This window comes from Cryptomeria japonica, chromosome 5, assembly GCF_030272615.1.
Source record: "Cryptomeria japonica chromosome 5, Sugi_1.0, whole genome shotgun sequence".
NCBI lineage: Eukaryota > Viridiplantae > Streptophyta > Pinopsida > Cupressales > Cupressaceae > Cryptomeria > Cryptomeria japonica.
In genome coordinates, this window is record NC_081409.1 from 77,756,363 (window position 1) to 77,828,451 (window position 72,089).

At 35.3% G+C, this 72,089-nt stretch overlaps 2 protein-coding genes and 1 pseudogene across 3 annotated transcripts; 2 read left to right on the plus strand and 1 right to left on the minus strand.

Annotated features, from left to right (window-relative positions):
* Positions 1–475: 475 nt before the first annotated feature.
* On the plus strand, positions 476–28,921 carry LOC131032688 (uncharacterized). Of its 2 annotated transcripts, none has more exons than XM_057963727.2 (9): positions 476–1,042; positions 4,604–4,644; positions 4,851–4,938; positions 5,187–6,185; positions 8,753–9,108; positions 13,435–13,646; positions 24,214–24,470; positions 24,582–24,760; positions 28,208–28,921. In XM_057963727.2, the coding sequence occupies exons 1-9, from the start codon at positions 757–759 to the stop codon at positions 28,289–28,291; spliced, it is 2,502 nt and encodes an 833-aa protein (XP_057819710.2). In that variant the 5' UTR covers positions 476–756; the 3' UTR covers positions 28,292–28,921. The 2 variants fall into 2 exon arrangements, with proteins under 2 accessions (XP_057819710.2, XP_057819711.2); XM_057963728.2 differs by having other exon boundaries at positions 4,854–4,938.
* A 5,577-nt stretch (positions 28,922–34,498) lies between these two features.
* LOC131032744 (protein SMALL AUXIN UP-REGULATED RNA 12-like) lies at positions 34,499–35,397 on the minus strand. The gene has a single exon (XM_057963790.1). The coding sequence runs from the start codon at positions 35,082–35,084 to the stop codon at positions 34,671–34,673; it is 414 nt and encodes a 137-aa protein (XP_057819773.1). The 5' UTR covers positions 35,085–35,397; the 3' UTR covers positions 34,499–34,670.
* A 5,515-nt stretch (positions 35,398–40,912) lies between these two features.
* On the plus strand, positions 40,913–41,359 carry LOC131032765 (protein SMALL AUXIN UP-REGULATED RNA 12-like; annotated as a pseudogene).
* Positions 41,360–72,089: the final 30,730 nt, after the last annotated feature.

The window sequence follows — 72,089 nt, forward strand, 5'->3', positions numbered from 1 at the left end:
TAATATATTCACAATTCATTGAAAAAGAGTAACTAATAATTTGCTCTATAAATTTAACATATCAATAAAAAAAAAACAATAAATAATCAGAAAAAATCCACCAAAAGCCGCTTATTGGTGGAAGAATTCAACGGTCTTTAAAAGATGAGACACAGAAGTTTTATCTCATTGGAAAAATTCCTTGGCGGAGGTTGAAGAAATGCATGCTGGCGGCCACCTCAAATTGGACTAATTTATTGACGGAACGCCGCCAAGCTGATAGGATAAATTAGCCGAGTTGCTGACGTGGAAAGTGAGCAGTTGCTTATGATAACGACTTCAGGCGTCTTTTTGCAATTGAAAAAGTAAAAATCTGGTGACGTGGATATGGTTGCATTTTGCTGACGTGTCGGCGTCTGACACTGACCACGTGCCAGGCACTGACAATTACGCCGACGCTGACGTGGGCAAATAAATAAACCCTCTCCCACACAATTCCTGTCTAGAAAGCCTCACATACCTGCAAGTTTTCATTCCCTTCGGGAGTCACGACGCTCGCTAAATCACAAATAAAGAAAACACGGCAATTTCTTTAAAAAAAAATTAATTGAACATAACGCCAGACGACAGACAGTTTAACAGAGCACGCCCGCGGGGAATCGATCCCTTGTCCGGTAAAATCCAGGGAGAACCAGAGGAAAAAGAAACCCTAGATCAAAGAAAGAAGTGCAAGGAAAAATGGCTGCTTGTTGCAGAGAATAAGTAAAATGAGTGTGTATGGCTCTGTACAGGCAAGGGAACGGGTCTGTGCAGGTGGATAAGGAGAGGTCTGCTTCTGCGTTTAGGGCCAACGCAAATGGAGGAAATTATACGAGCAATAATAATAGTAATGTTAACAATAATAACAATACGCTGAGGCATAAGCTAAATCATCGTGGCAGGAAGCTCAGCCGCTTTGGCCTGCCGCGGATTTCGCAGTGCTCCATTGGCGTTTTTCTGGTCATTTTTTGCACTCTTGTTTTCATCACTCTTCTCGGAGGCAATTATCCGTCTGGTGACCGAGGTTCGAATCCCTTTCACTCTACGGCTTTTTCTTTTTAAATTTTTGTTTGTTTATTTATAATTAATTGTTAAGCAATGTTAACCAAATGCTTCAAGGTTCCATGGTCCGTACGATTTTCTAAAATCAAGGTTGCAGCAGCCCAATTGAGTCATAAAGCGAAATGTTCAAAGTCTGTACGTTTTTGTTGAACCGAGGTTGTGGCTTATCATTGCATCATAAAGTGTGATTTAAAATGTTCAAGCTTCCACAGTCCATACATCTTTTCTTAAACCAAGGTCGCAGCCTATCATTAAGTCTCAATGTGTGATCCCAAATGTTCGAGTTTCCACAGTCCATAAGTGTTTTTTAAAACCAGGGCTGTGGCCCTTCATTGTGTCATAAATTTTGATCCCAAATATTTGGTTTTCTTAAATTTACATACAGAGATTTTATTTTCTTAAGCGTTTTAAGTGTCAAGTAAAGCTAATCAAGGACTTTAAGCTTCCACGGTTCATAAGTTCTCTTAAATCAAGGTAACTTCACATCATTGCCTCACAATTTGTGATCCAAAGTGGAGATGTTTTTAAATTTACTTATATCCAGTTCTTCTTTTAAAGAGTCTTTCACAAATTAAGTGTTAAGCAATGCTCATCAAACACTTAAAGCGTCGAAGTCCATGAAGCATTCTCAAGATCAAGGTTGTGTCCTATAATTGTACTTTTCTTGTTTTTTTTATAGTCAATTTTTTCTTTTTCTTTATTGGTGTCCACAAATTCTCAAGTTTTTAGGTTTTGCAGGGTGTTTTAAATTTTTGATTGCATTTCCACAGTCAATACTTTCTTAAATCAAAGCCGTTCAATGAATTACATCATTGTGTCGCAAAGTATGATCTGAAACCTTGATGTTTTTTTTTTATAGCAAGCATCTATGTTCTTTAGTGTTTTCTAAAAAATATTGTGTTTCAAGGTTTCACGGTGTTTTGAATTTTCGATTGCATTTCCACGGCCCAGCACATCATCGAATCACAAAATATTGATATCCTTAAACAGTTATAGCTGATTTTTATTTTGAAGTATTTTCTATGAATTCTTTAGTGTTTTGTTAAATGATAAGCAATGCTTTTCAAACTCTGTAAGCCTCTACAGTCCATAAGACTTTCATAGATCAAGGTTGCGGTCATATCATTGCATCACAAAGCATGATCCAAATTGTATCCAGCTTTTATTTTCTTAGCTCTTTTCCTTAAATTCTTTAAGTGGTATGAATTTTTTATAACGTTTGAACAGCCAATTGTATCACCGAGTTGTAAATGTTATTGATTAAATTGGATAATTACATAAGGAGACGATAGGCTCTTTAAATAGAGAATGCAAGACGATCTTTCCATAACAGAAACCATCGAGAATAGAAAACATTCTAAAAAGAAACAAAATGACTAAGGGTAAGATGACCATTATAGAAACATTACAATATTATTTTAATATGCTCCCTTAATCTGTAGGTTATTTGGCCATGAATGCATAGAAAGCTGACTCCTCTTCAGCACGCCCTGCAACATGAGCTTGCTGCTGAGACCCTCCCTGGTTCTGCAAAACTTTTGGATCCCAAACAATATTATTTTAATAACATAATCCTTTTGATTGCCATCCAACATGATGTTGGGTAATGAAGCTATCCCTCCCTTTGTCCAGAGACATGGAAATCAAGATCAGCTTCTTAAAAAACTTCAATTTTTGTTGACAAAATAAATGGCAAAAAATTGAAACCACCATTTTGTGGAAAAATCGGCAAACCTTCGATGCGATGCTAAAATCACACACCTTCATTTTTGTGGAAAAAATGGTAAAAACCCAAACAAAAACACCTTTCATGATTTTTTGTGAAAAAAGTTAGAAAACCCTTCGTTGGAGAAATAACTCACGATTTTTGTCTGAAAAAATTGCACAAAAAACGAAAAATCCAACATGATTTACAAAAATAAAATTAAAAAACTCTCCATGATCTGAAAAAGAGAGTTTCAAAAACAGCCACGATTTTTGAGGAGAAAATTGTGTAAAACCCACCATGATTTTATAAAAAAAGGCAGGTTTGAAACTCTAGGTCTGAGTAAACCACGATTTTTCATAAAAAATGGTGTAAAAAAACTTCTGGAAATAAATTCCAGATAATGAAACCTCAAATTTTATTTAAAAAAAATTTGCCAAAAAGTTATAACTGGCTCTGATACCATGTAAATATTATTGATTAAATTGATAATTACAAAAGAAGACGATAGGCTCCTTAAATAGAGAATACAATACAATCTTTTCATAATGGAAAGATCGAGAATAGAAACATGAATGAAAATTTTTAAAAAGAAACAAAACGACTAAAGTTAAGATGGCCATTATAAAAACATTACAATATTATTTTAGTGGGAGTCACCAAGTCTGATTTGAATTTTGTTTCCACAGTCCATAAGACTTAACTTTTAATCGAAGATGCATCTCATCATCACGTCACAAGTAGTAATCCAAATTGTTGATTTTCTTGATTTATTTCTAGCCTGTTTTTATTTCCTTCAAGAATTTATGAATTTCGTGTGTTTCTGCAGTCCATATGACTTCTTTGAATCAAGGTTAGATTTCATAATTATATCACAAAATTTGATCTGAAATAACCAGTTTATATTTTCAGAATAGTTTTCCTTAAATTCTTAAGTGTTTTAGCCTTTTAGGTTTTCAGGGTGTTTTAAAGTGGGCATCTGAGATCGCTATGTGAGTTTTTAACTCTAAGGCATTTTAAATTTTTTCAACTTACCATTCCGCCATGAGTTGTGGCTTGGAATGTTAATTTTATTATTTGTTACTATCCTCAAATTCATTAGTATTTTAGAGTATGGGAAAGTATGAATTTTTTGATTTTGTACTTCTGGGATCACTGTTTGGTTTTCAATTCCTTGAAATTCTTTTGACACATCATTATGTCACAAAGTGTGATCTGAAACATTGATTTTCTATTAATTTTTTATCATTCCTTCTCTTAACTTTCCTCTGAAGCAACTATTCTCCTCGTTGCAGAGGTTTGAATCCCTTTCACTCTATGCCTTATTTTAGTTTTTCACGTCTGAATAAATTTTAAGCCACATAATTGAAGAACTGAAGCGCATGCATCCTTAGTTGGAACACAAATATTTTGGATAAAAGTTGTAAAAGAAGAAAACGGACATTGACAAGTGAAAAGAAGAAAGATTTATCCTTTAATTTATTTGGTTTATACATTTATCCAACTCAAATGCTGCTCTTTTGATTCTGTGATCCAGCTGTGGATTCTAGTATGCTTCAACCTCTCATTCAGACATAAACTGAATTATTATTCCAGGGCTTCGATTATCAACTTTGTTTTCTTCAATTCTGAGTTTTCCTTTTTCTACCTGCCCCATGAAATACATTTTGCCATGCCAGTTCTGGGGTTTTCTCCTGGGTTAATGCTCCGAGTTTCAAAATTACATATCCCTTCTGCAAACACTTTTAATCTATTTATTTGGCATTCTAAGTATCAGTTTTATGCCTTTCTGATGAGCTGTGTTGGCACAATCTACAGGTGAAGAGCATGCTTCTGAAACCGGAGACCTTTATTATCAGGTATTTTGAAATTTTTTAAATTTGTCTAATTATCTCTTTTGAGGTTTCAGCTTTGTAGGCCTGTAGTTCTTGGGTGTACTCAGAGCCATAGAGAATATAATTTCAGTATAGTCAGAAGGGAAAGGTGTATCAAGTGTATAATTTTGTGATAGCTTTGAAAGGTGATTTTCAGAGTATGCAATTATGCATAATTTTCATTGTCTTAGCAGGCACATTCATCTCATTTTTCATTCTGGAATTCAAGAGGACAAGATCGTTCTTTGACATCTACAAATGAGTATAAATTGGGCTCAGGTTAGCTTCGTTTATCCTTTTCTGAGGGTGTTTTAAGATAGGGTATGACCTATAGCTGATTTATTTATCACCGTTGACATTGATTTCCTCTCTATCAACATCATTAGAATAATTAAAATTTGAATATTGTTTATAGTTCCAGTGGTTTTATTTGTGTCCCGAGCTATGGTTCATAACTTCAACTTAATTGATAGCACATGATTTGGTACAATGATTCCACTGAATAAATATATCTGGCTTTATGATAGGAGGTAATGAGATTCCTGAGCAGAAGGGGGTGACAAAACATAAGGAAGATACAGTTGACAGTGACAGCATTAAAAATCCCAAAATTCTTCACTTTGGTCAGGGCTCTGCTGGTTCAGGCCGGGACTCCAGATACTGGGATAGAGATGATAGGAGAAGGGATGAAAAGTACAATGAAGAAGATTCTGATTTCTCAAATGCGGATTCTAATACTAAACAAAATGAAATCAGTCAGGACAAAGAGAGGAATAACATAGGTTATGGGAGAAAAGATAAACAAGAAAATGAAAAGATAGAAGTAAAGCATTTAATGCATCAGGAGGAAAATGCCAAGTCTACTAGAATGCCAATTAATCAAGATTTCGGGGATGGAGGATTGTACAATGAAAAAGGGCGAGATGAACTCAAATTGTATGAAGAAAAATACGAGGCAGCACTGAAACACGAGCTTGATCTTGATAGAACAGAAAAAGAAAAAAATGCAGATGGCTTAAACAAGGAGCTTGGCAAAGCTGGAACTGCCAATGGAGGGAAAGACAGAAAGGACGTGTCAGCTGATAACAGGCATAGTTGGAGTAGAAATATGAACGGTGATTCAACCCAAGAACAGGTTGATTTAGATGATGAGTATGATGATGGATTTGATGATGATGATATGCATGCTGAAGAAACTGAGATTCTCAGCAATGAACAAGATATTCAAAAGATTGCAGACAAGCTGAGTGAGAAGGCAAGGCATTATGATCGGAAGGATTCAATTGAGAATGATAAGAACACAGATGGAAATAAGATGAGCTTAAAAGATCTTCAAGTTGGGAAAAATAGAGTTCTTGACAATCATTTTGAAAAGGAATCTACTCTATTGTTACGTGGTTTTCATCAAGACAAAGTGAAAGGAACCTTAATAATTAATCCTCAGTTGGAGGGTTCTTCTAGGAAAGCTCATAGCGATAAAAAGAAGTCAAGCTTAAAAAGACGAACTAAAAGTCATAAGCATTCAAGTAAGTTTTTTAAGTTAAAATGCTTTTCATGTTTTTGATGTTTGCAAATGATTATTATATTGGAATGTTTGTAACTTTGCAGTCTGAAAAATTTATATGTACTTTTGATTCTTCGGTTGCATTTGGTTAATGGTCTCCAGAAATTTCAATCATTGTTTCACAGCTAGATAATTTCTTAATTTTTTCAATATTTTGTGTAATGCTCTCTCTGCATTGATCAATGAAATAAGCAGGTGAATCTTGTTGGCCTTTTTCGTTTTCTTTTGCAAATGGAATTAACATGGGCGCCTTGTTGGCCTTGTTCTTTTTCATATTAGTAAATAAGGAAGATCTAGGTCATAACTACATATTTTACATAAATAGCCTTTGGTTTTCTTGTTCATTTAATTTAAAAAAGGATAGACCTCCTCTTGTATGCTATGTCTCTAATATTTAAGGATCCTTGAGATAGCGACAATGTTATCAAATTATCTGGTTCAAGCAGAATGTATTGCGTAATAAAATTGTTACCTAAGGCTCTTATGTTTTTATTTTGCATTTTGTTTTTTGGTAAAAAATAATTATTCAAAATTCAATAATGCTGCAACATTAACTTAATTGGTGATAATGGTAACAACCAGAGTCTGAAAAAGGCCTGAAATTCTCACACCTGAGATTAGTCCCCATTACCAGTATTTTTGTAGAAAATAACTGTATATACTGCTGAATGGTAGCAAATATTGAAATGTCATTCACGAGATGGACTGCCAATATTTAGAGGCATTATTATTGTTAAAAAGAAAGCAGTTCTCTGTGAATTTTTCTTCAGTGGATTTATTGGGTAATTTTTTTTTCACATGATGAGTTCAGTTTAAGTGAATAGAGTCTGCAATAAAGCAAACATATGCCGTGGAAGGCATTAACGTCATGCAATTTCTATATCACATCTGAGGAACACAACTATGTTCCTTATTTTTGCAGATTAGTTCCAATATTCCAAAGGCAACTTCCATTTGTATGCCATTTTATTTTTAAATCTGCCATCACTGCCGAAGCATTGAATTCATTCTCTCATGAGCACTCCGACCTATACTACTGGTACCACCACCTACAAATTACTTCTCATCCATGACCGTTTTCTCTATGAACATGGGCAAAAGTGGGTCTTTGCCACTTTATGTTGTCCGAGCCTGGCTTACAATATGTTTTCATCTGTAATTTTTACATATCTAAAGCCGTGGGACATAACATTTCCCCTGTGATTGAGCCTGAGCAAACCCATCAATAAAGAATGAATACTCAATACGAGGATTATATTTTCCATTGGATACTACTAAGTTTCTAATGGAATCATCTTTGGTGTACCTCCAAATTTGTTGGAACTTTAAATGGCATCCTTGAGGATATTTCTTGATATTTTGGAACAACATACACAATGGAAGGATTTCCAATGTATTATTGTTTAGATATATTTATTTTTGTAGAATTTTTCACTTTGGACGAGTTTTTAGTACTCAATTTTCATCGTTTCCATGACTGGCCATTTCTTTGTGACCTTTAACTCAGCTACATTGGGGAATGTTTATGACACAAGGGGACTCACAAAGTCTACAAACACCTCTAATCTAAGCAAACATTCTTGTTTTTTCACCCTTTATAAGGTCTATATTGATTGGCAAAGCTTTTACTGTGTATATGCTTTTTGAAATACACGCAAGCATAACCCCAACTGTCTTATGTTTATCATTCTCTCACAGGATATTACAACATGGTACTGATGCTTATAGTTATTTAAATCCAAAACAGTAAGTCTTTACTTGCTGCTGTCAAAACTTATGATTCCATTGCCATGCTGCAGAATGTGAACCAGAAATATTTTTCAAATTTGCAGATTGACTGAAAATGTACAGAATCTAAGCATAAATATTTCACTATAATCAGGTATTTTGATACCATATAGGAAAATCAGAGATGAATATGCATATACATGAATACAGGAAACTTCTTATATGTAGGTGTAATGAATAGACAGCTCATGGGTAGTTATTCATGTCTCTCCAAAGCTTCATCTCTTACTTCGTCCAATCCTTCCATGTGCTTTTTGTATGCCTGATCCATAAATTATTGGATAAACAATCATTTATAGTTGGTCTGCTAGTAGCATAAAATGTAGTTTGGTTGCAGGCTCAAAAAAAGTTAAGACAGCTATCTTACATATGATACCATATTTAGATTCCTCTAGAAAATTTATGCAATTTCATAAAAATGGCACCTTATTTGCGAAGTGTAGAGGTGTTATGTCTAAGTACTAAAAAGGTTGGTTTAAGGTACTTGTAATGTGATTTTTTAAGCTTTCCTTAAGGTTGGTTTTTTCATTTTTACATCTTCAATCGATTTGACCTATATATTGAGAAAAAAATGCTATAAGAAAATGTTATTTGACCTAGACTTTTAGAGGGTAGCATGGGAGTTTTCCTTGCGTACAAGTTACATCTTTTGTAGGCAGCACGTAGATGTCTAAATATGACCCTGTTTTTTTCTCATTTTTATCAATTTTGTCCCTTGCTAAAGCAATTTTGTTTCTTCAGGTGTCTCATGCGAGCTAAAATTCTTGAACTCTACATCTCAGCTTGTAGAACCAGAAGAGAACTCAAGATTTGCAATTTTTTCTCTACAGTATGTAGAAAATGAAGAGAAACCAGATGGAGTTGAAGTTTGGGAGCCAAGATTTGGTGGGCATCAAAGTCTTGCTGAGAGGGAAGCCTCGTTTAATGCTCGTGACCAGAAAATTCACTGTGGCTTTGTAAATGGGCCTAAAGGCTCCCCTAGTACTGGATTTGATTTGTCTGAAAAGGATGCACAGTTTTTGAATACTTGTCACATTGCTGTTTCGTCCTGCATCTTTGGAAACTCGGATAACTTAAGGACACCGCCTGGTAAAAAGGTTAGATTACCTTTTGTCATTTTGATACTAGAATGATTTTGTTTTCCTGTACAGTTTATTATTAGTATCTACCTTGACGTTTTTAAAGATTTGTGCCTTACTCTTAATGGTGGGATCTAAACAAATGCTTATAACTTGAAGAATACAATGTAACAAAATTTCTGGCTTACTACACTCATGATATTGGGTTTGGTTTTGGGTATGGGTTCGAAGTTTGTGTTTGCAATGTGCTGAATTTTCTTTTCCCAGGTTCAGTACAGCTGGGTATGGTGTATTTATCTGTAAATCTCTATTTCTGTCTATCTATATATCTGTCTGTCTATCTATATTTAGTGAATGCCAATAAAATATGGTTCTCTATAACATGGTTATGCTTAGTAGATTCTCAAAAGAGAGGTGGTTTTCTTCTGTGGGTGAAAGTATTTAAAAACAACATACTTTTACCAAGCAAGCATTTGTACTTTTCAATTGTGCCCAGTACTCTTTGTTGGGCAGCCATGTAATCTCTGTGTATTTAATTAAATAAGTCTTGATGTAATTTTGTATATTTAAATAACTGATAAGTCCTTTTGAGGCAAGCGAGCATACTAATGGGGCAGAACCCATATTACTTTATTCTGTTAAATATAATTCCTGCATTAATGCTCTTTCAATATCAGTGAAATTAACATTTTTTCCCCAACACCACCATTTGTCAGAAGAGTTTGCCAGAGGCTAGTTCAGCAGCATTCACCGATCAAGTTTTGGTCTGTAATATCATATACACAGCATATTTACATGACTCCCTTGGCAGAGGGTTTCTCTGCAATGAGATTGCCATATTAAAATATGTAGATGGCCATCATGAAATTGTGATTCCGTGACTTCCATGAAAATGAGTGTTTGTAGATTCTGATGGAGCTCAAATTGTGTGAAGGTCTGTTTGATAAGAATATTGAGAAGAAAGCAGTTAGGGAAAAAGAGACGGTTGTGGTGATGAAAAGGTTGATGGAGGATCAATTTTTAATGATGGTTCCCTGTGGGTCTGCCCACAATCTGATGTCCATGCTGGACACTGGGTGAACCTAGGGCTGTCCTGGACCTGTATTAGAACCAGAACTGTTTTTTTGTATTAGATGGATTAACTGTGGGTTCAAGGTGCCCAGGTCAGACCTTTGGTGAGTTTTGGACCTGTACCGAACCAAAACTACATTTCAGGATTGCACACGGCTAACTAGAAGAACCCAGAAACATAGATTTTGTGATAACAGTTTTTGGCATTAAGAAGTAAACCCTGCATTATTTGATTTTATGGTCTCTTTTAATGTTGAATTGTTTTTCTTCTGAGATGTTCAATTCTTTTGATTAGCCTTGAATGATCTGCTCCATGTATTTAGACATTAGTGTTTAATGAAAATTGTTGAACTGACTACATTAACTGACTACTCTGCTTGTCACATGTTTTTTAAACATTGTTGCACAATTTAATCACTTATCAATTTCTTGGGTTTGGTTGATTTGATGATTTCTGGTAGCTAAGTTACATGAAATGCCAATTTTTTTTTGGGGCCCTGTGTACAGTTTTTTGGGTGATTGTTTCAAAAAGAACAAATAGTATAAAGAAAATGAAAAATAATATAAATGCTGCACATAAGCAGCATTAAAGTAGAGAAGAATAAAAAAAGCTACTTGATTCAAAATATCATAGTTTTATAATTCATTTAGGTAATTTTTTTTTTCAGTCTTTTATCTGATCCTTGCTGTGGGTAATCCAAGAAATGGCATGGGTCTTCTAAGAAGCGTCTTGTAATTGCTGTCTTCATTCCCAGGAAATTTTTAGGACGGACATAATGAGTCTTGCCACCGCCACCCAAGCACCGCCGGAGATGGGGAGACATCTCCGCGTCTCCCAGAGATACATGGAGACGCCTCCACGTCTCCTTGGGAGACGTTTGGGCGTCTCCCCGTCCTTCAAGAGACGTGCAGACGTCTCTCAAGGGACGGGGAGACGCCCAAACGTCTCCTGTCGCCCCCACGTATATGCAATGTTTAAAATTAAAATTTAAAAAACAAGTGACTTTTTAAGTTTTTTGGGGGTTAAGGGGTAACTCTAATTGGACGTGGGCCAATAGAAAAATAACACCCCTTGACCATTGATCACAATACAACTACTTTCTAATTCCATTAGTCAGGCGATCTTACAGGTAACATCATACCAATCCAGTGATAATTCACAGTTGGACATAAGTCCCAATTATTGATAGCTAATAAGTAAAAAGTATAGCTAGATAGAGAAAGCTATTCAACTATACAAAACAATGGATTTACAAGAGAAAATCTCTATTGCATAAAATGAGTAAAGAAGAATCACATAAAATGCATTTACAGACACCACATGTTATATTGAAACAGTTTCAATTTTTTGAAGCTGCCCCCAAACCCCCGTTGAAAAATATAGGGGGAAACTGTGCCGATAGAAGTAGGGAAAATCTAACCTCTGAGTTTGATTAGGCTCCATATAACAACACAACTTAGAAATCTTGGTAATTGGTATTTAGATTTAGTATTTCAAATTTCCTATAGTCTCATTTGAAAATGTAATTCTTATACTGTAATACTGTCATACATCTTTTCAAAACTAGTTTTTCAAGTACTATATGTATATGTATAACTATATCAGCACCACCACCCCGCCACCCCCCCCGCCGTTCCCTCGCCGTCCCCAAACTTAGGCCCTTGGTCCCCTTTCCCGGAAACGCGTCCCTGCGTCCCCCCGTCCCCAACGCCTGGGAAAACTGGTTTTTAGATAATGACATTCCCATACTGTTTCTCATGTGCTGCCTCTAGGTGATAAATATTTAAAATTTAACTCTTTATGTCATGATGGTGACTATCAAACATCAATATAATTGATCTTTGTTTTCATTGACATTTATTTCAGTACTTAAAAATGTTAGTTTTTAATTTTAAGGATTTTATATTTTTTTGAGGTTTTATAGCCATTGTGTACTTTAAAGAAATAGTTTTTTTTTAGAACAATATTTGTCATCTCCAAGTGCCCATTTCCCTTTGTTTTGAATTCTGGGTATATTGGTACCCCTTCCCATCCTTTGTAGTTTGTACCATTACCAGTGTGTTTCTTGGTACTATGATCTATGCCAATTGTTGTGCCAAGTAACCAAACACTAGTACTATTGTTTTTCAAAATACATTGTGTATTCACATAGAATCTATTGCTTTAGATTAAATTAGAGGTGATTATGCTTCCGTTTTATTAATAATTTCCACTATTCCTCTTGCACCTTCAATACAAGGATTTACTGAATGACTATGGTGAACATGAGGCTGGGTGATGATGAGTAATATGTTTTCCTTACAGAACTTGACACAATAAAATTTCCACAGATAACTTTCATGCACTCAACTTTCAGACTTGGAGCAAAATCAACAACATTGAATCTTGTGGTCATAACTATCTTTTAGTTAGATTTCCTGATATATATATCAACCATTGGTACAAATTCGCAGCTATCACAATTAGTACACGTACACTTGTGGCCATGTTGAAGATCATAAGTCATTTATGCAAGAACAATTATGCCAAGAGGCATAACTACAGTGGCAGCAAGGGGTGAGATGTAATGGTGTGAGCATGTTAACAAAAACTATTAAAGAAGTGACATACAAAAATAAAAAATGAAAACTAAAATCATAAAATAGCTATTAAGTAAATAAAGTTAAATAAAACAACTTTAAAGTAAATAAAATAACTCTTCTTTTAACATAAACATCTCATAAAAGTAAAAGTAAAATATAAATATCATTTCAATGCTTATAATTTGTTATGTAAATTTGTTAGATAAATATTAAAAATGATATTTTTCATATGAAAAAATAAAACAACTTTACTTTTTATGCAGTATTTTTTTATTTATTTAGAAATTAGTACTTATTAATTTATATTTTTATTTACTTAAGTATATAACTATTTACTATTTTATTGTCTATTTACATAATAAGTATTTTTTATTATAATAATAAAAATAATCCTTGCAATAAAAAATAAAATAAATAAAGAAAGAACAACGTAAATAAATAAAAATACAAGAAAAATAGCAGTCTCTTATGATATTTCTCGGCGTGTTTTACATAGATTTTTCTAAAGATAGATATGCTTGTTGGTATTTTCTCTGAAAAAGTAGTAACATGTAGGCTAAATGTGTAGGTTCCAACATCCTACTATGAAAAAGACACAAATTTGAGATATTTCCGTAGTACCACTTTTGCCAAATGATTGGCTTTCCATCTTGTACTCACATTTAATTGTTAATGTTTGCATTGATACAGGTTACACAGTCATCCAAGAAGAATGTGTGTTTTGTAATGTTTATTGATGAGAGAACATTGAATACAATGTCTGCAGAGGGGCGACATCCTGATGACAAAGGGTATATAGGCTTATGGAAGATTGTTGTTGTTAGAAATTTACCATTTACAGATATGCGTCGGAGTGGGAAGGTGCCAAAGTTCTTGACTCATCGTCTTTTTCCATCTGCCAGGTAACATGAAAAGAAGACATATTTCTATGCAAGACAATACTGACAACTAGCTTGCAGTGTTTGTGTACTTTCTCTTGGTGAACTAAAGGCTTTTCCACAGCAAAAAATGATTGTTCTCTATTTTCAGTATCTTGTTTTTACTTTCATGAGCTAGCTAGCTAGCAAGCAAACTATCATACTTAAAAAGGATATTATAAGCAAACATGTCAATTAATTTTTTTTTTTGTGTATTTATATGGAATTTAACAACTTGGAAAGAGTGCGTCTTTTTACTTTCATGAGCTAGCTAGCTAGCAAGCAAACTATCATACTTGAAAAGGACATTATAACCATAACGTGTCAATTAATTTGTTTTGAGTGTTTTTATATGGAATTTGACTCCTTGGAAAGAGTGCATCTTTTTTAAGAGATCCAAATTATTCCAAACTTCTGAAGTAATTTGCAAATAAATATCCACTACAAATGTGCCCTTTTTGAGATTGAAGTATGCATTTTTTTAGAATATGATAAGGCAGCTGCTGAAGACAATGTGGAAATGATTCTTTTTGTTGTATTATCTATTTTTTAAGGTGAGCCTAATAGGAAACATGTCGTCCTTTCCCCAATTGGAAATTTTCTTATTATTTGATACCCCTATGATTACATCATACTGCATACAGGAAAAGTAATGCATTCAGGATGAGAGATCAGTAAGCACTTTCTCACACCATAATGGAGTTTTCTCATATGCATGTTTCTTTTGACAAATTTTTTTTTATAGAATAATATATGCTTTGTTTATGTTATGTACTTATCCTACTTGGAAGTTGTTATGTTCGATATATTGAAAAAGGAAATAATCAAATAAATAATTGCAAAACATATGTTTTCTGACTGTTTTTGTGTGACCAGTACCGATGGTAGGTTGGTTGGTCAGGATTAATGGTTGTGCCCAATTTGAATAATTTTTTGCTGTTTTCTAACCAACATATCTTCTTGGCATATACCTACTTGAGTTCAGGCACATACTTAGGGAGCTTTCTTCCATGTATTCTCCCTAAAAGTATTGTTTCTCTAAGTGGATTCTGTTGTGAGGTATTTACACATCGCCCCATTGCAAATGGGGACCCCCACTTTTTTTCTGCTTAGTTGGTAATGTCGAGTCTCTTGCTATTAGCCTTTGCATTGGAGAGGTATAGGCACTTAAAATGGCCAGGAGTCAAGTGAATAGCCCTATGTGAAGTATGAAATGAGTGAGTTTAAGGATGAAATGAGTGAGTTTAAGGTTTGCATTCCATGTTAGATGATTAAGGGTCTAGTTAAGAAGCTCATTGAAATTGCCCGCTTCATGTTGAATGATTGATGAGCGAATTTTCGCTGAGTCTTTTGCTTGAGAATTGGTGAAAGAATGAGCTTGAGCATTTGAATGTGTAATGAAATGATCATTTGTAATCCTCCCATCCCTGAGTCTATCTTAGGTTTCAACTTCATGACTTCACATGTTGGAGCGAACTTCAGCTTTAAGGAGATTGGAGTGAACTTCAGGGGTGAGGAGATTCAAAGCAAACTTTATGATGGAGAGATCCAGAGCGAACTTCATCCTTGAGGGATTTGGAGTGAACTTTTTCATGGTGAAAATGTAAGAATGGGGAAGGATATGAACACTCACTTCATGTTTAGGAAATCAAGAATCAACTTCATGAGTCTATAACTTGAAGCAGACTTCATATTTGGGCAATTTGAAGCAAATCACTTGACAACTTAACGACTTTGTATGTTGGAGCGAACCTCCTACTTCATGAGTTAGGGATTTGAAGCGAATTCCATGATTATGCAAGGAGATCAAAATGAATTTCAAGCTTGAAGCCCATAAGAGGAACAACTTCATGTTTGAGCAAATTGGAGCGAAATCCTCTACTTCATGAATTGCTAAGGTGGAGCAAAATACAAACTTCATGACTTGCCCAAGAGGAGCGAAGTTGCTACTTCATGAATTGATGTTTTGGAGTGAAGTTTGCTACTTCATGAGTTTAGGTTTTGGAGCGGACTTCCAACTTCACGAGTTGAGGTTTTGGAGCGAAGTTGGCTACTTCATGAGTTTAAGATTTGGAGTGAAGTTTGCTACTTCATGAGTTTGGGTTAAGGAGCGAAGTTCATGATCTTGCAAAGTGGAGCGATTTTAAGAGTGAAGTTGGGTATAAATAGGTGAAATGAATTAGAAGTTGACAACTTCATGAATCATTATTTTGGAGCGAAGTTGATAACTTTGGGAGTTGCAAGAGAGGAGTGAAGTTGATAGCTTCATGAGTTTGAGCTTATGAGCGAAGTTCCTTACTTCATGAACTGCTGTTTTGGAGCAAATTTGAACTTCATGTTGGAGCCCTTTGGGGCGAACTTCATGTTGAAGCCCTTTGGAGTGAACTTCATGTTGGAGGCTTTTGGAGCGAAGTTCCTAACTTCATGACTTTGCATAGTGGAGCGGAGTGCCTACTTCATGAGTTGGGATGTTAGAGCGAACTTCATGATTTACTGTTTTGGAGTGGATTTCAGGTTTGAGATAACTTCATGAGTTACCACTTGGGAGCGAAGTTCATGTTTGGAAAGATAAGCAAACCTAGCAAGTAAGGCGATTGAAAGAAAATCTCAAATGCACACCATTTTGAATGAATTTCTAAACTTCATGAGTTGCTGCTTTAGAGTGAACTTCATGAGTTCACCCTTAGGAGTGAAATTCCCTACTTCAGCAGTTGCAAGCTTCAAGTGAACTTCATCACTTCATCTATTGGAGCGAAGTTGAATTGCAGGTTTGAAGCTTTTGGAGTGAACTTCAAGTTCAAGGTGTTTGGAGCGAAATTCACATATAAAACAACTTCACGACTTTGCTTTTAGAGCGAACTTCATGATTCCACCTTTTGAAGTGAATTCCACCAATACATGAGCAAAGTTGAGAAGGATGATCGCCTTGAGTAGACACAATGCCAAATGAACTTCAGGAGCTGCTGGTTTGAAGAGATTTTACTACTTCATGAGTTGTAGGATGGGAGCGAACTTCATAAGTTCAAGGTTTGGAGCAAATTTTCTACAAGGGTAAACTTCATGACTTAGAAGATTGGAGCGGATTTCATGAATAAGCAAGGTGATTGAAACAAGTTACAAGTGCACGCCATCTAGAGCAATCTTCATCTTCAAGCCTACACAAGCAAATCTCAACTTCATGAACTTCACAAGCTCAACATAACTTCACAATTTGAAGGGTATGAGCGAAGTTCAAGAAAATGAAGAAGATTAAGGTGAGGGAAACTTAATGAACATCAAGGATGGAATACACTTCAAGAGCTCCTCTTCATGATCAAAAAGCAACTTCAAGCGTCCCTTCATGAGGGCGAATTCTCTTTATATGCTCTTATTAAGTTTGTATATCAAGAGTATATGATACTTGCTTGTTTGTTTTGCAGGAAATGAAGAAGGAAATAAGGGGATCAAACAAAAAGCATTCACTTGCGCGAAGACATGATCTACAACATCAACGACATGAAGGGAGTCACAAGAGAAGGAATTCCGAAGGAGAGATACAAAGATGACATCTAAGGCATTCCAGAAGGTAGTTTCAGAAGAGTTAATCAAAGTTAGAATCAAACCTACAAAGTGTGAAGTGACATCCTAATCATCATCCCAATCACCACTCACCAATCAGGAAGGTCTACCTTTACATGTCTTGATTCAACGTACTTGATTCATTAGTGATGGCATGAACTCCGAGGCACCTACCCATAATATCTATTGGTCCACACTCATGGAATGTAATTTTCTCATTGGCTAAGGAGAGTTTGTTGTAACAAACCCTAATTAGGGTTTCCATTGTAAAATCTTGGCCATTGATGGAGAATGAATCCTGCCCATTCATTGTAAATGAGCTCTCTATAAAAGCTCAAACTCGTCATTTGTAAAGGTAAATAATAGAGAATAGTTAGCTAATAGTGATTAGAATAGAATAATAGAAGAATAGCAATTAGAATAGAAATTAGATTAGGAGAAGGCAAAGATTGTTGCCAAACCTTGTTGTAGAGAACAATTGATTTCATTGAAGTTATGGTGAATTTGATTTGTTACTTCAACAACTCGCTTGGTCTTTACTTCTCGATTTACTTTCATGTAATTAGATTGAGTGGAGGAATTTGTTGAATGTATTCATGTGGAATCTACCTAATCCATACCACTAGCCTCTTGCTGCCCTTAAGCGCGCCTTGTGTGGTCAACTGGAATGATATGAGCTTAACTTTGAATCGTTCTACACTCATTGCCTATGCATTAACTTGAATGGTGATCAATGTTTGATGGTATTGATTCGAACATCCTTGAAATGTCCTTAGAAGATTGCACTGAGCTTGTGTCAAATTTTTCAAGTTGATGGTGAGATCTTTCTCGGGAGGATTCCATATAGTCATTCATCCATGTTCTTACATTCTAGGCCTTAGAATAGATTCTCTCAACCCTTTCCTTTTGCCATTTTTTTTCAAAATCGAGCTAGTTTAGGATCAAAAGCATCACCATATTGTAATATCAGATGATCTAGTTCCAGCAAATCAAACATTCAGGCATTCTAATGTAAGTCCCCTTGTGATTCCAGCATAATCACATCCAACCAATGAGCTTATCCACACATAGTGACCCTACATTCATGAACCTTGGAATCTTCTCGAATGATCCTTAAGCTAATCTTCAGCATTTGAGAGATTTTATTCAAGAGAGGATAAGATACTTATGGTATTTTATTCTGTGTTCGCATGTGCCTAAAAAACACATCAACATGTTCTCTTGGACTTTTAATGTATATTTCCTATTAACAGTGAGTACAATGCATAATGTACTTCGGAAACCAAATTTATATAAAATCAACAGAGAAGGACAACGGATTTAAATTTGTCATTCATTTAAAATATTTTAATATAGAAATTCTGAAATTATATTATGGAGACAGGGTGGATCCTGTCAGAGCTTCTTATATCCATACTTTTACATCTACACAAGTCGCTTTTTTCCTTGTCCTATAAGATTTTAAAACCATCCTAATAATGAACAAAAGTACACTCTTTTTTTTTTGATAGGTAATGGGCCGAAGCCGATACGGTGTACATACTCTACCCCCTTTGTGGGATTTGAACTTGTGACCTCTATTTCAAGAGCACAAGTTCTCCACCACTAGGCCAACTCAAGTTGTACATAAACAAAAGTACACTCTTAAAAAGGAGTTCAATCACTCTTTTAGTTTGTCTTCTTAGACGCTTTTTTTTATGTAGGTCACTGACCCTAAACTTTCTGAAGGTGATGAATGATATAATGGGGAATGTTTCAGAGTATCTTATATCCTTTCCCTTTTTCCTTCAAGCAGTGGTGTTCTCATGTACATTGTCTGTCTTATCATCTTGTCTATGGTTCGCATCATAGTTTAAAAACTCAAACTTGACAAAAACTTAGCAGACCCAAAATTTTCAAAAACTTATGACGTGAGCAGATTTTCTGAACCTGAAAAAACAAATAAAATTGTAAATTATTCTTCAAAACATGTATATTACTGAATTTAAAGAACATATTAATGATATCCTTCATATATTGATCAAAATTAAATTTCAACGCACATTGTAGATCTAAAAATTGAATTCAATACATATCAACTTCAAGTTTGAATATGTATAAAAATTACGAAGTGTATGATTTCAATATTCATGATCTACAAATTTTTCTTATGACTAAAGTTCCTAAATGACTGTGCGTGTCCTTGATTTGGATGGCGGTGCTGTAGCTTCCTGTTAAGAAACAATATCATCCTCAGTAGGATTCTTAGGCATATGTTCATGATGTGAATGTGAAGAAGCTCTAACTGACACCTTGCCTTCTGCTTCCTTATTTTCTGCTACATCCATTGCCATTTCATTACCTCCTCCAAATCAATTTACCAACAACACTAAACATGCGATCCACATCCTCAACAATCCATTTTGAATTTGGATTTATACCATCAAGGTCAGGTGCCGTGTGTTTTCTACCGCTCTACCTTCTTGCACACAAACAAAATTATTTGAGCATTTTTGAGTCAATTTCTTGTGCTTCTTTCTGTAAATGGCCTCAAAAACACTTAAATTGTGCTCACGCTCAATTTATTCCACCACAAATCTGCGACAACACCACTTATAATTTTGTAAAAGACTTGGTAAACGAAATTAAAATTAAACTTTAAACTTAATTCTTACTAATATATTTTATTTATTTATCTAATTGTAGAGTTTTTCCCTTGCAAATGCATAGAGATAAAGAAATAACCCTACCTTCTTGCCCTTATATGTCTGCAACTCATCATGGGTGATGTCTCTAAAGTTTTCATTGGGAACTACCCTCACCATACATGTGTTGAGGTCATCCACAACCTCAGCTGCTCTAAATGAATTAGACAAGAAAAACTCGGGTTCAAGTGGTAGGTAGCAACATGGATGTTTTGGTGGAGTTGTCAATTCCACCTTTGAACAATGGCTAACTCTCATTATGCAGTCACTACTTCAAGAAACACATTAAATTTGCCCATAATTTTCAGAGATAACTTTCATTATTTTATTTTTTATTTTTTTGCTATGTTACCCCGAGTTTTTGGGACCGGGACGGCAGGGGACGGGGGTATGCGTTTCTGGGATGGTAATTTTTTTTGCCAATTTTGGGGATGGCAGAGGGGACGGCTATATAAAAATAGTAGAAATTAAAATATATAGGTAAATTTAAAATTTTCATATGGAAACATGGATAAAGCATGCACATATACATTATAGAACCTTAATATATAAGAACTAGTAGAGTTCTTATGCCAAATTTGTGTTAAATTGAGAGTTAAAGTCAAATTGCTTATAGAATTAATTGTCAAAATTAATTGTCAATATGCAGAATTTAAGGGGACGTCCCCTAGGAGTCCCCTGTCACCGGGACGCCTGAAAAAAATACCGGGGACGCGTCCCCAGGTAACATAGTGTTTTTGAGATGAATATGATCAACAATATGCATATTTATGCTTCAATACTTTATAAATGTCACCAAAACCCTAGCCACCCTTGCCAAAACCCTCATAAAACCAACGCTAGGTCTCAGAATACTGTCCCACTTTTCCTTGCTGATGTTAGCTTCAATGATGCTCAAGAATATGCATGAATTTTGTTGTAGGTTGTTCAAATCTGATTCTGATAACTCTGAATCACACCTCCAAAAATGGCCTCCAAACCTGATGAGAATATGGAAATGATGTGTTAGGGCATCATAGACCAAAGTGCTTCCACTGAAACACACCCTTCTGACTAATCAGCTCCAAGAGAACCCTAAAATGTAATATAATGACTCCCAAAACAATGATTTAATCTCAGCCATAGATCCATTGCAAATGCAATCAAATGATCCAAATAAAACCCTAAAAAATAAGCCAATAGGCTTCTTAATTTCCAACGCCCCCTTGACCTTTTTGGCACATGTTTATTAAACATCACTTAAAGTACGTATCTCTTAAGTCATTAAACTTAAAAAGGGTGAAATATTGTCTCTAGGCTGTCACTTAAGTTGCATAAAAAGACATGCTCACAACTAAAATCATTTAAACTCAAAAGGGGGAAATATTATGTCTCTAGGCTGAGAAACTGTAATGTCCCTAATCTGGATATTTGAATTTTCTGATTTTTGGAACTAAAAGAAAATGGAATTCGGCAATCTGAAAATGAAATAAGTGGCTTGAAAAATAATTTCAATCCTTATGTCCTAAGATTTAACGCAAATTGAGAGTGTAACTGAATGATATATTGCTTGATGACATCATGCCAGCACATGAAAGTACTAACATAGAAACCCTAGATCATATATTTTGATTGCTTTCAACAGCTGAAACAATTACGATGCTGATATGCCAAACGAGAAAGCTATTTTCAGAATTTCAAATTGACAAAATGTCCACTAACAAGATGATACACAGCAGATCTGAACAATGTGATGATTGTATGATTGGAAATTGTTCAAGTGCTGATGGTATGACTCCCTGGTCTGCTGGTACAGCTGCTGTATGGCTTGCCAAATGCTGAATCAGATCTGTATAGCCACAGTTAGAGTATGAAATTGTATATCAGTGACTGGAACTTGACATAACCAGAAACATTAATTCTTGGTGTGACGTTTTGCAAGGTGGCACATCACACTGCAGTCAATGGCAACGAGTTATGATTCTGTATGGACCTCCTAACTTCATCCAAAATCAGTACGATAAACAAAAACCTCAAGGTGATAGCCTTCCCAAATTCTGCAGTAAATGATGGGCAAACAGCAACTGAAGTCTGAAAATGGCAGTAGATGATAAAAGCAGCAAAACAATGCCAATAAAATCTGCACATACTCCTTCTATGGCTGGCACAGCAATAAATGATGGGTGGATCAACAACATAGGGTCTGAAATCAGCAATGTGTGGTAGCATCAATTTCCTCCCTGATATGGTGCTCAAAATTTATCACAAAATGATGGCGAACAACCACCACCCTGAAAATTAGCAAATAAACCATCCAAAATAGTGAATACCAAATTTGCTTGCAAATCCAATTGCCCAAATGTAAAACTTGAAGATAACTTGCCAAAATTAGCTTCAATACAACTCCTTTGTGAAGATGCCCTAGGTGGAGATGAGGGTTTTTGTCCTCAAATGTGGAAAATGAAAATCCAATAGGGCTTTTGTCCTCCAAGATCTCCAAACAGCTAAGGTTTTGCATCCTCACATGCAAAGATTGAACACGAGGTTGAATTTTGGAAAGTGAAAATGTCAAATGAAGTCAAGATGCCAAGATGAATCCAAGGACCACATTTTAAACCTCTCCAAAACAGGCCCACTAAATTTTTTCACCAAAGTATTTAAAAATACTATTTATAATTAAGGGTTTAAAAACACTTTTTTAATTAATTATAGTAATATTACTAATAAGTTGGTCCTTAAATATAAAATTACTGGACCCAACTTAAAATAATATTAGTTACTATTTCCTTTTAGCCTATGGGAAATGGGGATAGGCTAGAGAGATCTTCTCCATGGTACAGAAATGAAAAAGCTCGAATCGGTACTACTTAGATTTTGAAATAACTGTATTCACGGCTCAATGCAAGATGAAAAGTCCCCTAAATCTCCTTCTGACTCTATAAAACTCATGAGAATTGTTAATGCCTTTGTTGTCTTTTTCTTTGTTTTTCCTTTAATCATAACATGAAAGTAGACTATTAACCTCAAGCCAAATGTCCTTAGAGGTTGCATTACATATCACAACATTTTTGGCTATTGATTTGTGCACGGTGATATTTGAGGTTATTTATGCCTCCTCTCAAATGCCTTTCAGAATAGTTGCATGCTACTATTTCTGGCTTTCTACCTATTGTACCATGTTTCCAAGTAAGGTCCATAGGCTTGCTGTCACATCTCTTCTTTGTGGATGCCATTTTGTTTTTGGAAAAATGAAATGAAACTCTAGCAAAACAAAAACAAATGTAGAAGTTTGAACAAAACCCCGATGTTACTGTTTCTTGCCCTACCATACCTATAATTGGGTCTGGTTTGTAAACATTTAGATTCTTGGTTGATCTGATTAGGGATTCAACTAGGAGGTGTTTTTTGGCCAATGGGTTTGTTCTGGAGGAACTTGGGTGAACCTAGACTGAAATTAACAGAAACCCATGCATTTTTGATGAATTTTTTAATTTTTACAACCTATTTTTAAAATTTTTCCCTACAATGAACCCTAGTGATTGTAATTTTTTTTTCTGTTTATTAGCTTTCTCCACTTCATTTTGTTCTGCCTTGCAAAATTTGCCACCCATGAGAAGAACAATTCAAAAAATGACTAATTTGATTGTTTTTTTATGGGTGGAATGTTTTTTTTTTAAATACTGGCTGAGGTTTTCTTGTGGACTAGTGAGTTATTGGTGAGTTTTCAGCACTTGTTTGGCAAGTATTTGCAAGGCTTGTCCTGCTTACACGTACTTGCCTGAGTTTTTGGACTGTGGTTTGCATTAAAATAACATTGTTGCTAGCTTTAGAATGTGTGGAGTATAGTTTACATATACAATTGTCAAAAATGAAGTGTTCTTGAACAAAAAACCACGACAGTATTAAAGTTAGCAATTGCCCTAATTTGATCATGTTCTGCAAACTTTTGGGTTTTTACTTTTTTCTAGTCCATGTTGTGCAGCCTAACATAGGATTATCTTTCTGAAAGGAAATATGTTTATAAAGGTAATTGATGTATTGACTATTGTTGTATATCTTGATCAAATTTTGAGCAGTGTTTCTCAGTTATGTGTGGATTGAAAGAAGTTATGCATGACAGAGCTGAACAAGGATTTGCATAATGTCATAATGTATTAGAATATTAATTTCGAAAAAGATAAATGAGGGAATTTTTAATGCATTTGACCCCTTAAAATGTATCGCTTTTAGATAGCATAAATTATAGTTTGTAGTCATGATAATTGGGATATCGAAGAGATTATAGTATTATACATAACACTTCCGTATATTTGGTGCATTTTACCTTTTAGGTACTCCATATGGCTTGACAGTAAGTTGCGACTCCAAAGTGATCCACTCCAAATATTGGAATACTTTCTGTGGCGTCGAGGATTTGAATATGCTATTTCAAATCACTATGATCGTCACTGTGTGTGGGAGGAGGTGATCCAAAACAAGAAGCTGAATAAGTTTAATCACACTATCATTGATGACCAGTTTGCATTTTACCAAGCTGATGGTCTTACAAGATTTAATGCCACAGATCCGAACAAGCTCCTTCCAAGTCGTATGTATTTTGTTTTCAATCATCCAAAAATGTTGCGAGTAGTTGCAATTTGATATTTTATCAATTTAAGGCCTTAGCTGAGTTGGTTTATGATATTTTTGATTCTTTCAGATGTACCTGAGGGATCATTTATTGTGCGAGCTCACACTCCAATGTCAAATCTCTTTTCATGCCTTTGGTTTAATGAAGTTGATCGTTTCACTCCACGTGACCAGCTTAGCTTTGCTTACACTTATTTAAAGCTTTGGAGGATGAACCCAGACAAGCGTTTTCGCTTAAATATGTTCAAGGTAATTGAATCCTAAGTTTGCCATGATTCTATTTTATCATCTGCTTTACAACGTTCCCTGGTCTAACCTTTGAGTAAAAAGATTTCATTAAAGGATAAGTGAAAGATATTATCTCTTGAACTGTTTTGAGTGAAAATGTTGAAAAGTAGCTATGTTGAAATTTATAACAGTGAAAATATTTGAAATCAAAAACAATTTTTCTGCACATTAAGGCAGTTATTTTCTCTTCTGAAGTAGTGAATGGATAACTAAATTGTGTTTCCCTGAATGAGTTGTTTCTAGTATTTGATTTCTAAGTCTTAAAGATTGAATCATGGATTTGAGAGTTCTATATCTATGTTCCAGGATCAATACATAAGTGAGATTTGCCTAGTTGTTCAGTGCTTCGTAAATATGATTTGTCGTGTTCTATTTTAAGGCACATCATTTGCCTATTTTGCATGCTTCTGAATTGCTACATTTGCCACTGCACTTTCTTCCTTCCAAATCTCTTGGAACCGGAGACAAGCTCATGAAATGAATCTTTGTGAGACATGGACTAGCTCTGATACCATGTGAGATTTTGCCAAGATCAAGAGGCAATGGAAAACACAAATAAGACAGACAAAAAGTATGATAGGAATAAACTGTATTCAATCAAGATGAAAATATTGATCAACTGGATCATCAATCGATGTTTCATACAATGAATATGAGCCTGCTTATATAGGCAAGGCTATATGGATATGTGAGCACACAAACATGACATGTGGCTCAATAAGAAACAAGGGTAGGTAGGAAATAGGTGTGGGTAGGTAGGAGAAACAATATAATATTCCACATGAGGTGGATCACCCACCGAAGGTGGAATTATCACTCCACAATAAGTGGATATGATAAAGTAGTAACAAGATCAACACCATAAAAGGTGGAAATTCTCCTACACACACTATCCCAATGTGGCACAAACACCCAAGTGTCTCATACCCAAACTACTATGAAATGCATTTCCTAAGTAAACTTAAGTAAGGTGTAATAATATCCAAGATGAATAATTATTTACACCAACATCCCCCCTTAAGTGCAACTTAGGGGAATGCACTTAAGTCTACAATGCAACTAAGCAATGCAAGATGGGTCCCGGCTACGAGGCCATGTTAGGTACCCATGTACAAATGCAAATGCAATCTCCCATAAACGGGGAAAGAGAGAAAAACCCAATGGGAAAAAACCCTCCCCCAAAAGAGAGATGAAGAAAGCACACAATGCTCTCAATGATGAATGAGAAGAACAAACTATGTCCCCCCCATAAGAGAGAAGAAGAGACCATGAAGCCCCTCCTCAATGTTGAATCTCCTACAAAGATGGTCCAATGATGATGACCAAAATAACTCCCCATAAGGAAGAAAGAGAGCCAATGTTGCACCAGTAATGTCAAAGTGTGACAAAACTAGGTACCAAGTCGATGACGATGAATCACTCGCTGCAACAAAAAGAAGATCAGGCATGGAGACAACTTGCTGTGAGCATCATCTGGATACTCAGAAATAGCAGAAATACCGGTGCAATCCAAGTCTCTAATGAAAACTGACTCAGGTGTGAACTCCACAACTCTCTTAGTTGCGCCATGTGTGATTTGATAGATAGAAAGGATATTGTTTGTCAAGTGGGGTACACACAACACATTATTGAAGGAGTTATCCCCAATGTCAATAGATCCTTTCCCAATCACATCCATGTATGTATGTTTGCCCATCAATATCTACGACATGGTGCAAGGCTCAAATGTAGAGAACATAGATTGCGAAGATGCCATATGATGAGAAGCCCCTGAATCTGGAAGCCATCTCTCCGAATCATGACTGGTAGTAGCACAAAGAGCTTTTCCTTTCCTTGTTCTAAAAGAGTGAGTCTTCCCACTTGTATAAGCCATGAATGCTTGCCCTTTTCCTTTATCTATCCCAAAACAAAAAAAATTGCTCGAAAAAACGAGTCCGGATGAGTGAGATATCGCTATTTGAAAAATGCTTGCAAAATTATAATTTCTGGAAAATTTCTGCCGCAGCGTCAAACTTCAAATGCTTCTAGATTTGGCCTTTGAAGTCCAATTTGGATGAAACAAAAGGCAAAACTAACTTTCTTGGACCTCCTCAATCCAATGAGAACCTCAGATTTGACCCATCAAGCTTCAATAAAAACCTGCAATAGAAAGATCCAAAATGCAAATCCCAAATAACATCAAATTTCTCTCAATTAGCAAACCAATGACACTCTAATGGCTCTAATACCATGTGAGACATGGACCAGCTCTGATACCATGTGAGATTTTGCCAAGATCAAGAAGCAATGGAAAACACAAATAAGAGAGACAAAAAATATGATAGGAATAAACTGTATTCTATCAAGATGAAAATATTGATCAACTGGATCATCAATCAATGTTTCATACAATGAATATGAGCCTGCTTATATAGGCAAGGCTATATGGATATGTGAGCACACAAACATGACATGTGGCTCAATAAGAAACAAGGATAGGCAGGAAATAGGTGTGGGTAGGTAGGAGAAACAATATAATATTCCACATGAGGTGGATCACCCACCGAAGGTGGAATTATCACTCCACAATAAGTGGATATGATAAAGTAGTAACAAGATCAACACCATAAAAGGTGGAAATTCTCCTACACACACTATCCCAATGTGGCACAAACACCCAAGTGTCTCATACCCAAACTACTATGAAATGCATTTCCTAAGTAAACTTAAGTAAGGTGTAATAATATCCAAGATGAATAATTATTTACACCAACAATCTTGAATTGCCATGTGTGCATTGTTGTGTAGAAAACGCTGCATCTCTAGTCCAAAATAATATTCAGAGTCCAAGAGGACTAACACCTTTCGTAAATTCAAAATTTACTTCCCCCTTGTATGATTCAGGTTCAAGAAGAGTTCCCAAATGGCTGTGGTCCAATGATATTTTGAAGATTAGTAGATTTATTAGTAGAGTTCGTGTGTGGTGGCCTTCTCGTATGCCTTTTCAATCACACAGAAAATGAAATTTGGATAAGGTTTCCAGTTCCGTCTCATGTTAAGCTGAAATAGTTACCATTGAACTGTTTCATGAAGAGCACGTTTTAAGACATTAGCGTGTCTTAACTTCTCAATTGTTAAGCAATAGTATGAGATTTGTACAAACCCAAAAGATAACAAGTACACAAATTTTGCTTGCTTCTGTCACATTTTTGTTTGCTAAAAGATTTGTCATTCATATTTGTCTCTATAAACCTGATTTCAGTTTATGTTTCATATTTGTGTGTAAAACAAATTCATATAAAAAAATACTTGCCTCTGGTTTGCTTTCGCGCTGCCAAATATGTTACAAATTATGCCCTTATTGAACAAGTTGATTGTCAAACGGGTTTGCTTACATTTTAAGTATACGTTCGTATATTTTGGTTGCAGGATTGTGAGCGTAGAGGGATGGCAAAATTATTTCATCACAGGACGGATGATAGACCTTCAACTGAAAAAAGCACTTCTTTGTAATCAAAAGGAGGACGTGACTCACAATTTTGCTTCTGTACATTTAGAAGTCCCATGTTTGGTGCTATGTTGAGCAAAAGTTCACTGGGCATTTTTTTCACAAGATGTATTTTGGCTGTATGAAAGAAATCAAACAATGTTATTTTTTATTTTGTTTATTTTCAATTCTACGTTTTATCCTTCCAATAATTATTGGGGTGATTTAATGTGGCTCTGTTGTGCGATTGTATTGGTTATTTTCTTTGGTACTAGTAATTTGAAATCAGCAGCCAACTTCGGACGACAAATTGATCTCGCATACTCAGTTGTTGGTGCAGAGCTACTTGACAAGCAACAGTACAGGTTTTCATTATTCTGTTTCTTTGTTTAAAGAAAACGAATTTCTGGAATAAAATGCAGAGGAATATGGTACAACATTCAGTTGGTTGAAGCAAAATGCAGATAACAAAGAATTCCGGGATTCCTGCTCCATTTTGATGTCTTTTATCAGCGTAGTTGCGAGTTATAACATTTTCCAGAAGTGTCCTATCGCCTGTATAAATGCCATTTATTTTCTGTGATTATAATTGTGAAGACTACAAAATAAATTTCTTATAATACAATTACATCTAGAACAACGTTGCAGGAAAGAAAGATTCATGGTTTTCCATCTGTTTGTGATAATTGCTTTTACACGGTGATTCCACTGCTTCACCACGTCTTCTGCTGGTCATGATTAATACATGTCTGTGTCTGGAGCATTTACAAATTCCCGAGAATCCTTTCCTCCTGGGTTCAGCATGCTGAAACTAGAAGTATGCTTAGTTGCTAATAATAGAGCATGGCATACAATCTTCGCCATACATTTGAATAGCCGAGGATTAAATTGTCGTGCCCATTGTTCCATGTCTAGCCGGCATCATGAGCAAGTTATGGCTTCTCTCGTGTGGCATACATTTAGTTTGTTATTTATTTCACTATAAATATTTAACACCCAGGTTACCTATAATTTTCTTTTCCTAATGTTTTTATATTTAAAGCAGCAAAACAAGGGTGCTGATTTGGAATACAACAGCTCACAGGGCGTAAAGTCAACCAGAAATCAGTAGCAGCACATTAACAGCTTGCAAACTACGAAAACCAAAACTAGCCGTAACAACGCTATCACAACAAACTAACATCCTCAAAGACGAAAAGAAAAGCCTGACAAGCCAACAACCCAAACCCAGATCAAGGAGAGGGAGAGGCACCCAAGCCCCTTGACACACAGGAGTTTGGGGAAAGGGGGAGACTTCCTCTTTCGCCTGCGACAAACCACAGTCTAGACGATAAAGAGAGATCATTTGGGAGGGACCCTGCAGGGTTACAATTAGTAGCACTAAAGAGAGATCATTTGGGAGGAACCCTGCAGGGTTACAATTAGCAGCACTAGCAGCATGTTGCTGTAGAATAGCAGCAGGGTGTTCCAAAATAGCAGCATTTTGATGCAGAGGAACTTCGTCAGGAGTAGAATCAGCAGGAATAGGTTGTGGAACAGGAGCAGGAGCACCAACATTAATGTTATATGCAAAAACCTCCATTAATAAAAATTAGAAGGATTTAATTTGACACACTTAAATATATGAAAAATAATTTTTAAATTATTAATTTAATATAATATAATTTTTATTATAAGATTAGTACATTAATATTTTTAATAAAAAATATTTTAACATTGTTTTAAACATATAATAAAATAAAATAATAGTATTATATATATAAAACATTTTTACATTATTTTAAATATAAATATAATAAACTAGCAGTATAATTATAGATTAGAAATAATTTTAATGTTAGTGTAAATTAAAATAGTTCATATTCACAGTGGAAGATAACCTTTCCTTGAAAGGTTGCTCTAGGTTAACTAAATAGAAGCAAAATTTTTGGATATGATTAACTAGAATGATTATAATTGTTTTTGATAATAAAAGTAGCAAAATAAGGGTGCTGGCCCTATACAGAGACATGTCAAAAAGGCTATAAACAATTGGTCAAGAACAAACCTTAGACAACAAAGGGCAAAAACATACCACTTACAACACATTAACAGAACAACTAGCAGCCCACATCAAAGGTGGGTAGAAAAATCAACCATAACTTGGGGAAGAGTTTGCGGAGAAGGGGAAGAACAATATTTCCTTCATCGATGAACAACAGTCCAAACAATGCTATCATTTGGAAAAACATCAATAGGGGGGATCAAGAGGGGGAACCCCACAATGAGATTGGCAGCACCAAGAGCATGCAACTGACTAGACAACAAAACCTCCATCGAAGGCTGGAATAGAACAAGAGCAACAGACAAAGAGGATTCCACGGGTCTAGAGGGGGCCACACTAGTAGCAAGAGGTGGAGGATACATAGGGCTTGAGGAGGCCACACCAGTAGTAGGATGCAAACCATTGTCCTGGGAGGAATCATCAACAACATGTGGAGTCATCAGAGGAATACTCAAAAGCTAAGACAGTCAGGTGATCATCATTAGCAGCCTTCCACCAAGTGGCAATGCCTTTATGCCTCGAGAGAGTACAATATGAGGCCAAGCGACTGGTAGAGAAGCAACAACGACATCGAAAGGGGATGCCCTCATAATCTAGCGACTAAGTTCATGGCCTATCCCCAACCATAAGAGTCACATCCCTAGGAAGAGGCATGGAGATGTCAATATTGATCATAATGCGTGCAAAAGTAGAAAGACCCATTAAGAAAGTGGTATTGTCTACCTTCAGGCTACAGTTGATAAAGTTGCCAATGGCTTCAAAACAAGAATCTTCCCAAAAATGAAGGGGAAGATTAGGATGAAGGGGAAGATTGGGAAGACAAACCCATACTGGACGCACACTGAGTGCTTTAGTAATAGGGTTAAATGAGACTACCCCAAGCCCACAACTTGCTCAAAACCAAATCACAATCAACAACATAAACAAAAGAAGCAATAAAAAACCTTAGCACAAGGGAAAAGCTCAATGTTACCCAAAACTAAGGGCTTCCAAGAATCCATCAACCATCGATGAAGATTCGAGAGAGAAGGCCAAAAACCAATGAATCTACACACCAACTTGCAGCGTTGGTAGAAGCCCACATTTTCCACCACATCTTGGCTGCATACCACAATAGGGCAGGTCTTGGCACAAGCAAGAGGACAAGATTTCGCCTTGGGAGGAAGGGCAACAATAGATCTAGCAACATGAGCAAAGCTTCATCCACAAACAACAAAAAAAAGGCTTTGAAGAAGGGAACCCAACACCCACAACAATAGAGATAGCAAGGGCAGGGGGAACATTATCATACACCAAATTTGCAAGAGTCCCAAGCACCACATTAGCAAACCTAGAGATGGTTGTAGTAGGAGGCATGGGAGGCACATCCATAGTTGGAGCATACCCAAAACCCCCACGAGTAGCAGAGGTAAACCACAAAAAATTGAGGACCCCACAACAACACATCCAGGGGCATGCACGAGAGACACAACCATATGTTTCAAAATACATCTTGTTGGAGGAGCAAGAGACATCTTAGGTCCAAGATAGAACGAATAATTGTTATTTGGGAAAGTGATGGATAATAATAGTTAGTTTTTATATTGATGTGAATGGATATGTTTTATAATTATTATTTGGGAAAGTGATGGATAGTAATAGTTAGTTTTAATATTGATGTGAATAGATAAGTTTTATGTGGTGATGGAGTTAGCTATATTTTGGTGTGAAAAAACAAGGAAAAATGGGTGTGCTTCCTGTTTGGAATTTTGTGTTAAATTATTGTTGTTTTCAATTTGAATTTTTAATTTTGGGTTATTTCTATGGGCACACACTTGCTTTGTGTTACCTAGATCTAATCTTGTTGGTTGTGCTTTTTGATTCACTTGATCCTTTGTGTGTCACAGTGTCAAAGACTAGTGATGTTTATGATTACTTGAGGAAAATCATTAGATTGTAAAGGTTGTGTTCTTCAAGGTCAAACCTCTTGATAGGGTTGGCTTTCTAGTCAAAGAAGTGATCGACAAGGAACAAACTAGCTTGCATAAGCCCTAAAATGCTTATATAGTTTTTGATTTGTATTAATGCCTCAATTTAAGTGTTCTAAAATGCAAAAGATAATTAATAATGGTTGTGGATAATAAATGAACACTTTTGAAAAGTACATAGCAATAGTCACATGAAATGTGTGTCAAGTTGGCTTAAGGTGGGAACTATATAGACTAGAGTCAACCATCATTCAAATTTGTGAAAATTGGGTATTAGAGTGCATGATTGATCCAACATCCATGAGATTGAATTGAGAAAATATAGTAGTAAGATTTGTGTAGGGAACAAAAGTCTACATATGGAGGATGCTATAAATATAAGATGTATGCGAATGTGTAGGAATTGATAAGGTGTGATTGGATGTGAGAATGAAAATGAGGATGGGTAAAGGATCAAGAATGACACCAAATTTGCATAAGATTGTGGTCAGTGCATCCATGAGATTGACTCGAGAAAATAGAGCAGTAAGATTTGTGTAGGGAAGATAAGTCTACATATGGAGGATGAAATATATGCAAGATGTATGAAAATGTGTTGGAATCACTAAGGTGTGGTTGGATGTGAGAATGTAAATGGGGATGGGTAAAGGGTCAAGAATTAGCCCAATTTTGCACAAGTGTGTGTGTGTGTGTGTATACGTACATATGTATATGTGTGTGTGTATACACATGTATATATACGTACACATATACATATACATATACATATGTAATACATGCATACACACATACATATATGTGTGTATGTGTGTACATATACATATACATATACATATAGATAGACACACACATACATATGGACATCATGCATGGTATGTATGCATGCATGATGTCCAAATAATCACATGTGTTTTCAATACACAATAAAGAAAGGAATCCATGGGTAGATGCTAAAGAAACTCCATCTCTAAAAAGAAAGAAGAGGGAAGAAGCCTCAAAAAGTGCATCTATGAAAACTAATCATGTGGCTCCAAGTATGTCTCAACAAAATCACGTGTCACCCCAATCAAGAATAAGACAACATAAGTATGTGGAAATTCAAGAGAAATATCCAAAGAAAATGAAGATGTGATAATAGTAGATGGGCAATTGTCGTCAAAGAGGAGAGAAATCCCCTCAAACATGTCCTCCATGTCTACATGAGTGCCAAAACAAATTTGATATTCTTGTCATGTAGCCATCTGACAAAGCCAAATTTGGAAAAAAAAAACGTATCCTATTCAATTAAAGTAATAGAAACTATGTCAACATTGAACTTTGGAGAAGTACGAGATGATAGAACCTCATCAAAAGACTTAAGAACAACGAGGTTCACATAACCAATATGGTCCTCCAAAGTACTATCCACATTAGATCTAGAAGTATACACCTTAGAACATTTTCCATCAGATGTCTGCTATGAAAATCATGAATCAACAGTGAATCTAGAGTGAACTCAATGGACTCACTAGTCTATGCTGTCCAATATACTTAAAGAAGATTATGGAAAATAAAAAGTGTGACCCAACATCTATATCAACATTCCACTCAGCATAAACATCAACATAGCTACTATTAGCCATCAAGATGTTAGCTACCCATGAGGGTCCAATTGACATAAATATAAATCCTCACTAAATTCTCGATTATGTAGTTTGACAAAAAAAATAAATTAAAAAAAATAGGAAATTTGGTTCTATTCACCTTACATATCCTGAAGTCTAATATGAATTAAATAATTACTTGTGCTGCTGATTTTGGGGCAATAACATTAGCCTTTGTTTGATTTCACATCACTTTTATAGTTACGGATTAAAAGTTGATCCCCTACTTTTCCTCCTGAACACGGTATAATGTTTTTCTTGTTTTCATGGTGTGATTCCATTCAGCTGAACTTTTTTTAAAATTATAATTGTTAATTTCAATTATTAGTAGAAACTTTTAGATTCAAATACTGTTAGAAACTTTCAATAGTTAAATTTAACTTTCTCTGATTGTATATTTTAGATTTTACATTGAACTAAGTTAACGATCTTTTTTACATCATTTATCATATAAGATCACCGAATGTAATTTGAAATCAAAATATACAAATTTTTAACAAAATTCCATTAAAAACTCATGTACATTAATGCTTTTCAATTTTAGAAATGAAAGTAAAAACATCAATTCCTTGATCCAGAATGTCTCAAAGGTGTCTCAGCAAGATGGCATTAGACATTGTTGGATCACAAAGAAACAATAGATCTGTCACTAGGAAACACAAAACGGTTAATGTACACCAAAGAACCATTTCATTAAATAAGGTCTAAAGTTCCAAGAACAAAACAGTTTTGTCAGAACTACGTTGCGTTATCAAAGAATCTCACTATCTTGTTTTGTGGCATTGAGATCCTCCCCTTCCAAGACAGAAGTTATGTACTCAAAGGCAATATCCTCACAGGGAAGTGTGAGACCCATCTGGTGATCAAATCCATACTCTTCCTCAGCTTTCTTCAGCAATGTCTGGAACAGAGGATGGCTTAAGTAAGCTGTGGGGACTACAAATCTGCTCCTTTCATTCCCAACATATACTACAAAATGGCCTTGTGGAACATCCCTGGGAAGATCACCAACTCCATTCCCATCACAGTCATATGAGAAACAAGCATAACCCCTCCTTGTTGTGGGACAAATGACATACCATAGAATTCTGCTGACATTGACAAGCCCCTGAAGTTTTGTTCCTAACTTCTTCAAGGGCACAATTTGTGTTATCTTGTTTCCCATGCCTCTACCTATTCAAATGAACTCTGCATAAGGTCTCAGCTAGTTTTTAAGACAACAGCCAGATAACAAATCAATGTTCTCTTCCAGGACAGTGAAACTGTGGATTCAGGAGATCATTTGGGCTTGATATAAATCCCAACATAGATCAAAAGTCATAGAAAGAAAATCAACAAGGGACAGAGCTGGGTATTATTTATTCTTTGTGTGTGGTTATCAGGGGACTAAAGAAAATGATATCTGTTACAGATTATCTCAGGTGGGCTACATCATAAATAAAACCAAAGTCTGTTGGCCAGCTTCCCAGGGAAGAAACTGTACCAATCAATTAAATATAGATAGGATCACAGGCCATTCATGATCTCTAAGGGACAGATACACATTTCAACCTGCATTCTTGTCTTTTAATCTACCCTTTTTAAAAAGATGTGTAGACTTTAGGTTCCATTATAATGTTTTCCTAAGAGTTGAACAAGTTACGAGAGTTATATTTAATAATAATTCTTCTTGTCATTGGAAACATAAACTTGAATCCCTTCAAATTGTATAACGCTTAAGCTGGGCTGACATCTGTACCCTTTCTTTTGAAAAGATAAACCATCTCGATAAATTGTAGGTATTAAAGTTATTGTCATATATTCAAGTAATTCTTTTGTAAGTTCAAATTTTATAGGGGTAAGATATGTAGTCTCTTTTGTAATGTAGTTAGGTGTCTCTTTTAAAGAATATGGGATAGTCATATATTACTATAAATCATTTGTAGATGCATATATAGACTGTCTGATATTGTAGACTATAAAAATAATCTTTCTTTCTATTATTTTACACTTTTTTGCAACTGTAGTCAGTTGCAAAGAAATTAAGTCAATTAAATTCACAAGAACAATACTTTTGATTAATAAATTGTCAACTTATTATTTATATAAATTTTGTATCACACATTGAAAAAAATAGATAAATATGAAATATATAAAATATATAAGAATCATAAAACAGCAGATGGGGAGGAGGAGGGTACCTCATAGGTATATCAAAGGAGTCCAGAATATCCACAAAAGGAGCAAGGACAACAATTTTATTATCAGATAGATATATATTATGTGCACTAGTTTTATTATAAAGTCTTAATTTATATTTGAAAAGGTTTGGTCTATTACATTAACTAGCCAAATAGATTGTTGATACACACATACATTTCAGTGGTTCAAAGTTTATAATAATCTTTGTGGTATTTAATTAAAATTAATATCATTATTTAAAGATATAAATAGATAGTCAATAGGACATGCACATTTCACTGGTTCAACGCACACATTGATGGATGGTTGATAAATATGTATATAAATAGTTTTGTTAGTCAAACATTATATATTTATGTCTTTTTGTTAAAATCATTTTGTGGAGTATTCGGTGGATAAGAATACTTATGGAGGTATCTATTGACCCTCCAATTACATCATTATAAATATGCTATTAATTTATTTAATATTTGAATGTAATTAATTTAAAATTTTAACAAATATATTTAAATAAATATTTTTTTAACATAATTCACTAAAATAAATAACTATTTGAAAAATATAAAAAATAATTATAACATATCTTAATCTCTCAAAAATTATTTTGTTAATTTTTTATTAATCAATATATTTTAATGACAATACTAGAATTATTTTAAGAATGCAATACTATGTTTCACTACTATTATACCTTACTTCATAATTCCCCATTAAAATTACAGATTATTTTAGTTTCAAATTAAGTTATTTTGTTCTAAACTAATTTATGTAAGCTGAAAATAAACTAAAAAATAGTTTTATTAATATCATATTAGAAAGTAATGAACTTGAATTTTTTTTTTTAGCAAATAATCTTTTATATTAAAAAATATAATTTACAAATACTTCTCGATGTAGAATGGTTGGTTGAACCATTTGAAGACACAAACAACAACTGACTTAAAAAAAAAAACTGCTAAACTATCTTTAAATTAACATATATCTAACACTAACCTTACAATTGACTAAAAATGATTGTAAATGAATAAAATCCCAAAATATTTTTGAAGATTTTTTTATACATATCACAATCACTACAATTTTAAACCTCTAACCTTTGAAACAATGCATATAAAATTTTCAGTTTAGCAATCACGGAATCCATTTCCATCACATATTAAACTCCAATAAACCAGTTAAAAGTAGATTATTCTTTTCTTAACCCAATAAAAAAATTCCAACAAAGCAACAACATTATGACACAAAAGACGTTCATCTGTAAATTTTCTGGAAAACTATAGCAGTAACAATTTATTTTGGCTACCAATTGCTAAGAAAAGAGTGAAGGAAAAAAATGATATTATGCATTTGTAGAGGAAAATGATGGTCGTTTGCTGAATCCTTTTCGACTTTATTACCCATCACATCCTTTCGACACAAGAAAAAACAAATAGCTCATCAATCTATACAAGCAAGGCAATGCCATTGGTTTCAGGGATCAATTAAAGGTTGTGATATATTAGTTTAATTTAAAGTTTTAGTTTCTAACATCTCAATGTAGTGTATAGAAATAAAAGAAAAATAAAACTTTATGATTGAACAATGTAACGAGTTATGATATAATTTTTGTTATATAGATAAAATAAGTTCAAGTGAAGGAGTCTTATTTTTTTTACAATAGATAATCAGATAGTAGAGCAATTGCAGTCAAATTGTTCCTAAACAACATCTGCCCAACAAAATGTCAATTAATTGACATTTTATTAGTAGTATATACACCCAAAATGTGTATATTAAAAACATAACCATATTTTGGAAGACCCCACTTCCTTCTATCAAGTCTAGTACACTCTATCATCCAAATCCTTAGATTGGAGAGGGAGGCAAGGAGGATCCTCTTTTGTTTCCTTGACCTACACCAACACACGCAGAGAAAGAGAGAATCTAATTGAAGATGATGTAGATTAAAATAAAACCAAAGGGAAGCAAGGAATACAAGAACCACTAATCCACTTCTTGAAAGTAACATGCTCAAAAGAAGCAACAACTAGAACATGGTTAGAAATAGGTGTTCCATTAGGAACTAAAGGAGGTGAAGAAGAATCACCAACTATCGACATAACCACGCCTTGAGTAGGAACACTAAGATATGGGAAAGCCTAAGGAGAACCACAATCATTATAATTAGGAAAATCAACAATGGTCAAATGTTTGGGATGAGCATTCTACCACCATGTAGCTGAACTAGCAAACCTATGATGAGGGTGTAAGCACTTAGAAGCAAGGTGGCTAGTAGAAAAGCATCTTCTATAATGGGAGAGAATACCTTCAAAATCAATTCAAATGATTCTAAGGCTTTTTGATCATGATAAGGATGATTTAAGACCCAAGGAGCACCTTGGAAATATCAGTTTGACCAAGATATAGACAAAGGTGGTATGTCAAAAATTTGAAGAAGAAATATCAATACTAAGAAAATAGCCAATCATTTTGCATATATCTTCAAGGTAGGGGATGCCCAAAATATGGAGAAAGGGATTAAGTATTCTAATTGAGATAGACACAATATAAAGGGATTGTTAGGATACTTCTTACAACAACACATAACAACTTTAATTTTACAACAAATAATTCTTAAATAAACAATTGACCTCCTAGCAAATCCTTGAAGCTCCAATACACTCCTTGAGTGAGAATTCCCTCAAGTACCAAAGGGTTTTCATTCCACAATTCTAGCTACCAATGGGCTTTCATCAATTGATTAATTTCTACTATGGGTTTGCCTCCACAAAATAATTCACAAACATTAAGTTTTTAGAAGTAAAAATAACATAAGGATGGATTATTTCAAAATGAAAAGATTTCTTAGTTTTATAAGCTACATATTAAAATGACAAGACTAATATGTTTAAACCCAAATTCGAACTAAGACCCTGATTTGAATTCTACACTTTAGATCATAGGTGAACCTTAGTGGGTCTTTTGCATGTTATATTGTGGATCAACCTTACAAGCCTTATAGACTTTCCCATCAAAGGTTTGGAGTTCCTCCTTCCAACTTGACACAAATCTAACATTGATCCTTGATGGCTCCTTAGCATGCATAAATGACATTTAAAATAATAAATAACATAATATAAATTTACCTCTAATTACATTGAAAATTTAAATTATGTAGTTTTTCACTGACAATGTCAACTTTTTCACATAAGAATTATTTAATGCAATCCTAAATTCACTTTAACTCTATTGGACTAGTTAACATCCATTTTAGTGAGTTATGTTGAGGAATGCACACTTTAACTATAAGTCCTATCCACTCATCAATATTATACAGTTTCATTTAAGGATGTGCCTTACCTTTGTAGGTTGCTAATTATTCAAGAAAACATGTAAATAATTAATTTCAAATCCTAGGAGATTCTATTGAAGGGATTAATCCTTGCAATGTAGTATCTAGGTGGTTACTAAGGCATAGTATATACAAAATAATAATAAAATCATTTGAATCCATTTATGGGAACATTCTTTGGACCCCCTTTTGTGTGAAACCAAGAAAAATAGGCTCAAAGATTTTAGAAAATGAGCAGATTTGAAAGAGTATGACTAAATTAAACAAGGTGTACATATTAATTAGCAACCACCATATCACCTTGGCATTGTTTAGTCTTTTTTTTTTGTGAAGTAAATCCTCAAACTATTTCAGATCTAAATTATTTTTTAATGCAATGACAACTTATAATCATGATATAATATTTTTCTAAGTAGCATAAACTTAAGATAATGTAGGGGAAGAGGTTGGACATTTGATCATTTTGTGTTTTAGTCAGAAGTGAGATAAATCACGTCTATCAAATCCCTAGTTCTTACTGTCATCAAATATGGATTTCTTAACTACTGCAACCTTAGAGATATTTATGAGTGTATTGATAACATACTTTGGAAAATGAAGATCAATATTCACATGAGAGAGACTTCACCCTAGAATTCTAGCATTTGTACGTTCAACCCATTATTGAGTGGAGGTAAGAGAAGTTGAGCACTTGTTTACACATTGATACATTGTAGTGGATCCAAAATGGTATATGAAAAAGTCAAGTAGATTTGCCCCGTTATTAATGCATTCAATAAATAATACATTCCAAAAGAAAATTGAAAAGTTATAATGTGGTGGATCAAATTTAGTAAACACAATGATTCTAAGAGTCTTTCATAGATAAGTAGTGCTACTATAGAATTGGTAAGGCTAGATAGTTGGTGTTGATTATATGAGCCTCTAGGATTGTGGTATATACTTGACATTCAATTCAACTCCACTTATATGTCTGTAGTTCCTTTGCTACTTGAAGAATTGATCAACATATGGCTTCATCCACTGTGTTAAGAGAAACAAACTTAGAAATAAAAAATATACCATCGTACACATTACTCAAAATACCTTTACAATATTTTTAAATATTTCTTCCGATATAAATCATCCTTCATACTTAGCCATGAACATAACAAAATATAATTTGCTTTATACAGTTTTTCTCATGGGAAATGATAAAATGTTGCTGTTATCTATCCAATAGCCCAGACAGATACCCTGTCTTACATGTCATTTTTTTGGAGCTGCTTAGCAAGAAACAGTGCTTTTCTCTGTCCTTCGTTGCTATCCTTTCTATGATCCAAAATTTTCATGTCAGGATAACCTTTAAAAATAACCAGGGGCTGTATTGAATTCACAGTCCACAGTTTTGGAGAAAATTGTTTTGATACTGAACTTTCTACAGAAAAAGTCAGCTGAGATTCACAAAGGTACTCATTTCAATGGGTAGAGAGATGAGAAACATGATAGCCCAAGTTGGGCTCATAAAAAAAATTGTGACTAAGTTGCAGAGGCTTGTCAATGCCACCAAGGGAGTTGTTTATGCTCTATCTCCCAGAAAAAGAAGGGTTTATACTTATTTCACATATGACTGTGAAGAAAAAGTTGGTGTTCTTCCAAGGGATGTCCCCAAAGGCCACTTTGCAGTATATGTTGGGAGTAGAAGGAGGAGGTTTGTAGTCCCCACATCCTATTTGAACCATCCTTTGTTCTAGACATTGCTTGAGAAAGCTGAGGAAGAGTATGGATTTGATCACCATATGGGGCTTACTATTCCCTGTGAGGAGATTACCTTTGAGTATATAACTGCTCTTCTGGAAAGAAAAGATACACCACTGGACTGTTGGGGGACAAACAAGATAATGGGCTTCTTCCATAATACAAACCCATGCATGGCAACTGCTTTCTGATTATTAGATCTTCTCTATTCTTAAGACAAGAATGATCAGAAAATTTGTTAACATATTAAGACTGTCTTCATTAAGAGATTGATAATTAGCTGGGTCATTATTCAAGGATTATTGCTTGCAATGTTGAGAACTATGTAATATAATAACTAATGGATTCAGTCTAGTCCTGACAAGAGATCAGCAATTGATCCCCAACAACAATTAAAAAGTTAAAAACACTTCCTAGAAATGGATGTGGTGAATTTTGTCCCCTGATTAAGTCCCTTATTGTATTGAAATTTGATTTTTTGGGTACGGCAATGTAGTAAACTCTGTGATAGCTTTAGAGTTTTCATGTTGTTGGTTGTATATGACAACAGATTATGTCAAATTTTTAGCCCGTTGTATTTGCAGTCGTTTGTATCTCATATTCCTGATCAGTCAAAACATTGTTTTATTATTTCTTATTTGGCTATACTATACTGCATTCTAAATTTCTAACAGACTAGAGTATTTCTGCAGAAATTTTCTTGATCCTGTGAGTTTTCTAATATTGAGCAAAACTATCAGAGAATGGATCCTGAAACCTCCTTTTTCTTGAATAAGTGCCACATGAATCCTCAAACCTAGAATTGATAGCAATCTTGAAAACATGGCCACAAAGAAAACACTTTGTCAGTCCACTAACTTCAACTCACGTAAGTTGCACCTCATAATCTAAGAATTACCTTAAGAATCATTTGGTATAACTTTTTTTCTAAACTTAATTTAGAAGTGATATGTTCAGCCCAAAAAGTTACTTCAACTAAAGGTCCTCATTAACAATTGGGTGATATAATTAGCAGGTTTTCAAAAAACAGATGGTCAAATTATTTAGTCTTTAGTAAGTAGGAAATGGCTATCTAGTCTCTAGAATGTATTAATGTATAAATTATGGTGTATATGAGTAATTTATGCATATTTATGAATTGATGCATTTTAGAAGTTGGATAGCCATTTCCCACTATCATTATTGATTGAATCAATTATTGAAAAATCAATTAAAATTAAATTTTATATGAATTATGGAAGTGCATAGAAGGTAAGCTAGTTCAAGATAGTTTGAACACAAATAACAAAATGAGAAAACTAATTAGATTGAGTACAATATTATATTAACAATATAATTTTTCAAAAAAGCGAAAACAAAAATTACAAAATTAAGAATTGAACCAATTTTCAAAGTGACAAAAAGTAGAGTAGGGAAGACTAGGTAGTGGAAAAAGGGGAATATAGAATGCGATATGGAAAGATGAAAGGGATGAAAAAAGGAGCGAAGGATTGAATAACAATTGAAAAATAGAATCTAAAAAGATAATAACAAAATATGGACATACTATGACTACAAGGAGAAATCAAATTGGAAGATTGAGAGCAAAGGGTAATAATATGATTACAAAGGAAACAACAAAAGATAGTTTTGGTAGATAAATCATATTCAAAATTTGAGAACGTAACAATGGAGATGAATATCAAATAGGTCCAAGTGTTCCAAGATTTTTTTAGAAGTAAACGCTAATTTGGTGGGAAAAATATTTGTCATTGAAGCCCTATTGCCTTGATATAGAAATAGACGAGTTGATCTTGGAAACAACACCATTCATCTCAAAGAGTGTTATTATTTGCCAAAGTGGTAAGGTATTGACCCTCCATAGATAGAATTTGAGTGTGCACTGTGGATCTAGACTAATCAAGGAAAACAATTTGAAATTTAGGTTACGATCTAAAATAATATGATTAAATGCTAGAAGAAGAAGAAAAAAACATTGATAGTGGAGGGATGATGGACAAAGTTGGTATGCACCTAAAATATATTAGAAACCTAATTTTGATCCCCAAAACCATATAATTTCTAGAATTTTAATGTGGATTTTCTATACAATCCACCCTCAACATACAATGATCAAAAAATGCTTGCCAATGTTTAAAATTTAATGAGCCCACCTTCATCAAGCTTGATGAGAAAGTATTGGAAGGGGAGGTGAGTATTTATGTGAGGCTATTTATTTAAACAAACCTTGAAAGCAATTTTATAAACAATAGAAATGAAATATATTTCAAGTTCATGTAAATAAAAATATAGAAATAGAATAACTACCAATGGTATGTAAAAAATACAATAAATAATGCAATTTGAACGATGAATGCATAATTATTAGATTGAAAAAAATATAGATGAGGTATATTTTATACCTCAAGAGGAATATTGTAAAAGGGATCTTTTTAGTTTCAATTGGTTGTATTATACTTAATTGCTTTTGGTAAGTAGTCCTGTGCAGGTTGAATTGTAAATGAGAAGATTCGATATACTAGCATTATTATATGAGTGTTTATGCATGCTCAAGTGTATGTACACGATTTTCATGAAGACAAAACAAAGTTGTTAAACCTTTTTAAAACTAGAAGGATATAGTGGTATGAGGAGGATATCTCTCACTCTTTTAGGTTTTTCTCCAAGGTTGGGTTTATTTAAGTTAAAGGCTCTACATACTCCATTTTTGTTCTTTTTCTTGCTCTCTATTTTGTTGATAAATATTCCCTATTTATTTTTTCACTTATCAACATCAAATTAGTCACATAGAGACTATTTTATGCTGTATAATTTATAAATCAATTATAACAATATTAGACTAGTTAAGTTTTTTATTAGTGAGTTATGTTCTCTAATTATAAATTATATCCACTCATCAATATTATATAGTTTCATCTAATAATGAACCTTACCTCCTTAAGAAATTGGCTACTTAAAATAAGAAAAGGATATTGAGTATTAATTTTGAATCCTATGATATTCTATTGAAGAGATTTATCCTTGCTATGTATAGGTGGTTACTAAGGTATTGTATATGTACAAAATAACAAGACCCATTTCTAGGTCCATCTACTAGATCGATTTCCATGTTTCTATCAAGAACAATGGACTCAAATATTTTTAAAAATAAATTGGTTGAGAATAATATGACTAATAAACAATTTGACATGTTCATTTGCAACCACCACATCACCTTTTCATTTTTCTAATATTTTTTATGAATTAATTCATCAAACTAGTTCAATTTGATTTACTTCTTACTTCACTCTATTGCATAGGATGTGTTGATCCCCAATCGGGTCCGAAGACCTGAAGTGGGAGAGTCGATAAGTTCCATATAGAGGCGAAATCGATTGCATCCTATGGAATAACCTCCATAATTTTAGAAGCCAACTCTTCATTGCCTTTTGAGAAAAGGGAAATTGAAAGAAAATATTCTAAACTTAATCCTTTTGGGAAATGGAATGGGAACTCTGAAAAGCAGGGAAATTATCAGAAAATTTATGTCTATCAAGTCAAGGAGCACAATGTATTACCATCCCTTGAGGATGAGAATAATAAGGCTTCAAAGTAACTCTAACATAATACACGTCATTCTAGCCAAACCAAAAAAGAGTATTTGTAGAGGCGGGGCTCAAATAGACAATCTTGCAATTCATATCTTCATGATAGGGTTCCTACCTAGTTTTGTAAGATAGTATAGTCCAAGATTCATCTTACAGTTACATAAATGAAAGAGTAATGCATAACATGATTCACAATCTCATAAGATGGATCTAAAAATACACAATGTAGAATTTTGTGAGTCAAACTTAGCACAAAACACTATTAAGAGTATCAAGAAAGGCAACATTGCACAGTTTTGTTAATCAGAATAACATTAAGACTCAACAGCTTATTCAAGGAGCTTACAAAACCAAATTGGATCACCCTGTGTAATTTATCATTGTTAGAAGACTTTTCAGAGAACTCTGATCACTTATATAGAGGTCTAAAATTAATACATTGAATTTTTTTTGGACTTAGATAAGAGGTTTGATTGGGTCCTATATATTTCCCCTAGAACTTAAGAAAACATCTCCCTCAATCAACCTTAACTTTTGGTTTTATAGCATTTTGAGTGAAGGGGATATGATTCTCATCCCACCGCTATTTAGAAAGATCTAATTCAGATGACAACACTTGTCTAGTTGTGTGTATGAAAGCTTGTGAGTTTACCGATCTTATCAAAATTGATGACATGTTGGATGCGTGGATGATGTCGTGTTTTCTACATCAGATTGTGGCTTTCTTGAATTTTGCATAGTCTCCCTCCTCCGATCTAGAGGCATTCTTTTGTCGGGAAGGAGCCCGACTCTCGTTATACGTGGTGCATCATCAGAGAGTCGGGAACCCCTTTCCATCCTATGATCTTATGTCTTCGCCATGTTGACAATTGGTAGGCCATCAAGGAAAAACCCAAAAGTGAGGTTTCTCTAACAAAAATGCATTGGAAGGTGTCCCGTGGGGCTTGTCATGTTAAGAAAATAAGGTCGGAAGACTACTCACTATAAAAAGATTTATAGGATGAAAGGGGTACTTAAAACCATGATAAGAGTATTGTAATAGGTGAGAGAAATCTAATATAGAGTAGGGGAAGAGGTTGGAGGCTAAAATCCATTCTAAGTTTTAGTCAAATTTGGGATACATCATGTCTATTGTATATCTAGTTCTTATTGTCATCAATTATAGAGTTTTTAATTGCCCCAACTTTGAATAGATTTATAAGTGGATTGATAATATGTTTGGGCAAATGAAGATCTAGATTCACATGGGAGAGATGCTACTCTAGAGTTCTACCATTTGCATGTTCGGCCCATTATTTTGTATATAGGAGAAGATGAGCACTCATTTACACGTTGATACATTATTATATAATGAAATCTAAAATGGTAAATAAAAGGCCAAGTAGATTGACCCCATTGTTAATGATGAGATAAAGAGGAGATTTACAAATGATTTCAAGAAAATTTACAATCCAAAAGGAATTCGAAAACATTAGAATCTGGTGGATCAAATTTACTAAACTTGGCGGTTCTAAGAGTTTGTCCTAGATAAACATTTTTATTGTTAAATGTATGAAGCTAGATCATTGGTGGTGATTATGTGAGCCTCTAGGATTGTGGCATACACTTGGCATTCAACTCCTATTGTAAGTTTCTAGTTTCTTTGCTACTTACGAGAATTAATCAACATATGGCTTCGTCCACTATGTTAAGAGAAACAAACTCACCTTTAAGAATAGAAAAGCATATTGTTATGCACATTGCATTGCATCTCATCGATCACAAGATATTTTAATCAGAGGAATCCATGCAAAGCACTTAGATGTAAAATCTTGAAAGTTAACACAAAGTAATGAAGAGAAGTGTGTACAACCAATTGAAATCCCATTACAAAAATTATTAAATCAAACAATTTAAATTAACTTTTACTCAAAATACCTTTATAACATTTTTAAAATATTTTTCTCAATGCATAATTATTAGTCTACCAAATAAACTACAAAATAAAATTATTGTTATATATTTACATTATTTTTAATTATCTTCAATTTAGTATTAAAAACAAAGTATATAATTAAAGGGATTCCAAAAGGATTTTCCCTATCTTCCAAAATATAGGAAAACTCCAGTGTCTTCCTTGTAAGTTGCATGTTTCTTTGATACCATTTTGGTTAATGACAGCTAAACCCTTATCCAAATTAAAGCAGTAAGACTAAAGGGTCAATAATTCTCTAGGATGGAATATTTATCACTGTCCCTTAGCCACAAATGGGCCATAACTATAGCTAAATTTAACTGCTTCATAAAAAGCTGCTGTTATCCATTCAATCAATAGCCCTGACAGATATCCTATCGTAAATGCCATTTCATGTTTTGGAGCTGCTTGATAAGCATAAGAATCAAAGAACAATACCTTCCTCTATCCTTTACTGCTCTCCTTTCTGTGACACTTTGTCAGCTGGATAATTGGGTGCTGCACTGAATCCACAATCCACAGTTTTGGAGAAGATTGTTTTGATACTGAACTCTCTACCTGTAGAAAAAAGTCAGTTGAGATCCACAAAGGGACTCATTTCAATGGTTAGAGAGATGAGAAACACGATATCCCAAGTTGTGCTCATCAAAAAATTTGTGACTAAGTTGAAGAGCCTTGCCAATGCCACCAAGGAAGTTGGTTATTCTCTTTCTCCCAGAACAAGAATGGGTTATACTTACTTCACATATGATTGAAGAAAAAGTTGGTGTTCATCCAAGGGATATCCCCAAAGGCCACTTTGCAGTATATGTTGGGAGTCAAAGAAGCAGGTTTGTAGTTCCCACATATTATTTGAGCCATCCTTTGTTCCAGACATTGCTGGAGAAAGCTGAGTAAGAGTATGGATTTGTGCTAGGGTTTCAAGCAAATCCGAAGCAAATATGAACTAACAATTATATGTAGATTTAAATACAAAAGATAAAAAAATAAAACAAGACACAGATAACACAAAGATTTAACGTGGTTCACCCGTAATGGGTTACGTCCACCATACATAGCCGTCCAATCTTTCTTATTATCCAGCCAAAAACAATACATCAACCTTACAATGCCTTAAGCAACCCAATCGCTTATAACATGCATTTTTAGGGCAACAAACAAAGTTGGCCTTTTTAGGGTTTTATTACAATATCGATTTTCATCAACAAAAAAAAGGCAAAATTTTTTTTCTTGAGGGCTGTCGCCCCTGAACCCACACAGCGGGCTTCGCCCGCTTTCTCGGGGCCCGACATGGCTCGGCCCCAAACCCCGATGAGAATACGTGCTAAGTGTACAGTACTTTGCTGATCAGTCGCCACATATCAACAATCTCCCACTTGGAGACTGATACTAGATGACACCACTGTACTTGCAACATCTGCTGGTATAAATTCCACAATTATCAATCAAGAAGACCAACAGAAACTGATGAAGAAATCAGCTTCTCCCGTGGAACTGCCTTCGTGAACATATCGGCAGGATTATCGCTTGTGTGAATCTTCTCAAGCCGTAACTGACCCTCCTTCAAAATAATCTAGATGAAGTGGTACCTAAGCTGAATGTGCTTTGTCCTTGAACGAAAAGCAAAGTTCTTTGCAAGATGAATGGCACTCTGGCTATCGGTATACAATGCCTGATCCTCCTGTGTTTGACCCAATTCCTCTAGAAAATATTGTAACCAAATCATCTCCTTGCTGGCTTCTATAGCAGCAACATACTCAGCTTCAGTGGTTGAAAGTGCAACAACCTTTTGCAGCCTAGAAATCCAACTGACTGTAGTTCCCCCTATAGTAAAAACATACCTTGTAGTACTCCTTTGTGAATCAATATCGCTTGATAGATCAGAGTCAACAAATCCACTCAGAGCAGCATTAGATCCTTTGAAACATAATGCCTTCGTAGTAGCTCCTTTCAGATACCGAAGAATCCATTTCACAACATTCCAATGTTCCATACCTGGATTACTCATAAATCTGCTCACAACTCCCACTTCATGTGCAATATCTGGCCTTGTGCAAACCATTGCATACATTAGACTGCCAACAGTTGATGAATATAGGATGTTAGACATTTTATTTACCTCTTCCTGTGCCTTTGGGCACATCTCCTTAGTCAATTTGAAATGACTAGCCAAAGGTGTACTAACTGCTTTTGCATCCTGTATGTTAAATCTTTTCAACACCTTCTTTATATACTCCCTTTGGGACAAATTCAACGTTCTGTTTTTCTTGTCCCGTGTAATCCTCATATTGAAAATTTGCTTCGCTGCACCCAAATCCTTCATAGCAAATGACCTGGCTAATTTATGTTTAAGATCACTTATGTGTTGCACATTAGACCCAGTAACAAGCATGTCATCAACATAAAGCAACAAGATAATATAATTGCCATTATCCAATCTCTTAAAATATACACAATGATCAAAATGACATCTATGATAACCGTGTTCAGCCATGAAACTATCAAATTTTAAATACCATTGTCGGGGTGCTTGCTTTAGGCCATACAAACTTTTCTTCAACCTGCACACCAAGTTCTCCTCACCTTTGACCTCATATCCCTGTGGTTGCAACATGTAAATTTCCTCCTCCAAATCTCCATGGAGAAAAACTGTTTTGACATCTAATTGTTCAAGATGTAAATCATCTGCAGCCACAAGACTAAGTACAGTTCTAATTGAAGTCATTTTTACATCTGGAGAAAATATTTCATCATAATCTATACCCTTTTTCTGTGCAAAACCTTTTACCACAAGTCTGGCCTTATATCTTTTTTGACCTCCTTCCTCCTCCTTTAGCCGATAAACCCATTTGTTAGGCAAGGCTCTTTTTTTTGCAGGTAAAGGGACTAAGTCCCGAGTCTTATATTTCATCAAGGAGTCCATCTCCTCTTTCATGCCTAGCTCCCACTGTTGTTTGTCATCCACTTGCATTGCTTCTTCATATTCTTCTGGTTCACCAGAATCAGTTAATAATATAGAATACAAAGAAGGATAAAATATTTCAGGGGGTCTACTTGACCTCGTAGAACCTCTAACACTTGCAGGAGTTTGTGGGACAATCTGTTGTTGCTGAGCATCAAGTACCTGTGGCATTTCATTTTCAGGAATCTCATCCAACACCACATATTCTTGTTTGTCCTGTTCATGCTTCTTTTCCTGCATCTGTTTTTTATACATAACCTTCTCATTGAATATAACATCTCTACTTCTAATTATTTTCTTATTTTCAAAATCCCATAACCGATAGCCATATTCATCTATCCCATATCCAATGAAGGTACATTTTTGAGATTTAGCATCAAGCTTGGTTCTGTTTTCCTTATCAACATGGACAAAAGTTTCACAACCAAAAGTTTTCAGAAAAGAATAATTTACCTTTTTACCAGTCCATGCCTCCTCTGGAATACCACCATCTAAAGGGGTTGAAGGTCCTCTATTGATCAAATAGACAACACTATGTACAACATCTGCCCAAAAATGTAAGGGCAATCCAGCATGCAATCTTATGCTCTTCGAGCGTTCCATGATAGTCCTATTCATTATCTCTGACACACCATTTTCCTGTGGAGTTCCTGGAACTGTCTTCTGCTTTCAAATCCCATTTAAGGAGCAGTAATATTCAAATGCCTTGCTACAATACTCACCTCCATTATCCGATCTGAGACACTTCAACTTTTTTCCTGTCTCATTCTCAACCAAAGCTTTCCGTTTCTTAAAAGTTTCAAAAACATCTGATTTTTGTTTTAGGAAATATACCCATATTTTTCTAGTTGAGTCATTAATAAAAATAACATAATAACAAGAGCCACCAAGAGATGATACCTGAGCCGGTCCCCATACATCTGAATGTACAAGCTCTAACTTCTCACTCTTCTTCTCTTTCCCAACCTTGAGAAATTTGACTCTTTTCTGTTTACCATAAACACAGTTTTCATAGAACTCTAAATCAATCTTCTTTAGTCCTGGAAATAGATTTTTGGAGTGAAGGGTTTTCATCCCTTTCTCACTCATGTGCCCAAGTCTATGGTGCCACATTATTGAATCTGTTCTTGCAACATCTATTGTTGTTGTCCCTGCAGTAACTTTATCTGTAGCAGCTAGGGTAGAGTAAGTGTTACCAGTACACAAATATAATGTGCCTACCTTCGCACCTCTAGCTACTATTAATGATCCTTTAGTGACCTTCCACATACTGTTTGAGAAGGTAACTATGCAACCTTCACTACCTAGTTGCCCTGCAGAAATAAAATTTCTTCTTAAATTAGGAACATGTCTTACCTTTTGCAGAAACCAGTCATTTCCATTTTGCAACTTGATCTTTATCTTTCCTTTTCCAACAATTTGATAGGGCTCATCATCACCCAAATATACCTGTCCAAAATCACCTTGAACATAATCTAGAAAATATTTTCTATGGGGTGTTGCATGAAATGAAGCCCTAGAATCTATTACCCAGGAATCGTTAACATTCTCCAAACATAAGATTAAACCATCTTGTAAATTATTACTTGCAATATTAGCTTCCTTATTGTCATTTTCATTTTTTTCTCCTTCTTTGTTTTTTCGAGACCGACAGTCTTTCTTTAGATGACCAGGCTTTCCACAGTACCAACACTCTTTCTTTCCTCTAGATTGAGAGCGTCCTTTCTTTGACTTCCCTTGTGACTTCTCATTCCCAGGGCCTTTTCCTCTTTCCTTTGATCTTCCTCTATTCTCCACATTCAAAACACTACCCGATGATGTTGGAGTCTCACCTGTGCTTTTCCTTCGCATTTCCTCGCTTAGGATAACACCAACAATATCATCAAATATCAAAGTATTTTTACCAGAGACAGAGTTACTTACAGCCATAACCAAGCTATTCCAGCTTTCTGGCAAAGAACATAAAATCAAGAGAGCCCTAACCTCTTCTGCAAAAGTAATTTTTACTGAAGACAATTGATTGGTAACTGTATTAAATTGATTTAAGTGCTTCGCTACAGATCCTCCCTCATTCATTTTCAAATTAAACAAATGCTTCATAAGAAATACCTTATTCGAAGCTGAGGGTTTCTCATACAACTTAGCCAATGTCGCCATCAAATCTATAGTCGTCTTTGCTTCTATTATATTGAAAGCTACAGACGGTGCAAGGCACAATCGAATGGATCCTAGTGCCTTTCTATCTAAAATGTCCCACTCTTCATTTGACATTGTGGTCGCTTTCTTTGCCTTTCCTTCCAATGGCTGCCACAAATCCTTTTGATACAGGTAATCCTCCATCTGCATTTTCCATAACTGATAATTCTGGCCATTAAACTTTTCAAACTTGAATTTGGAATCCTCCATTGCTCCCACTCAAATCTGAAAGTCCTGTCAATTTATAGAAAACCTCGCTCTGATACCAATTGTTAGGGTTTCAAGCAGATTCGTAGCAAATATGAACTAACAATTATATGTAGATTTAAATACAAAAGATAAAGAAATAAGACAAGACACAGATAACACAGAGATTTAACGTGGTTCACCCAGAATGGGTTACGTCCACCATACACAGCCGTCCAATCTTTCTTATTATCCAGCTAAAAACAATACATCAACCTTACAATGCCTTAAGCATCCCAACTGCTTATAACATGCGTTTTTAGGGCAACAAACAAAGTCGACCTTTTTAGGGTTTTATTACAATGTCGGTTTTCATCAACAAAAAATGGCAAACCCGACGAGAATACGTGCTGAGTGTATAGTACTTTGCTGATCAGTCACCACATATCAACAAATTGATCACCATATGGGGCTTACTATTCCCTGTGAGGAGATTGCCTTCGAGTATATATTTGCTCTTCTTGAAAGAGAAGAGCCAACACTGGACTGTTGGGGGAGAAACAAGATAATGGGCTTCTTCCATAATACAAACCCATGCATAGCAACTGCTTTCTGAGTATTAGATCTTCTCTATTCTTAAGGATGATCAGAAAATTTCTTATATTAAGATTGACATCATTAAGAGATTGATATTTAACTAGGTCATTATTTAATGATAGCAGATTTCTACAATCTATATAAATGTTACTAGTAAGCTTTTTGATTTGATTGTGTATGAATTTTTTATCATCATATTTTTTGACCAAACTCTATGATCCATCATTAGGAAGAGAGAATTCAAGAATTATCATGTTTTGGATTAGGCTCCATGATCCATCATCAAGATGAGAGAATTTAAGAATCATCACATTTCGGATTCATTATCAGAATGAGAGGATTCAAGAATAAGTAAGATGCTTGCGATGCTGAAAATAATGTATAATAATAGCTAATAGATTCAGTCTAGTCCTGACAAGAGACAAATTGATCCCCATAAACAATTGAGAACACTTCCTAGAAATGGAAGTGGTGAATTTTGTCCCCTGATTAAGTCCCTTAATGTATTGAAATTTGATTTGTTTGGTTATGGCAATGTAGTAAACTCTGTGATAAGTGTAGAGTTTCCATTTTGTTTGCTGTATATGACAACAGATGATGTTTAATTTTCAGCGGTTGTGTTTGTAGTGCTTTGTATCTCATATTCCTGATTAGTCCAAACATAATTTTCTAGATTCTTATTTGGCTATGGTAGTCTGTATTCTAAGTTTCTAAATTACTCTAGTATTTCAGCAGGCATTTTCTGATCCTGTAATATCTCTAATAATGACCAAAACTTTCATCAGCGAATGGATCCTGAAACCATTTTGTTCTGGAATTAGTGTCGCATATGAATCCTGAAAGCTGGAATTGATCACAATCTTAAAAACATGCTCACAATATAACAATACCATGAAGAATCGCTTCATAATCTTTTTTCTAAACTTAGTTTAAAGGTGATATGTTCAATCCAAAAAATTACTGCAACCAATGGCCCTCGTTAAGAATTGGTTGATAATAATTTTAAAGTTAATTAAAAGATAGTAGATTTTTTCAAAAAGTTAGATGAATAGTTCTCATCATATTTATCTTACAAGTTTTTATCATAAATAGGGTTTTTAAAATAATATTCATAAATAAAATATAGATTAGTGGAGTGTCTCAAAATTAAATAAAAGAAAATTTAAAAATAATATGAGTTAATTTAATGTAATATATTTATTTGTAAAGTCTGCATGGGTAGCAGAGTTGGCTTGGGCTGTGGGTTTGCTCCCCATTGGTCTCGGGCAGAGGATCTCACCCGTGGGAGGATTAGTCTCGCCCTAGCTCGCACGATATGGGTTGCTGGTCGCTGGACTAGGTCGCGAGGATACCCCCTACTTAGAAAACAAAAATTATTTGTAGAACTATAATATGTTTTGTAAATTAATTTATTTTAAAGGTGTTTTAGTATCTATTATATAATATGTTCGGAATTAGTTAGTATAATTAATTCATGTATTAATAGTATGATTAAATTTAAAATTTAAAACATTAAAGTATTGTTTTTATTTCAAATAATATTGATTAAATTATTTGATAGTATTTTAGTTACTCAATAAACATATTTAATATCATTATTGATTAAATTAATTATTACAAAATAAAAAATATTAAGATTAAAATTTAATCTTATGAAAAGCATTTATAATATAAGCTAGTCAAAGATATTCTTGAACGCATACAATAAAATGAGAATGCTAATTAGATGGAACACTATAATATATTGAACTTTAAAAAAAGTGGGAAGGACTAGAAAATTAAAATTTGACCAATTTTGAGAGTGGCAAAAAGTAAAGTAGGGACAACTAGGAAGTGAGAAAAGGGGAAATGTAGAATGCAATATGTGGAAAGATGAAATGCACTAGGATGAGAAAAAGAGTGAAGGATTGAATAATGGTTGAAAAATAGAATTTGGTAAAATAATAATGAAATATGGAAATACTATGACTACAAGGAAAAACAAAATTAGAAAACAATTGAGAGAAAAGGGCAATAATATGATGTAAAAAACAGAGAAAAAGATATTTTTTTTGTAGATAAATCACTTTCAAAATTTGTCAAAGAAGGAAGAAAGATTAATATCAAATATAGAATTTCTAGAGTTATAATGTTGATTTTACTATAGAATCCACCATTAAGATATTGGGATCCCAAAATCCTTGCCAATATATAAAATTCAATAGGCACCTTCATCAAGATTGATGAGAATGTGTTGGAATGATCTTTTAAAATTTTTTTAGAAGTCAACATTGTTTTAGTGGGAAAAAGATCTATGTTTGTAGACACTAAAAAATTGTTCAACTCATGCGTCTTCCTATTGCATGTTTGGTCTTCACCATTCGTCGATACCGTGTCATTCTTCTATCCTCTAATTTAATCCTTTTCTGTCGATTTCCTATTAATTTAACCTAAATCACCCTTCTTGACCACCTAATTAAACAATTTTGTTGATTACTCAATTTCATGTCCATTGGTAACAATTCGTCCCAATTTCATCTTTACCTAAATCAACCTTCTTAATGTCTCGATTAGATAATTTTGTTGATTACCCAGTTTCTTGTCCATTGATATTAATTTGTCCCCATTTCTATACAGGGACATTAATTTGTCCCAATTTCCGTCCCATGACAATGTTTTGTCCCAATTTCAGTCTCATGACATCATTTTGTCCCAATTTCTATCCTAGTGACATCAATTTGACCCCATTAGTATCCTATGGCATCGATTTGACCTAATCTATGACCCTTGACATCATTTTGACCTAATTCTCTCTTAGGTTTAATTAATCATTTAATTAATCAAACCTCTTTCATGCTAACACATCCAGGCTCTTAGATAAATAAATCTAATTCCCCCTTTCACAATTAAATGGAATATTTAATTGGCTAATTATGAGTTTTGAGTGAATTAATAAATTAATATTTATTAATTTCTCACTCCATTTCTTTCTTCACTAACTCCCCTTTTCTCTGCCACTTTTTCGATTTGCTCCACTTAACTCTACTTACCTTCTATTTCACTCTCCACTTGTAAGTGATATCTTTCCCATTTCTCTCTACTTGCAAATGACACATTTCCATTTTCATTCCACTTAACTCATCCTCTCCTTCAATCTTGTCCATTGATCAAATTTGATCTCGTTCTTCCATTTGGTCCTCAAATGCTATAAATTGAGCTCTCATTGCTCATTCTCATGACTGTGCACTTTTTTAATATCCTCACGATCACACCACACAAATTAACTTTCTCTTTGTCATATGTGCTCTCAACCTATTGAGAGCTACATGTTAGGTTTTCAAGCAGATCCGAAGCAAATATGAACTAACAATTATATGCAAATTTAAATACAAAAGATAAAGAAATAAAACAGGACATAGATAACACAGAGATTTAACGTGGTTCACCCAGAATGGGTTACGTCCACCATACACAGCCGTCCAATCTTTCTTACTATCCAGCAATTAGTTCCTGCTAAAACATACTCAACTTCTATAGTAGATAAAGAAATGCATGACGTTTTTTTGCTAATCCACGAAACCAATTTCTTTCTAAGAAAGAAATCTCCACCAGAAGTGTTCTTCCAGTCATTGGTATCTCCTGCCCAATTTGAAATAGTATATGCACATAAAGTGAAATCATCATTTTTAGAATACCATAAGCCATATTTTGTTGTTCCTTGCAAATACTGGAATATCCTCTTTATTGCACATTCATGATTTTCTTTAGGATTACTTTGATATCTTGAAACAATACTTATTGCATTCATAATATCTAGTCTAGTTTGAGATAAATATAGTAAGCCACCAATCATAGACTTATCCCTTGTCGGATTTAACGGTGTAGAAGTATCCTTGATAGATAATTTCTCACTTGTCACCATATGAGTACTTACCGGTTTGGAATTATCCATACCAAACTTCTTCAATAATTCCCTCAGGTACTTAGTTTGACAAATAAAAATGCCTTTGTCAGTTTGAATAATCTGCAAGCCTAAGAAAAATCTCATCTCACCAATCATGGACATTTCAAATTCATTCTTCATGTTTCTAGCAAATTCCATGCACAATTTATCTTCTCCTCCAAAAATGATATCATCAACAAATACTTCAATAATAAGAATATCATCATCAGTAATTTTATAATATAAATTACTATCAGCACTTCCTTTAGTAAAACCAAGCTTCAAAAGATATTTATCCAACCTTGCATACCAAGCTCTAGGAGCTTGTTTCAATCCACATAAAGCTTTCTTCAATTTGCAAACCATATCTTTATCATTTGTCAGTAAAAATCCACCAGGTTTCTCATGTTAGAGTTTCAAGCAGATCCGAAGCAAATATGAACTAAGAATTATATGCAGATTTAAATACAAAAGATAAAGAAATAAAACAGGACACAAATAACATAGAGATTTAACGTGGTTAGCCCAGAATGGGTTACGTCCACCATACACAGCCGTCCAATCTTTCTTATTATCCAATAAAAGTAGTACATCAACCTTACAATGCCTTAAGCATCCTAGCCGCTTATAACATGCGTTTTTAGGGCAACAAACAAAGTCGCCCTTTTTAGGGTTTTATTACAATGTCGGTTTTCACCAACGAAAAACGGCAAAAAAAATAAAATTTCTCGGGGGCTGCCGCTCCCGAACCCCCGCTTTTCTCGAGGGCTGCCGCCTCCGAACCCTTGCTCGGGGCCCGGCCCAGCCCCGGACCCCGGTGAGGATACGTGCTAAGTGTACAGTACTTTACTGATCAGTCGCCACATTTCAACAATCTCCCACTTGGAGACTGATCAGGCACCACACCGAACAATCTCCCACTTGGAGACTGATACTACGCGACACCACTGTACATGCAACATCCGCTGGATAAAACAATAGGACTTGACTAGTATAAATTCCACAATTATCAATCAAGAAGACCAACAAAAACTGATGAAGAAATCAGCTTCTCCTGTGGAACTGCCTTTGTGAACATATCAGTAGGTTCTCACTTGTGTGAATCTTCTCAAGCCGTAACTGACCTCCTCCAAAATAGTCCGGATGAAGTGGTACCTGAGCTGAATGTGCTTTGTCCTTGAATGAAAAGCAGAGTTCTTTGCAAGATGAATGACACTCTGGCTATCAGTATACAATGGGCTATCCTCTTGTGTCTGACCCAATTCCTTCAGAAAAAATTGCAACCAAATCATCTCTTTGCTGGCTTCTGTAGCAACAACATACTCAGCTTTAGTGGTTGAAAGTGCAACAACCTTTTGCAGCCTAGAAATCCAACTGACTGCAGTTCCCCCTATAGTAAAAACATACCCTGTAGTACTCCTCCGTGAATCAATATCACCCGCCAGATCAGAGTCAAAAAATCCACTTAGAGCAGCATTAGATCCTTTGAAACATAATGTCTTCGTAGTAGTTCCTTTCAAATACCGAAGAATCCATTTCACAGCATTCCAATGTTCCATACCCGGATTACTCATAAACCTGCTCACAACTCCCACTGCATGTGCAATATCTGGCCTTGTGCATACCATTGCATACATCAGACTACCAACAACTGATGAATACGGGATGTTAGACATTTTATTAACCTCTTCCTGTGCCTTTGGGCACATCTCCTTAGTCAATTTGAAATGACTAGCCAAAGGTGTACTAACTGCTTTTGCATCCTGCATGTTAAATCTTTTCAACACCTTCTTTATATACTCACTTTGGGACAAATTCAAGGTTCTATTTTTCCTGTCCCGTGTAATCCTCATACCGAGAATTTGCTTAGCTGCACCCAAATCCTTCATAGCAAATGACCTGGCTAATTTCTGTTTAAGATCATTTATATGTTGCATGTTAGACCCAACAACAAGCATGTCATCAACATAAAGCAATAGGATAATATAACTGCCATTATCAAATCTTTTAAAATATACACAATGATCAAAATGACATCTATGATAACCGTGTTCAGCCATGAAACTATCAAATTTTAAATACCATTGTCGAGGTGCTTGCTTTAGCCCATACAGACTTTTCTTCAACCTGCACACCAAGTTCTCTTTACCTTTGACCTCATATCCCTGTGGTTGCAACATGTAAATTTCCTCCTCCAAATCTCCATGGAGAAAAGTTGTTTTGACATCTAATTGTTCAAGATGTAAATCATCTGCAACCACAAGACTAAGTACAGTTCTAATTGAAGTCATTTTTACAACTGGAGAAAATATTTCATCATAATCTATACCCTTTTTCTGTGCAAAACCTTTTTTCCACAAGTCTGCCCTTATATCTTTTCTGACCTCCTTCCTCCTCCTTAAGCCAATAAACCCATTTGTTAGGCAAGGCTCTTTTTTCTGCAGGTAAAGGGACTAAGTCCCAAGTCTTATTTTTCATCAAGGACTCCATCTCCTCTTTCATGCCTAGCTGCCACTGTTATTTGGCATCCACCTACATTGCTTCTTCATATTCTTCTGGTTCACCAGAATCCATTAATAAAATATAATACAAAGAAGGAGAAAATCTTTCAGGGGGTGTACTTGTCCTCGTAGAACATCTAACACTTGCAGGAGTTTGTGGGACAATCTGTTGTTGCTGAGCATTAGGTACCTGTGACATTTCATTTTCAGGAATCTCATCCAACACCACATATTCTTGTTTGTCCTGTTCATGCTTCTTTTCCTGCATCTGTTTTTTATACATAACCTTCTCATTGAATATAACATCTCTACTTCTAATTATTTTCTTATTTTCAAAATCCCATAACTGATAGCCATATTCATCTATCTCATATCCAATGAAGGTACATTTCTGAGATTTAGCATCAAGCTTGGTTCTGTTTTTTTTATAAACATGGACAAAAGCTTCGCAACCAAAAGTTTTTAGAAAAAATAATTTACCTTATTACTAGTCCATGCCTCCTCTGGAATATCACCATCCAAAGGGGTTGAAGGTCCTCTATTTATCAAATAGACAGCAGTATGTACAACATCTGCCCAAAAATGTAAGGGCAATCCAGCATGCAATCTCATGCTTCTCGCACGTTCCATGGTGGTCCTATTTATTCTATCTGACACACCATTTTCCTGTGGAGTTCTTGGAACTGTCTTCTGCTTTCGAATCCCATTTAAGGAACAATAATCTTCAAATGCTTTGCTGCAATACTCACCTCCATTATCTGATCTACGACACTTCAACTTTTTTCCTGTCTCATTCTCAACCAAAGCTTTCCATTTCTTAAAAGTTTCAAAAACATCTGATTTTTGTTTTAGGAAATATACCCATGTTTTTCTGGTTGAGTCATCAATAAAAATAACATAATAACAAGAGCCACCAAGAGATGATACCTGAGTCGGTCCCCATACATCTGAATGTACAAGCTCTAACTTCTCACTCTTCTTCTCTTTCCCAACCTTGAGAAATTTGACTCTTTTCTGTTTACCATAAACACAGTTTTCATAGAACTCTAAATCAATCTTCTTTAGTCCTGGCAATAGATTTTTGGAGTGAAGGATTTTCATCCCTTTCTCACTCATGTGCCCAAGCCTATGGTGCCACATTATCGAATCTGTTCTTGCAACATTTATTGTTGTTGTCCTCGCAGTAACTTTATCTGTAGCAGCTAAGGTAGAGTAAGTGTTACCAGTACACAGATATAATGTGCCTACCTTCGCACCTTTAGCTACTACTAATGATCCTTTAGTGACCTTCCACATACTGTCTGAGAAGGTAACTATGCAACCTTCACTACCTAGTTGCCCTGCAGAAATTAAATTTCTTCTTAAATTAGGAACATGTCTTACCTCCTGCAGAAACCAGTTATTATCATTCCGCAACTTGATCTTTATCTTTCCTTTTCAAACAATTTGATAGGGCTCATCATCACCCAAATATACCTGTCCAAAATCACCTTGAACATAATCTAGAAAATATTTTCTATGGGGTGTAGCTTGAAATGAAGCCCCAGAATCTATTACTCAGGAATCATCAACATTATCCAAACATAAGATTAAAGCATCTTGTAAAGTATTACTTGCAATATTAGCTTCCTTACTGTCATTTTCATTTTTGTCTCCTTCTTTGTTTTTCTGAGACCAACAGTCTTTCTTTAGATGACCAAGCTTTCCGCAGTACCAGCAATCTTTCTTTCCTCTAGATTGAGAGCGTCCTTTCTTTGACTTCCCTCGTGACTTCTCATTCCCAGGGCCTTTTCCTCTTTCCTTTGATCTTCTTCTATTCTCCACATTCAAAACACTACCCGATGATGTTGGAGTCTCACTTGTGGTTTTCCTTCGCATTTCCTCGCTTAGGATAACACCAACAATATCATCAAATACCAAAGTATTTTTACCAGAGATAGAGTTACAGCCATAACCAAGCTATTCCAGCTTTCTGGCAAAGAACATAAAATCAAGAGAGCCGTAACCTCTTCTGCAAAGGTAATTTTTACCGAAGATAATTGACTGGTAATTGTATTAAATTCATTTAAGTGCTCTGCTACAGATCCTCCCTCACTCATTTTCAAATTAAACAAATGCTTCATAAGGAATACCTTATTCGAAACCGAGGGTTTCTCATACAACTTAGCCAATGTTGCCATCAAATCTACAGTCGTTTTTGCTTCCGTTATATTGAATGTTACAGACGACACGAGGCACAATCGAATGGATCCCAGTGCCTTTCTATCTAAAATGTCCCACTCTTCATCTGATATTGTGGTCAGTTTCTTTGCCTTTCCTTCCAATGGCCGCCACAAATCCTTTTGATACAGGTAATCCTCCATCTACATTTTCCATAACTGATAATTCTAGCCATTAAAATTTTTGACCTTGAATTTGGAATCCTCCATTGCTCCCACTCAAATCTGAAAGTCTCGCCAATTTACAGAAAACCTCGCTCTGATACCAACTGTTAGGGTTTCAAGCAGATCCGAAGCAAATATGAACTAACAATTATATGTAGATTTAAATACAAAAGATAAAGAAATAAAACAGGACACAGATAACACAGAGATTTAACGTGGTTCACCCAGAATGGGTTACGTCCACCATACATAGCCGTCCAATCTTTCTTATTATCCAGCAAAAATAGTACATCAACCTTACAATGCCTTAAGCATCCTAGCTGCTTATAACATGTGTTTTTAAGGCAACAAACAAAGTCGACGTTTTTAGGGTTTTATTACAATGTCGGTTTTCATCAACGAAAAAATAGCAAAATTTTTTTTTGTCGGGAGCTGCCGCCCCTGAACCCCCACTTTTCTCAGGAGCTGCCACCCTCGAACCCCTGCCCGGGGCCCAGCCCGGCCCCAGACCCTGGCAAGGATACGTGCTGAGTGTATAGTACTTTGCTGATCAGTCGCCACATTTCAACACTACACACCATTAAAGGAGAAATAAAAAATGATGAAGCAACGTCAAAGTAATGCATTTTGGTGAAATCATTTTGAGTTCATGTTGTTTTGTTTGCATTTCATTTTGATATCTTTATCAATTTGATTAGGATTAGTATGCTTTCTTTTTAGCTTCATGGTGGCTTTTGAAGCACACCAAGATTTGATGTTTTTGTGAGTTTATGTTTGTATGTAGGTACTAGAGAATATATTTTCACCTTCTATGTAACCTAAATGCAGATATGAACAATTGACACCCAAATCTATGTAGTTGAGCCTAATACTGTTGGAATCCAAGAACACTGAGAGGGGGGGGGGTGAATTGGTATTCTCCTGGTATGATTAATTTTAACCTTATTAGCACAACAACTTAGCAACCGATAAGCATAAAAGCAAATAACAAGTAATAATGCAACCACAAAGATGAACACCATAACACCAAAGATTTATACGTGGAAAAAATCAAAGAGGAAAAAGCACAGTGGGATTGGAGACCCACAATATCTAACCACTGATCAGATGAATAAATATTACATATAAGGGGCCTGCACATGCAGGAAGACACATTGCTCAACAAAAAAGGAGCCTCATTGACTACAAGAAATCTTCGGACTACAATCTGGAAAGAAGATTGAACTGCAAGTGTAGACACCTAAAATTGTCCAGTCTAATTAAATAAATATCTTTATTTATTTAATTACTTTAGCCTAATTCTTCTATTAATTAAATAAATCTTTATTTATTTAATTAATTCATTTATCCTCTTCTAGCCTTATTTCTCATTTAAATAAATACCTTTATTTATTTAAATTATCCCTTTTCCTAAAATAAATAAATATTTTATTTATTTAATAATCCCACTTCTTCTATTAATTAAATAAATCTTTATTTATTTAATTAATTCATTAACCTTTTCTACCAATGACACATGTCATTCATCTCTTAATTCCTACACTACCTACCCCTCTCATTATTTTATTATTTTCTTTACCTACCCTCTAATCATAGCCGACCTCCTTTTACACCTCTCAATCTTATCCCTCCATTTCATATTGTGTCTTCTATATAAGGAGACACTTCCTTCATTATCAAACCCTAACTACCTAGCTAATGAATCAAGCTAACTATTACTTGGCATATGAGATCCTACTTGCAACCACATCCCGTTCTTTGTTGAGCTCTTGTGCACATATAAAATCTAAGAGCAAATATATCAAGCAAGATCAATGGAGATAGGAAGAATGGAGATTCAAATCCTATTGGACATGTGATGGTATAATCTTTGTGATTTCATTTGATTTGCATTGTCTTAGGTAATCTTCATATGTTATGGTGGATCTTTGTTGTTGTTAGGCTAGGGTTTTGTGGTTGAATCTATTTTAGTCTTTCAATTGTTGTATCCATTTTCACTGTAAACATTTTGGCACGCCCGGTGGGACTCTTATCCCTCTTGCATTTAACATCCTTGTTGCAGATATTGTATTTTGAAGTTGCAGATCTGACATTTTTGATGACATTTTGGTATTTTCGCGTCTGCATACTTTCGGATCGCATTTTTGGTTTTCTGCCGCGTTTGCGACATCTTGGATCACGTCTACATCCTCGACAGTATTTTATTTTTTACAGATTCTGAAAACCGCGTTTGTGTTCCTTAGTCGCATCTGTGGTATTTTTAGACGCGTTTGTGTCCAAAAGCCACGTCTACGTTCTGAAACCGCATCTGTGTTTCACAAAAGCACGTCTGTGTTAGAGAGCCATGTCTATGTTTGGGGTAACCGTGTCTGTGTGCATTGTTTTCATTTTTGGATTTTTATTGATTTGGTTTTTAGTCATTCGGTTTTATTTTTTTTTAAGATCTGGATTATTTTGAGCTAACATTTGCAAATCTAGCTAACAAAATTGGTGCAGCTTGTCTTGAAAGCAAAATCGTTTTGTTGAAGGCCCCTATTTTCACAAAGTCTTTTGGATCTAAAATTTACCTAACTTGTGTGCTTGCAGGAAGGGGTGATCATTTGAAACAATCCAAACTACTAATAAATCTTTGTTGCAGGTCCTTGGCAAGGGTTTTTGGATTTTTATTGTGTGCCTTGTTTTTGATAGATTAGCAAACACTTCAATTGGTGCACTAAAATTGAACCATTGTCTTTTGTGTCTTGAGCAATAGGCTCTTTTTGTTTAAATCTTTAGAGGGCCTGTCTTCCCATGTGGTCATTAGGACTACTAGTGAGAAGAGAACGACCCAAGTGGTAGCAAAAGAAAATCCATCTTCTTCCAAACCACTATAAATAACTGTATTCATGGTGAAAACTATGGATAACGTGCGCTGATTAGTTCATACCAACACTATGTCTCCCCATAACCCCTACCAGCTGGGAGCCTTCTGTATTTACAGTGCTGAAAGTGCCGCATGTATGGCCACACGAGCGGATGCCCTTACTAGCACCTTTTTGTTTTAGAAGCCCAAATCCTTCTAGTTGTTGGGGCAGGAGGTCAAACCTCTGGTAGCAGCCCACACACATACGGTTCTTAGTAGAGATACAAAGTTCGCCACAAGGAGTTTTCGTGGGGACTAATGCTTGGCTGACCCGAGAAGTGAGTGCCGAGGGTGGAGCCAGTGAGGTCAAGCATCTAAGTATCCGCTTTGAATAGCGTAGCCTCGGGGGTAAAACCCCATGTGGGATCAACAACTATTGTCTTGGCCAACCATAAGAATTGTGCTTAACTTATTTTAAACATTCAAACATTCAAGACCAAACAACAAAACCTTGTGTCTTTTGTGTCTTCAAGTGTATGCAAAACAATTTTACATCAAACAACACACTTTTCTTTGAGTCATTTGTCTAGACACTTGCAAACATTGAGTCCTCATCAACACTGTGTCCTCTTGTCATGAAAAACAGTCAAACATTCAGATTTGGTCACAAAATAACTTCACAAAATGAAAAAAATTGCACAAATTTTGCAGAAATGCGTCTGTGTCTAATATAACCGCATCTGTGTTGTATAGCCACGTTTGTGAAGGGTAGAAACGCGTCTGTGTTCTCAGAATCAACATTGCATTTACCAAAATCTCAGAAACATGTCTGTGTTAAACAGAACCACGTTTGTGTTAGGAAATCGCGTCTGTGCAGTATACAGGCATGTCTGTGTTCAAAATTGAAAAACTTTTACAGTCTAGCAAACAAACACAGTCAATTTCAGAATTATTGAGCTTCCTAGGTATCTCTCTAGGTTTTCATCTAGCAGTCAACCTATCTTTGGGTCTCACAAAGTCCATCATTGCTTTACACCTTGCATTACATTCATATTTGTCTAAAATTGAGTCAAAAGGTCACTTGCTTGTCCTCATCATACTTTGTCAACATACTACATACAACAACATTTTGCTAAGTGGTCCCTCATCAAGGTCTATCACCTTTGGGTCTCATTTGGTCTAACTTAGAGTCAAGGTCAACTTACCTCATCAAGAGAAACTATCATCTCTTTGGAAGCCACACCTACTCTACTACATACATACTTGGTCTTACACTTTGGACATTGCAAGTACACCTCAGGTTTATTTACATTCCATCCAACTCTTGGTCTTCCATACTCTTTCCATTTTCATCTAGTCTCATACATCTTGGTCAATACCTAGTTCATGGTTGAAACTTGTTCCCAAAAATCTAGGAGAGAAGATAAAGAGGCTCAAGAATCCGCAAACATGAGTTCCTATGTGTATGACAATGATATCTTTTTCAATTCCGATCATACTACATTACCTGACATGGATGCCTATAGAAACATTCCAAATGTTGAGCACATGGACACTACAAACAACAATGATACACACAATGACAATATGGACAACATTTCAGTACATTTAGCAAAAGAAGAAGACACCATTATGAATCCCCATTTCAATAGATTGGTTGAGGAAATAATGAGGAGAGATAGACAATACTTCTTACAAGTGATGGCACAAAGTGGAGCCAAGATCCCTCATGATTTCAACATGTCTCAAATAATGGAAAATAGACCTTTGCAACAAACTCACTCCAACATGGATCAAAGGAGGCCTAACAGTGGAGGCAATAGAGGACCACATATGGTGCCTGAATCACCATCATCTTTGTTTCAAAAACCAGAGGTCCCATACACACATGGCCAAGCATATGATACTCACCTTCGCAGACCATTATGGAAGTGTTATGTAGAAAAATATGCTCAATCACATATCAATGCTAAGGATCAACCACCAAAGCAATTGGATATTCAAAGGCATGCTCAAAATTTGGACACAAGGAAGCCCCATGTCAAATTTGGGGGCAACACACTAGAACAAACTCAGGACATGCCTGTAGAGTATGGTATACATGGACAAAGCAGATATTTCGTTCCTCAACATGAATCTATACCAAGTGGTCCATATACGCAGCATCATTATAGACCTCCTCCATATGAACATGTGTATGATCAATATCATCCATATATGCAACATGCTCCTCCTCCAATTGGTGCCTCAAGCATGGGGTATGGTCCAAGAAGTCAATCTCCACCTAAGAGCAATTTGGAGCAACAAATTAGGGACTTAGAAAAGAAAAAGGAGGACATAAATACACCGAAGCTAACATACCCAATGAGAGACATATGTCCTTATCCATTTGACAAGATCATTCCAATGCCTCCTTTTCCTACACACTTTGTGACACCTAAGTTTGATAAGTACAGAGGAAAAGGGGATCCTAAGGCACACATAAGACAGTTTTTCACAGCTTGCATTGAGGTAGCAGTAGAAGAGACATATTTGATGAGATTATTCCCACAAAGCCTAGGCGATCAAGCTATGGAATGGTTCTCCCAACTTCCACCTGGAATTAAGTCATGGGGTGACTTAGCAGAGGCATTTATCCAACATTTCTCCTACAACATAGAGACAAACATATCAATCACTACTTTGTGCAACACCAAGCAAAAAGAGGGAGAGTCTTTTGCATCATTTTTACAAAGATGGAGGAATCTAGCTAGCAGATGCTCTTGCGAAATTCCACAAAAACAAATGGTAGAGATGTTCACCCAAAATGTTAACAAAGACATTGGCTATGATCTAAGGAAAGCTTGTTTGTCTACCTTCAAGGACGTCATTGAAAAAGGATTAGTGACAGAAAAGGTCCTAATTGAACAAGGAGTCATTAAGATATTCAAAGAAAACAAAGATGACTTTAAAGGAAAAGATAAGCCAAGATTTTGGAATAAAAACAAGAACACAGTCAATGATGGTGTTGTTGATGCCAATACGGTGCGACCAAAAATTGTATTTTCTATATCAAGCTCTACAAACAATTAGGTGAATACTCAAACAACTTCAAAATCACGAAGGAAGTACACTCCATTGGGAGAACCACTCGAGTCAGTCTTCAAGAAGGTAGTGGCAAACAAAGTAATCACAATTCCAGATTTTCCTCCATATGAACCAAAGGTCAAAACAAATTGGTGGAATGATGATGAATATTGTGAATTTCATAAGAGCAAGGGTCATAAAATAGGAAATTGCCATTGACTGAAGAACATCATACAAGATCTCATTGATAGAGGTGACATTGAGATTGAAGGACACTCCTCCAATTAAGAACATGAGATGTTTAAAGAACCATTCCCAAAACATGATAAGGGAAAAGCCGCAGCCACAGATGACTAGACCAACTATACCAGAGCATCCTACAACTATGATTAAACTATCAATCACATCTCGATGGACAATTACGTCTCTACCATTATCATCAAGGACAAAACCCCTAAGAATTCTACCCAGAGACCCAAGATTGTTCTGAAAGGTGTTGGATCTTCTTCTGAACCTACCTCTGAATGTCATGTTACAACCCGTCGAGGTAAATTCACTTTGCAAGGTGCTCCATTTAAAAACACTGCTTCTTCGTCAACCAAACCTAAGTATGACCTTGTAGACCAGTTAGGGAAAACACTCGTGCTTATTTCCATCCTCGAGCTCTTGCACATATCTCCCGCACATAAAGCAATTCTTGACAAAATATTGAGAGAAACTTCCATTCCTACTGATCTGAACGTGGACCAGTTTCAAGCCATGGTGGGATACCTTTCCATTCCACACTCCCTTACATTCATAGAAGCCGATGATGCCTCTGTAAGTTAGCCACATAATGCACCATTACACATTGAAGCCTTCATACACAAACATAGAATCAAACGAGTCCTGATAGATGGAGGAGTAGGTCTAAACATTTGTACATTGAGCATTATCAAGCAATTGGGATATTCTGACAAGGCTGTGAATTCTACAAACAAAATCACCATCAAAGCATATGATGATGAAGAGCGTTCATCCAAGGGCACAGTCACCTTACCTCTCAGAGTTGGGCCAATTACGAAGGATGTGGTTTGTCAAGTCCTAGATCTTGATCTCACATACAACATATTGCTAGGACGTCCTTGGATTCATGAAATGAGGGCGGTCCCATCTACATATCACCAATGCATCAAGTTTCCTCACAATGGAGTTGAAATAACAGTTAATGGAGATCCTAATCCATTCATATATTGCAATAACTTGAGACCAAAAACTGAGACCATCATTCCCAGTAATCGTGAAGCTGTTCCTTCTTTTGCATACATTGAACTTAAGGGAAAATTCCAGGACAAAGGCATGGGTGAATACACTTTGAATCAGACCATGTACTTACAACAAGTCATGAGTTCACCAAAAGAATATGGAAGACCACATCCTAATAAGCAGGTATCTATCATCATACTCAAATGGGACCCTACTACCTTTCAAAAATGGGGTGAACTGGAAGAGGAAGATTTATACAAAATGCTTTACAAAGACCTTGAAGATGATACACAAGATCTCATCAGTATACCATGTCAGAAGTATGGCAAAGGGTTCAAGATTCTACAAAAATTTGGGTATGATGGCAAAAGCCCTCTTGGGTTAAGAAAGGAAGGCATCATTGAACCTTTACAACCTGAATTGACATTCAAAAAGGAACGCTCGAAGGGACTTGGTTTCGTGACTCAAAAGATAGAAGAAGCATTACAAATCAAAGATGCCAAAATTCAACAAGAAAATCGCTTTTCTACAGACTCCAATGAATGGGAATGGGGTTTAGACAAACCCTCTAGTGACTATGAGCTCACCGAGATATTCAGAGAACCAAGTGAGCCAACAAAAGAAGAGGAATTTAATAGGAAATTCAAAGTTGGTCAAGAAACAACCCTAGAGGATTCCACACAGTTCTTGTCTCTAGGTCCTAGGTTGAAATCACATAGAATGAGAACACCTGTTCCAGAATGCGCTACTAGTGATGATAATTTGGATTCGTTCACGATCGAGACTGATGAGGAGAGTGCCAACGATGATCTTGATAACTACCTTGACATACCAGAATATAACTGCATCTTCACTCTTAGCCTTGCTAACTTTGAAGACATCGAAGGCCTTCCCCTTGTCCACCACCAACTTATTGATTGGGATAATGAAGGACCTGCATAGTTTGACACATTCCAAAATGATGAAGCTTTTATTGACTATCTTGGCATACGAGATGATCTTCCCCCTGGGGACCATAAAGAAGGATACACTATAGAACTCAATAGCATGGCGTATTTCAGTGAGGGTGTCGGACCTTCCAGTCGCAAAAATATAAAAATAAAAACAAACCAAGGGTCTTATGGCGAAAACCACATTGTGGCGTTGTCTGACCCCAAAAAAGTAAAAAGAAAGGACATATCTGAGGGCGAAAACCTCTCTGAGGCACCTGAAGATGGAAGGCTCGACATCCTCCCAACATCATATGAGGAAAAGTCATCCATGTTGGTAGAGGAGACTGTAGCGTCCTAAAATTGCAACACTTGCAATTTCGACTGCATTTGGGTCTTCACGATGGCGGCTCAACATTGAACCTGAATGGAGACCCTGAAACCTGCTTGTGACATCAAAACTGCATTTTTCTGCATCTTGGCATGATCCCTCCTTGCACCCTGCTGCCCGGGGAGGTGGGACCATGGCGCCCAGCGTCCTGGTCCCTGGCCCTATTTTGGGCCCGGTCTCTTTTGGGCATCGGGTCTTTAAGTTTGCAAATTGGGAAATAATGTTTCCTGGTCGGCCCAAGGTCGGAAAAATCAGTCTATCAACCCTAATTGACAAGTATATAAACTACATTTTCCCTCTCAAAAAAGGGGAGAGGACATACGGGTGCAAAAGACGCGGAAGCAATATTCAAACATTCAAGCATTCAAGCATTCCTTCAAGCAATTGAGCATTCTAAGTCTCCATTCAAGGCTAGGTGTTGCATTCAAGACAAGGATTCAACCATTGAAGAGGAGATCACATACAACATACAACATACCACATACATTACACCTTCGCATGTAAGAATACAAACATTCTTACAACAAGGTATCAGTACTTGTTTACATTACAAACATTTACACTTACAGCATTCTCATTTCTTGGTTAATTCCAAAACCGGGGTTTGACCTAAAGGCAAACCCCTAATCCCTAACCCCCCAATCGTCCTCTCTTTTCTGTGTGTAGGTTGCAGGTACGCGACTGTAATTGAAGATCTGGAATCCTTGTGCAGAGACGAACAGATCCACCTTCGTTTCGCGGATTTTTTGGAGGACCGTGTGCACGCCGGGCGCCATCGTCCCGTCAACTTTCGCTCAAACTTGCAGAACAGCACCGTCTTGACATTTTACGGCTAATTCCAGGTCTGCAGCTTCATCCCATATCCCTATCTCTGTTTATAAGCGAATCTTTCTTGCTTCTACATACATTCCTAGTTCAATCATCCTATCTATATTCTTTACAAAGGAGGGTATCCTTGATGTCTTATCCCTTGAAACTCATTTAGAATCCAATCCTGCATTGTGTAGGATTGGATCTTGTGGGTTTCAACCCCTCTTTTGAATGTAAAGTCCCTCCTAAGTGAAAACCATCAACCCTAGTGACCTCCCTTCTCTCTCCTCGGAGTTGGGGAGGGGAGAACGACTAGGGTTCAATTTTTTCCGCTTTACATTTTGGTGAACCCGACGTGAACATCCTAATTCTGATTATTCATGGTTAGATCTGAAAAATTTTCTTCCTTAATTACATTTCCATGTTTGATCTTTTGCAAATTTTAGAGGCTAATTGCATAAAAACCCTAAAATTTTCTTTTTAGTAATTAAGCTTGTGAAATGTTTATTTGTTAATGCTTGTTTCAGATCTACCCTTCTATTGCAAATTGTCAATTCATATTTGTGCTTTAATTCTGAAAATTAAGTGGTTAAGTGTCAAAACCCTAATTTTTAAAACCTTCTTGATTCAACCTTTGACTGATAATTTCACTAATCAAAACACTTCCAAATCGGCTGTAACTTTGGATTCCGCAACAAAATCACAATATCTCTCATCCCTGAAAATTTGGAAAAAAGTTGCGAGGACCATGTGCACCTCGAGCGCCATCGTCCTCGACATTTTTTCCGAAATTTCGGGAGCTAGATCTTACTGTATTTTTCTGCTAAAATCCAGAATTTTGGCTGATTTTATCAATTTTAACACTTTCAAAATTAAAGTCAAAGTTGGTCTAGCGATTGCTTGGATTGAGGCTTCTAATCATTCAAAAATTGTTGAAATTAAAATTCATATCAAAATTGTGTTCCTTACTGAACTAAATCTGAAAAGTGTGTTAGCATTCATTTGAAATTTCAGTGCTTTATTCAAATTTTTGCAGTTTGTGACTTTTGAAACTAAGTGTTTAATTGCAGCAACCTTGATTTCCACTTTCAAAATTGAATTTTGCGTGAAATTGAGTCAATTTTTAAAATTTCAAAGCCTGCATTGCTTTCAGCATTCCCTCTAAAATCATAAAATTCAAAATTTCAGTTTCCCTCTCTTTTTCAAAATTCAAAATTTGCATTTTTCAACAATCTTGGTAGGGTTCAATTGTGAGATTGCAACTTTAATTTGGCCTATCTACAGATCGTAAAATCACTCAATTTTTTCAGATTAGCTTTAAAATCATCATAACTTTCATCCCTGAAAAT

What these genes read in the sequence shown, in the direction of transcription:
- LOC131032688 (XM_057963727.2), top strand. Translation starts at nt 757, where the DNA reads ATGGCTCTGTACAGGCAAGGGAACGGGTCTGTGCAGGTGGATAAGGAG. An exon ending in CGTCTTTTTCCATCTGCCAG is followed by an intron (nt 13,647 to 24,213) that starts GTAACATGAAAA and finishes TTTACCTTTTAG; the next exon opens with GTACTCCATATGGCTTGACA. An exon ending in TTCGCTTAAATATGTTCAAG is followed by an intron (nt 24,761 to 28,207) that starts GTAATTGAATCC and finishes TTTTGGTTGCAG; the next exon opens with GATTGTGAGCGTAGAGGGAT.
- LOC131032744 (XM_057963790.1), bottom strand. Translation starts at nt 35,084, where the DNA reads ATGGGAAACAAGATAACACAAATTGTGCCCTTGAAGAAGTTAGGAACA.